General features: G+C 40.4%; 1 long non-coding RNA gene and 1 pseudogene across 1 annotated transcript; one reads left to right on the plus strand and one right to left on the minus strand.

The window, feature by feature from the left end:
* Positions 1-12,471: 12,471 nt before the first annotated feature.
* LOC129149033 (uncharacterized) lies at positions 12,472-22,194 on the minus strand. Its single transcript, XR_008556014.1, has 3 exons — positions 22,111-22,194; positions 19,516-19,597; positions 12,472-12,500 (listed from the first exon to the last, which is right to left on the minus strand). It is a non-coding gene; the product is annotated as an uncharacterized LOC129149033 (long non-coding RNA).
* Positions 22,195-27,614: 5,420 nt separating this feature from the next.
* On the plus strand, positions 27,615-41,521 carry LOC103299454 (phosphatidylinositol 3-kinase regulatory subunit beta-like; annotated as a pseudogene).
* Positions 41,522-72,089: the final 30,568 nt, after the last annotated feature.

Here is a 72,089-nt window from a genome sequence, read left to right on the forward strand (position 1 = left end):
ATGGCACAATTGTATGTGTTCCATGTGCTAAGAGTTCTTGAAAAGTCAATGAAGCTGTGTTTTGATAAGATTGCAGAAATGCCAAAACGTCTACCTCCGTGGCCTGGAGAAGTCCAATTAGGTTGTATGTTGTGTATGGATTTTGAAAAAATAAATTATTTTATATGATAAACTACTATTTATTCAGTGCTTATAAGGTGATCTATTAAGTATGCTTAAAATATACAAACATAATGTTTTTCCTGTTTCAGAGAATTTATAATCTGGTAGGAGGGACAAAACTCTTACTGGAAAAGACTTCAGCCAGAGTTAGAGGTAAAAATAAAATAAATATTTATCACTGTGTTTAGGAATAATGTGAAGCCAAAGATGTGAAAAGAGAAAAATTATCCTATATAATAAAAGCCTAATATGCAAACTGACCGAACGGCACAACGACCATTGGAACAACCAGTCGTTATGACGCACTGACCACAAGGGGGTAGACGCTCAACACAGGAGTTGCCCCTGGCCCACAGGCCCCAGGCAAGCCAAGGCAGGTGCCAGTGGGAGCCCCTGATTGCCCCACCAGTTGCCTCCCTCTGTGGAAGGCAACCGGTGGCGGTGGTGGGGCAATCAGGGGGTAAGGCTGGCGAGCCAAGGTGGGTGCCAGCGCCCCCCCCCCCCCCGATCATGCATTGGGCCTCTAGTTGATACTCTATAATAATAAAAGTGCAATATGCTAATTAGACTGGAAGTCCTTCCGGATGTCCTTCCAGATGACCTTCCAGATGAAGCCGGGGCTGTGAGGGCCGAGGCAGCCACCAGGGTGGGTGGGGGCCAAGGCAGAGGAGACAGTCACTGCGGTGGCAGGGGCTGAGCCCCTTGCACAAATTTCATGCATTGGGCCTCTAGTAAAGACATAAACATTTACTAGTAGTTGGCCTCCACAAAAGCCTTGTCATGTATTGGATGATATTAGGAGGTTATTCTTACTACTCTAGAGATTTTATCTTTCATATAAAAGATAGTTATATATAAGGGGACAATGTTCCTAATAAATTATACAATAATAATTTTTTGATATAGAGCACAGAATCACATTTGACAACGTTGTAAAAGGGTCAGTTTGTGATTCAAATAGTCAGCCTCCTCCTTCTAGTCTCCTTTTCCTCATAACAGAAACTCCCCTACTTTCATCTCCAGTGCCCCAATTCTTGCCCTTCTCCCCTTTCTTTTTCAATTTTAAATTCTTTTAATGTGATGGTGATAAATTATACTTTACTACAAATAATTCCAGTGACTGCATTTCATTGGAAACCATTTAAACAAGCACTGATCACCATGTTAGGGTGGGAGAGAAAAAAGAAATGAAGCCATACTCTCAAAAAATAAGAAAAGAAAAGCTGGTCTCTGGGTCCCTTGTGATATCATGAGACTGCTACATCTGCCCTAGACAAACTCATCCACACTTCTTTAATTGAGTGAATAAACAGTGATTGGTTAAGTCAACATTATTTTGAGTTTTCTCTTATAGGCAGCCAATCCTAATCCTAATTGATGAGAATTCCTATATTACATAGTCATTGTCAGGATAAAATAAAGTAATGTATCAGTATGCCTAGCATGTAACAGGCTCACAGTAAAGATTAGGGCCTTTTTAATATAGTTATATCCAGTTTTTATTCCCAGAACATGCTGACACTCTCTCCTTTATTCCTTTTATCGCCCTGTATGACTTCAGTTGAGAATTTCTTCCTGGTAATATTGCAATCTATCTTCTAAAATATTTTTTTCCTTCTTTTACCACTTTCTGCTTCCCTCCTTGAAGATTAGGCTTCCATTGACTTACTGGGTTTCTGGACTCGAATGCCTCTCTTCTGATTTTCTAACAATTAACTAAAAAATTTACTTATAATATCTCTCACCAAGATATAACCATTAATCATATGTTGCTACAAATAGCTATCACATACTCAGACATATTTGTGCCTGAAGTTCTAATTTACAGTTTGGATTACCTCACAGATCTGATCTGGCAGCTTCCCCGGAGTCCAGTCAGAAAATTGTCTTCACAATTTGAAAACCAGAAAAATACCTAATTGTCTCTTCAGAAGTGCTATCTATCTACTCACCACTTTCTCTTAACAGACTGAGAATCTGAAACTACAGAGGGGCAGGGTCTAGTTCTGTTTTGTTTTTGTTTTGTTTTGTTTTGTTGTGTGTTTTTTTGGGGGGAGGGGCATAGTTCTTTAATATTTTTAATTAAATTAGTTTAACCAGTCAACGAAGTGATTTGGCCAAATCTGATGAGTTGTTAAATTAAAAGCAAAACAATTATTTGAATTCAAAAATTGACTTCAAATTTGTTTGCAAATTTATATTCAATTAAAAAAGGGACTAAATTATATTTACCATAGCATTAGTTTTAATAGTGAAAAATTGAAAACAATTTAAGCCCTTACTGGTTTGGCTCAGTGGATAGAACATTGGCCCATGGACTGAAGAAGGGTCCCGGGGTCGATTCCTGTCAAGGACATGTACCTTGGTTGCAGGCTCAATTCCCAATAGGGGGCATGAGGAGGCAGCTGATCAATGTTTCTCTCTTATCGATGTTTCTAACTCTCTATCCCTCTCCCTTCCTCTCTGTAAAAATCAATAAATATATTTTTTTTAAATTTCAATCCATCAAGGAATACATAAATTATGTTTAAACATCAGTTATAAAATATATGTTCATAAAGTAGATAATAACAAGGAAATCATTTGTAATATTAGGAGAAAATTAAAAATGGCATAAACCACATGATCATTTTGTTCATTGTAGTCACTGTTATCTGCTGATTTTTCAGTTACTCCCATACATACATGGAGCATTTGGGCACCTATATTGCCACATTTCTCTCCATTCTAATTCTACTCAATCTTCCTGGACAGGTGATTGTCCTAGTGTAACATATCTCCACTCATCTGGTCTATGGTTCTTTGATTTCTGGAAATCCAACAACCTTCCATCCTTACTAACAACCTACCTTCATGATCACTCTAGATATTATTAACCAGAAATTTTTTCTCTCCTAAAGTTTACAATATGGTAATCCATTTATGGACCAAAATCTCTTCTTGCATCCTTGTTCTCCAAGCATCTATTCTTTAAACTTATTTCTACTGCAGGCTCCTGACCACTTCATTTCATGCTCTAATTCATTCCTTTCTGTCTTCCCCTTTCTCTTTCCAGGCAGAATACCCTTCATTCTCTAGCAATCTTTCAGTGTTCTGTCCCTGGTCCATCACTCCCCCTGCCTATGACATCAATCTTGGTATAACCCAAACATCAGCTTTCTTTGATTCTACTCCTGGGCTGCATAGCCCTACTGAGGAGATCTTCCCAGTCACATGGACTTGTGTTGAATTGTCATTTCTCACCTCCTCTAAGGCAATACTCCTGGCTTATTCCAACAGGTTCCTGCTCCAAATTCCCTCAGGGAGAAAAAAATAACACCTTATATAGTCAGTGTAGCCTTTTATTCTCCTTTGTTGGCTTGTTGAAAGTGGGATTCTTCCTCTATGCTTTCCAGCCCATCTTATCCCATTCCTTGATGCTGCTCCATCAATTAATTACTACCAACTTTCATAGTTTTAGCCTTTTTGTTGGGCTCAAAGCTACTCAGTCTCTTCCATCTCAGAAAGGATTTTTTAAAAATCTCATGTCCATTCCAGCTGCCATCCTTTACTTTTCCTTTCAGAGTCAAGCTACCTAAAACAATGATCAAGACTTGGCCCCAGTTATTATTTTATTTATTTATTATTTTTGCATATCAACTGTTCAAGTCTGGATTTTTCTCCAAAACTACTCTTTCTAAGATTACTACTTGACCACCTTGTTGTAAACTCAATGGGAAAATTCAAATCCCCATTTTATTGATTACTATGTAGAACTGATATTCTTTTTTTGGTTGGTTGTTTTAGTTTTTAGTTTTTGTTTCTTTTGGTTTCTTTTGCTTCTTTTGGTAATTATATTTATTGAGATATAATTCATATACAATACGATTCACTCATTTAAAGTATACAATTCAATAGTTTTTACTATACTCAGAGTTGTGCAACTCATCACCACAACAAATTTTAGACATTTTTATCACCCCAAAGAAAGCCCAGACCCTTTAGCAGTCACCTCATTCTCTTCATCTCCCTCCTTAACCCAGAGCAACCATTAATCTGATTTTTGTCTCTATAGATTTGCCTTTTCTGGACATTTCACATATATGGAACAGTAAATCCTACAATGTATGTTTTTGGTGGTTATTTTCATGAGCCTAATGTTTTCAAAGTTTATCCATCTTGTAGTATGAATTAGTATTTTGTTCCTTTTTATGGCCAAGAAATATTTCATTGTATGAATACACTGTATTTTACTTATCCATTCATTAGTTGATGGACATTGGGTTGTTTCCACTTTTTGGCCGACATAAATAATGCTACTTATGGACATTTGTTTACAAGTTTTTGTGTGAATATACATTTTCTTTTATTTGGGGTATGTACCTAGGAATATAGTTGCTGAGTCACATGGTAACTCCATGTTCAATCTTTTGAGGAACTGCCAGACTATTTTCCAAAGTGGCTGCATCATTTTACATTCTATCCATCAGTGTATGGGATTCAAATTTATCCACATCTTCATCAATACTTGCTATTGTCTACCTTTATTATAGCCATCTGGTGAATATGACATGGTAGCACACTGAGGTTTTTTGTTTGGTTGGTTGGTTTGGGTTTTTGGTTTTCTTTACTGATGTCAGAGAGGAAGGGTTAAGGAGAAAGAGATAGAAGCATCAGTGATGAGAAAGAATCATTAATCAGCTGCCTTCTGCACACCCCGCACTGGAGATCGATCCCACAATCCAGGCATGTGCCTTGACCAGGAATCGAACCCTGACATCCAGGTTCATAGGTCGGCACTCAACCACTGAGCAATGCTGACCAGGCGTACACTGAGCTTATGATTTACATTTCTCTGATGACTAATGATGCTGAGCACCTTTTTTATAGGTCTTATTATTATTGCTGTGTAAGATTCTTGATGTATTCTAGATTCAAATCTTTTATCAACTATATCATTTGCAATTTTTCTCTTATTCTGTGGGTCCTATTTTCACTTTTTACATCATGTTTTTTTAAGATTAAAGTGTTTAACTTTGACAGCGTCCAATTTATCTATTTTTTGTTTTGTTGTTTGTGGTTTGTTATCCTATCTAAGAAACTACAACCTGATCAAAGGTCATGAATGTTTTCCTATATATTTTTTCTTAGAGTTTATAGTTTTAGCTATTATTAGTACATCTGAGGCTTTGATCCATTTTGAGTTAATTTTTGTACATGATGTGTGGTAGGGTGAACTTAATACTCTCAGTACCTGAAATTCTCTCTTGTCTTGTACTTCAACACTAGCTTTCTCCCAATTTCCACCCTATTGCACTTCACATTCATTTTGTTTCTATAAAAAGTGTTTCTCCACAGGCCTCAATCATAACTATTGATTCACTTTTGACTTCCTTATTTGATAGTAAGTTTGAGAACAAAAACTTTCTTATTTAACTTCATATTCACCAAAACCTCTGAAAAAGCCTGGAACTCTGTGGGCATTAATATATGTTTATGTAAAAAACAAAGATCACATCAGGACAAAGGCCTGGAAGTAAAATATAAAATGTGTGTGCATATGTGTGCATATACATACACGCAGAGATATAGATCTTGCTTTTTTTCTATTCCTTGTGTTTTCTATAATAAAGATATGAAAATATTAGGAAAATGTCTGTATTCAGGAAAAGAGAGAAACTAAAACTTTTTACAAACAAGAAGAATGTGATTGCCCTGACAACCTCACTAGATTTTGAAACCAAATAAAACCATGTAATTGAAAGCAACTTTATTAAAAGCTCTATACAAATATAAAGTTAAGCTCTAAAATAAGCCTCAGGTATTGATGCCTTTGTTGTCACCAAGTACATTCTAAATTCCTTTGGGTAGGATTCACCTCGTGTAGGTCTCTAGTACCTAGCATGATGCCTGGGAATACCACATCTAAATTATTTTGCTTATTCAAATAGCTACTCCTATGTCTTGAATAGCTACCATGTACCAGAAACAATGCATTGTGCTGGAGATACAGAAACAAGAAAGCATAGTCTCTGCCATCATGGCCTACTGTGCAGTTGAAATAAGGGGTAGGTTTATACTAAGCAAAATGAAATCTGTTTGTGTTCTTCACATATTTTTTTAATTCAATTATAATAACAGTAGATTTCAAACAATTTTTAAGAAAGTTCAAAGGAAACTAAGGAAATATTAGCAAAACTAAAACCTGTTAGACATTAATAGAGTCCATACTCTAGGTGAACTTCTCTAAAATCTGTGAGGAATGAAGAGATGAGTGAGATCTGACTCCTGCCCTGTGAAAGGCTAGTGGAGAAAGAGGTAGACATGGACGTAGACATAGATAACTATAACCAAGGCAGGCTATGAGAAATGCTGTCATAGAGGTAGGACAGTATTACGGGGGAAATATCATGTTATCTTAGGGAGGTTTCAGCATGTTTAGCAACTTAGGCTGGCACAGCTTTACAAACAAATTTGAATATCTGTGTGCCGTCAAAGCATTTCTGCCACCCTGCCCACACTGATGGTGGCTCTAGGAGTGCTCAGTGAAGGTTGGGCCTCTGTTAATGTGCAGGGCAAGGCCTGGGTACAGATGGGGTTTCCATTTCTTCTGGAATCTGAGATCAGTACCATGAGACAAGAGGAAAAGCTGGGTACCATCTATTACTTTCTTTTTATTTTTAATAATTCTTTATTGTTGAAAGTATTACATATGTCCCCTTTTCCCCCATTGACACCCTCCAGCTGCACCCCTTCCCCACCCCAGACCTTCAGCACCCTATTATCTATGTAAATGGGTTATGCATATATGCATACAAGGTCCTTGGTAGAGTACCTCCCACCCACCCACCCTCCCGACCTTCCCTCCCAGATTCCACACTCTGTACCATGCTTCCATGTCTTTGGATCCACTCCATTCATCAGTTTATTTTGTTGCTTAGATTCCACATATGAGTGTGAACTTGTCTTTCTCTGACTGACTTATTTCACTTAGCATGATACTTTCCAGATGCCTCCATGCTGTCTAAAATGGTAAGATATTCTTCTTTTTTACTGCTGCATAGTCTTCCATGGTATAAATGTACCACAGCTTTTTTATCCACTCATCTACTGATGGGCACTTGGGCTGTTTCCGGATCTCAGCTATTGTAAATTGTGCTGCTATGAATATAGGGGTGCATACATTCTTTCTGATTGGTGCTTCGGGTTTCTTAGGATATATTCCTAGAAGTGGAATCTCTGAGTCAAATGGCAGTTACATATTTAATTTTTTGAGGAAACTCCGTACTATTTTCCATAATGGTTACACCAGTCTACATTCCCACCATCAGTGCACTAGGATTCTCTTTTTTCCACATCCTCGCCAGCACTTGTCATGTGTTGATTTGTTGATGGTAGCCATTTTGACAGGTGTGAGATGGTACCTCATTATCATTTTGATTTGCATCTCTCAGATGATTAGTGACTTTGAGCATGTTTTCATATGTCTCTTGGCCATCTGTATGTCCTCTTTGGAAAAGTGTCTATTTAGGTCCTTTGACCAGTTTTTAATTGGATTGTTTGTCTTCCTTTTGTTAAGTTGTATGAGTTCCTTATATATTTTGGATATTAACTCTTTATCAAATGTATCATTGCCAGATGTGTTCTCCCATACAGTGGGCTTTCTTTTCATTTTGTTGATGGTTTCTTTTGCTGTGCAGAAGCTTTTATTTTGATCTAGTCTCATATCTTTATTTTCTTCTTAGTTCCCTTTGCCTTAGGAGATGTATCAGTAAACATATTGCTACAAGAGATGTCTGAGATTTTGCTACCTATGGTTTCTTCTAGGATTTTTATGGTTTCATGACATACATCTAAATCTTTTATCCATTTTGAGTTTATTCTTGTGTATGGTGTAAGTTGGCCTATTTCAACTTCCCACCTAGTGCCTTGTCTTTTGTTAGGTCTTTTGATCCCTGAGCTTGTGTTCATGCTCAAGGACAAGTGTCCTTTCAACTTCATCTCTAGCGGCCGCTTGGATTTTTTTTTTAATTTTTTAAATATATTTTATTGATTTTTATAGAGAGGAAGGGATAGAGAGTTAGAAACACTGATGAGAGAGAAACATCACTCAGCTGCCTCCTGCATACCCCTTACTGGGGATGTGCCTACAACCAAGGTACATGCCCTTGACCAGAATGGAACCTGGTACCCTTCAGTCCGCAGGCCGACGCTCTATCCACTGAGCCAAACCGGTTAGGGCTGCTTGGATTTTTGAGGTTACCAACACTTAAAGAAAAAGTAGAAGCAATGTACATTCAATTACATATAACTCAAACAATCTGTTTTATTAAAGCAAGTGAATCATAAATCAGAAGAATAGGTGCAGTCTAAATTATATAAAAGAGACAGGAACTTGGCAAAGGTTTCATCTTGGCAAGGTTTCATCCCAGGTCTACACAGGGTCAATATGTTAATTCATTTCCTGAAATTACTTAATTCTACTGTCTGTAACCAAATGATTATTTATCTTCAAGTACAGAAGCATGTCATTTTAGGTAAAATTGATATTTTGAAATCCAAATTTACACTCGTATGAATTATTACATAGAAATGTCCCTTACAAAAGAACATTTCTTCAACACTTTAAAATAGGATTCTATTTTTTAAAATATAAAAATCATTTTATATTACCTTTCCTGGAACATAGTAATTACATGAAGCTGGCTATATCTCTAATAAGAAAACACCCCACTATGGTCAGCAGATAATGTTTATGCAAAGACAAGTTCCAAAAATTTGAGTGGTAAAAGTCTTTATGCTGCCAAGACAAATTTCTGGAGGTCAATTTTAACTTTCTTTCAAATTATAATAATAGCAAATTTTTCCTATTATTCACCCAGGGATAAATGCAGACTTGAAAAAATAGCAGAAATAAATCTACATGATGCCCTAAATTTTTTCTTTTTCTTTTATGGCACCAGTATAACCTTATTCCAGATTTCTGGCAAAGCTTGTTTCAGTTGCCTTCCCCTAGCAAAGTGGGCCTACGCATACTATAAAATAAACCCAGAGAATGTTCAGCAATCTGCTGAGGGAGAGCTTGCTAAGTGAGCATGTCTCCCCCTCTGTAAGCTGAAGTCTGGTCATTTCTCTCTTCTCCTCATTTGCATTATCTAATGAAAATGCACAAACTTGGACTATATTTGAAGCTATGAATTTATGAGACCTTTACAATAGGAAGTCAGACCCAGAATGGATGTCTTCACTGTATGTGTTAAATGAAGCAGTATAACATATGCATTATTTGAATATGTTGATGAAATGCTTTATCTATTTATAGAAGTGAATGTATTCATTCAATAAACATTTAACAAACACTGATAACGCAAGTTAAGGACCTTGTCTGTAGTAGGAAGAGATAAACTCCACATAGGATGAGTGCTGGACATGCTCTAAGAGAAATGGATGGATCCTCGGAAGAAAGGCTAATGCTATCTTGGGCCAGAGGATGGATGGACTCTCAGTATTTAATGTAAAGAGTTGCAGAGAGAATCTAACCAATGACTCCACAAATACCATGCCTTCATTTTTCAAACATGAAAGCTTTCGAATGATGGTGTCTTTAGCAGAGATACAAACCTGTTTTGTGGTGTGTTTTTTTCTAAAACTGAAAGTATATTTGGAGTAACCCAGGTGATGAGTTACTTGGAAAACTCTCTTTCCAAAAAGAAAAGATCTTATTTTACATTGGTGCATTACACCAGACAGATTTTCTTATTCTCTGCATAGTGCTCATCTTTCTATGCTGTAGATGAGCTGATGAGACTTTCCCTTCACTTTTGAGGAAGAAAATGACAGCTGTACCTAGCACAAGGCATTGCCATCTGTATGCATTAGATGAAGCCAATTTAATTTTTATGATAATAGGACTTTCCAAATCATCAAAGGTAAAAAGCAAGCTGGGGGAAGAGATAGGGGGAAAGACCATCTCCAGCTTGCTCAGATTCTGGAAATGACTTTTCTCTTTTATGTAAACTACTAGAGGCCTGGTGCATGAAGTTTGTGCATGGGGGGAGGGGGTCCCTCAGCCCAGCCTGCACCCTCTCCAATCCAGGACTCCTCAGGGGATGTCCGACTGCCTCTCACAATCCAGGACCGCTGGCTCCTAACTGCTTGCCTGCCTGCCTGCCTGCCTGCCTGATTGCCCCTAACCCCTCTGCCTGCCTGCCTGATCTCCCCTAACTGCTCCCTTGCTGGCCTGATCACCCCTAACCACCTCTGCCTCGCTCCACACCTGGGACCCAGGATTCACTCTTCCAGCTGGTCGCAGGCACCCGGGACCCAGGCTTCCCTCCCTCTGGCTGGCCGCAGGCACCCAGGACTCAGGCCAGCTTCGACTGGGCTGGCCACAGCCACAGGGGACCATGGGTGGGCAGCTTCGCTCAGGCCGCAGCCACAGGCACTGGTGCCCAGGACTGTGGAGCAGGTGGCTTATCCCTCTCCCAGGCCGCAGGCACAGACACAGCCATTGGCGCCCAGGGCTGCGGGGACTGTGGGGCCTGCAGATTGTTCCTCTCCTGGGCCTCAGGCGCGGGCGCAGGCGTAGCCGCTGACACCCGGGACCACGTGGCATGCGGCTTGTCCTTCTCCTGGACCACAGGCGCAGGCACAGGCGCAATTGCTGGCACCCAGGACCACAGGGCGGGCAGCTTGTCCCTCTCCCGGGCCGCAGCCTGGCTAGTCCCCATTCCTCTCTCACGAACTCATTTGTGCCTGGCTGGTCCCCATTCTTCTCTCATGAGCTCATTTGTGCCTGGCTGGTCCCCATTTCTCTCTCCCTAGTGTTGAGTGTCTGAGCCCTTAGGGTGTTACAGCGTGAGGGCATGACAACCATTTGCATATTAGCTCTTTACTAGAGGCCCAGTGCACGAAATTCATGGAGAGGAGGGGGGTCCCTCAGTCCTGTCTGTACCCTCTCCAATCTGGGACCCCTCGGGGGATGTCTGACTGCCTCTCACAATCTAGGACCACTGGCTCCTAACCGCTCACCTGCCTGCCTGCCTGATCGCCCCTAACTGTTCCCCTGCTGGTCTGATCACCCCTAACCACCTCTGCCTTGCCCCACACATGGGACCCAGGATTCCCTCCCTCTGGCCAGCCACAGGCACCTAGGACCCGGGCCAGCTTCTCCCACAGCTGCAGGGGACCATGAGCGCGTCACTTTGCTTGGGCCGCAGCCGCAGGTGCCCAGGACCACAGGGCGGGCAGCTTGTCCCTCTCCCAGGCTGCAGCCTGGCTAGTCCCCATTCCTTTCTCGCAAGGTCATTTGTGCCTGGCTGGTCCCCATTCCTCTCTCCCCAGTGTTGAGTGTCTGAGCAGTTTCTGCTCGAGGGCATGAGGGCATGTTGACCATTAGCATATTAGCTCTTTATTATATAGGATTAAGATAATAGAAACTATCAACTTCACTGTATATCCTCCATAAGATCCTATTTTATAACTATACTAGAGGCCTGGTTGCAAGAAATTTGAGCAAGGGTGCAGTCCCTAGGCCTGGCTGGCAATCAAAGTGTGAGTGTCTGGCATGAAAGGGCAGGTCCCAGCTGACCTCTGGGCCCTGGGCAGCACCTGGGCCCCCAGGCCCCCACGCCCCCACGCCCCCCCCCTTCCTGAGTCATGGCGCCCGAGTCCCCATGCAGAGATGTGGTGAGTGCGGCTGGACGCCATGGGCCAGGGCACAGTGTGGGCCTCTAGGCCACCCAGCAACGCCTCACAGAAGCCAAGTGGGCAGTATGAACCCACAGGGAGCCCAACCAGCCCCTGTGGTCCCAGTAGCTGTGGCCCGGCTCACCCAGAAGAGACCGCGAGGGTGAGGGGCAGGCTTCTCGTGGGTGTCTGGTACCTGAACATGGGGACTTCCCTGGTGCAGGGGCCCTGGCATCCTGGGGGAGGGTAGCAGGGGGAGTGAAAGTGAGCTCGGTGGACACCCCACATTCTCACCGCACCTCCATCCCCGTCACCCCTGCCCCCAGGTAACCAGTGAGAGGTCGCAGCCCCCCACCCTGGTGTCACATCGCCAATGCCTACCATGTTTTGTGCCGCCCCCTGGTGGTGAGCACACATCATAGCAAGCAGTCAAACTCCTGATCAAATGACCATATTAGGCTTTTATTATGTAGAATTTGAACGTATATTACAACAAAGGAATAATAAAAGGTAAGGTGGGATGATCTGTCAGTGTTGGAGCTAAAGAGACCACACACTTGGTTGCAGACTGGGCTTCTTTGTGGATGGCCATGAACATCAGAACACATCAAGGGAATCAGGAGCAGTCAGTAAATCCAACATGTTGTGACTGTGAGAAGTTGTTCTGTTTCCTATGGAAAGGCACAAGCAGAATCAATCAAATTGGGCTTTAATTAGGACATGAGTCAATCAAGAGACTAAATTCCAAGCCTAATTCTGGCACTGTCCAAAATAAACAAACAAAAGAGCTCAGTTAGACATTGTCTTCTGGTCCTCAGCTAAAATGGAAGCATCTGCCTAATTAGAAAAATATATCATTCATCCAACACAAATTAGAAAACTCATCCATAGGGGCTGCATGTAAAATTGCGTGAGGATGGGTAAGAATTTCTATAACTCCCAAGAACGTGTCTACAGAATTATACAGCTTTGATGAAATCCTCATTGCAAACTGCCCACAGGAGTAGGTGAAGGGAGTTATCCTTATCTTTAAATGAACTAATGCCAAGAATATCTCACCCCAATAGCCTCTCTCAGCAGAGCAAGAAAATGTGTAATTTTTTTACTGGATACAGATTTTGCTTTCATTTTCTGTGTTGATTATATTTTTCCAAATTCATTTTTATTGAATTGGTCCAGATTAAAATTTAATTTGGCTTTATTTAAGACAAAAATAAGTCTTATAATGGTTGTATTAAATTTTTTAAATGCAAAATAAAATAATGTAAGTAGACTTATTCAAGGGTGTCAGTTCTATCCCACACTTCATTCCACATATATGTTGTTCAATCCAGACTGCACACCTATCATTTTAATATGCTCAGAAAATTATTACACATGTGACCATATTAAGCAACTTATCATTTGGTTTAGAGGGAGAAAACTTAGCTATATTACAACTCTGCATTTTAATATCAGGAAAGCCAATGCATACAGTCACAAATTTAGCAAAAGTTCCTCACATAAGAACACCTATTAAGAATCCACCTGCACATATGGCTGTGTAGTGATGAACAGACTACACCTGTGTTTGAGGAAACTGAAATGTCAGTGTCTGAAAATAATATATTGTGTAAAGATCATATTTTGTTCACATGAAATTTAGTTTTTAGTGCAGACAAAATTTTTAATGAAATATTTTATTTTACCAAAATACAATTTTCAGAATATTCTTAAGAGGCAAATAGTCATTTTTTTTTTTTTAGTTCAAGTTGCACTCATGTTAAGATCTTAGGGTTTTATAATAATAAAATGATTATGTATTCAGTACTGCCTCCAGTTACTTATGATGGGTTGGTTAAAGCTCTTATAATTTTTCATTATGAAAGTTTTTTCCCTCTTAAAAGCAAGTTAGTGTAGTTAGTGTAAATCATGGCCTGAACCTAGATGAGGTCCCAACAGATAAAAGGTGCTAGGAATGACTCAATCTACTACACAAAGGAAAATGGTCCACACGTGTAAATTTCTCCTGTCCCTTTCTCAGTCTCCTTTATAAAATGCAGCTCCATGGCCTCATGAGATTCTTAGTAGGAAAAATATCCTTTCTCTATTATTTCTGATCAAGATTGTTAGAGGATAAGAAATCACCTGCCCTCGTAGGAACTCACCACAGAGAATTGAGTCTAGACCAAAATCTTCAAGTACATTCATTCCAAAGAGGAGGTGGGGAAATTGTGCATCTTTCTCTGCTCCTCATCTCCCAGCCTCATTCTTGCTGTAAGTGCCCCTCTTTTCTGATCTATAAAACATACTTCAAATACCTTCCCCCAGAACGACCCAAACTCCCTTTCACAAATCTAGAATGTCACTCTACCATTTCATTCAACTTTCAAAATACGCTTCAACAGAATTCTTCACTTCTTTCATTACAAAATCTCCAACATTTGCTCCTTTGACAAAATATCATAATTCCTGTGTTCTCTCCATTCTTTATTTTGTGTAACACATTGCACAATCCCACTGAAATGAGTAGTGTTGATGTGTTCAAAGAGCCAATCATAGCTATATTCCACCTGCAGCTAACTGCCCTGTCCTTAGCACCACACCAGGGCTGCTTTTTGTCTAGGGATGGCTAATAACAGGACAAATGGAAGTATCCCACGGGCCACCCACCCAGGGCCCAGCTTTGTGCCATGTATACACCTGACCAACAGGGTCAAGTAGATAACCAGATGGTTTTTGAAGATTTGTGTTGGACATACATGGATTGGTCAGTTGGTATCAATAGCAGAATGCAACAAAAGGGAAAGAGACACATCAAGACAAAGAAGTTGAGCAGATCTTTAAAAAGCACCTGATCTACCTCTATTTCCATGGCCTCCGTACTACTTGACATCTATCCTGAGTATGTTGCTTAAACAGAAAATGCCTGTTTAAATCTGTACTAACCCACCCATTTTTCTCCACACATTACCTCCTTCTTCCTTCCACATCCAAGAATCCATTGCTATTATTGATGATTCTAGAACCTTATCCCCCTCCCTATACCCCTGCTCCTTCAGCAATGCATCTCCCCATCACCATGCATGGGGGTTGTTAGAGACAGTTAAAGGCAACAGTCCTATTCCATCTGTTGAACACATTAAAAACCATTGGCTAGCTGACCATATGTGAGAACAGTTGGAAAGCTACGTATGAAATATAAAAGGGAAGCAGTTCTTGGAGACTGTATCTCTGAATGCCATAAGGACCAGAACAAATGAACATGTGTTAGTTTAACCTGTTTCTGACGGCAGTTTAAGCAAATGAAGAAGATTGGACTTAAGAACCAATGACTAAAATATGGTTACAGTAGTTTTGGGGGGCCGGTGGCCATGGGAATGAGAGTCCACCTACCATTTGGAAATGTGCTATGAGCCTGAGTGAGGATGGCACTAAATGATGACATTTTTACCTTGCTGAGTTTAATGGGCAGATTTTTTTCCCCTGGAAATTTTATTTTTATGTTAATTCCTGGTTCCTGATATCTGACTAAGAGCAATGAAGTCATCCAATCTTAAATTCTGCTCAGTAGTATTTAGCACTAAGCTCATGTGCGATATCTACACCAGCTTACTTTGCTATAACACTGCAGTGTTGTTCATTTCTATAAATGGTAGAACCTATATGAACTAAAACAAAAAGAAAAGATGAAATTTGTGTTTTTATAGTAAAATAAATGCCTTTTTACCTTTTGAAGGCAAAGAGACTTTTCCCCCTCAAAAAAATTTAATTTGATTCAACTGAAAAATTATCCCATTTTCACCTCCTCACTGGAAAATAGTATTTTTATTTAAAAGCTGATATATATAAGCACTTTTTCTCTCAACCCAACTCTATATCTTTTTTGTCCCGGGAAGCAATACAGTCCACTTACAATGGTTTTGAGGCATCTCTTTATTTCTCTCCTAGCTACAACATAACCCATTTGCCAACTCCTTCTAAACATCTCATTGTCAGCAAGAAACCAAAGTGGATTTAGCATTAAAATCCCCATGAAGAAAAACCTAACTATTGATATTGACTTTGTGGTAGAAAACATTCCTTAAAATTGATCAATCAAACCATAGAAACTTCTTGATAATGCATGAACCAAATGAAAATATCATTGACTCTACTCAAATTCTTCAGGACAAATTAATTGATTAGTTTGTGTGTGTGTTGTGTGTTTTGTGTGTGTGCACGTGTGTGTGTGCACGCGTGTGTGTGTGCGCGCGCACACACACATATATAGGTTTCACAAAGTACCTACAGAAATAAAGAATGGCATATAAGACAACATGAAGCCAAAGAATATTAGAAACTTTAAAGAAATAAGAAATTACTGGGCTACACAATGCACCTAAATTTTTGTCCTTTGTTTTTTAAACAAAGTGTGACTCTATCCATATAATGCCCAGAGATTCTTTCTCCAGTTCTCATATAATCACCTCATGCTTAGCTGAGTACAAGTTCAATATGAAACAGAACAAAACAAGATGCAGATCATTCTGGCTCTCTGTGAAGATTGCCGCAAGCACAGGACTTGAGGGTTAATGCCTAGCCAAGAGAGAGGGGTCCTGTCAGGCCCAGACATCAGGCCACAGCAGGTGGCCCTGGTGCCTCTCTGGCCACTCTCTAACTCCTCTGAAATAGAGTTATCTTGGAGTATGACAGACTACCAGGCCTGGGGGCTACAGCCCACTGCTGTATCCAACAGACAGCAGGACCAGGCAGAGGTAAGGAGAGCCCCAGAACCTCATCTGTGGCCCAGAAAAGCTACTCTAGGGAAAGGGAGCAGGGAAATTTCAATTGGATCCACATTTGGTCCTTGTTTTCAAGGGTGCCTTCAGGCTACAAGTTTTACTCTATTTCGTGTGGGCTTGGGTGAATAACAAGAGTGCTTATTTCCTCCAAATGAGCTTAAAATGACAGGCAGTTTCAGAGTACCATCAGTTGAGCAAATATTTCTCTAATAAGAAACTTTTGCTCTTCCATCGCATACCATGAATTGTGTTTACTTCAGAATGTGATCTCTTTTAAGGAATATGTCATCTATTGTTGGCTCCATTTACCCTGACATAGAAAAAATGTTAGTAAGCATATGTTATCCTTCTCCAGTCATGTTTTAGGGTCTCTTAAGTATGAAATGTTCTGATATCTGATACATCATAATGATAGTTTTTAAGGAGAACAGAATCTGGCCCCTTGGTAGAGGTTGCATATACAAAATTAGTTGACTTTACAGCTATTTGCAGCTAGAATTAACAGCTCTCCTAGTTGCTCCTCCCCCTCCCCCAATCCCTTTTCTGGTTATCTGGCCTGTTGATTTGCAAACACTCTCAGCATTAACATCCCTGTGTTAACATCTTGCCTTCAACATATCAGATGAAAAAGAGGTGGTTTCTTTTCATTCATAGTGCTTTAAGTCAGTGATTTTTCAACCAGTGTGCCACCAGAATTTTCAAAACATGAAATACCTGACTATTCAATGTTTAGGTGCATTGTGTAGTTTAGTAAAAGAGGCACTGACCTCTTTTCCTTTAGATTGTCAAATAAAAAAAAAAAAATGACAACAGCCAACACAACAATAGGCAACCAACAATTATATGTTTGTTCATTTTTGTCAACACACCAAAAGTACTTTTCAGTGTGCTGCAGAATTTTAGTAATTAGTTTATGTGTGCCATGAGATGAACAATATTGAAAATCAGTGCTCTAAGGCAATCCATGCATTTGTGTCTTGGCTAAAAATGTCTTCCAAAACACCCATCTAAAAAATCTTCTTCCGATGTAGTACCTATTATGTTAAAAAAAATCAAAACTTTGCATCAAATATTTACCTGAGTTTAGCTATGTGAATCACTGAGGCATAACATCATACATTATTCATCTATTGAATGTAACTTGGGAAGGATCTCAATGACCCAAAGATAAATTGTTAGTGTTGTTTAGAAGAAAAAAAACAACAGTATGCTACCTAAATATTTAGGACAAAAAATATACTTCACAAAATGTTCCATTGTATTCTTTCTGTCCTAATTTTACCAGGTAAAGTTGATTTACTGAGTGAAGAACGAAGCAGCTCGCCACTTTCTCCCCCACAAAGATACACGAGCCTAGACACAGTTATTTTGTGATTTTCAAGTTTTGTACATTTTGGCAAAATGGAACACAGGAAAACATTTATTTATGCCATTTCAAAGATATCTAATACTTGGTTTTCTATATTCAATGGAGATTGACTTGTTGTTTTATGACATGCATTGAATAGGAAAGTAATACTCAATTTTTCATTTTCTATTTTAATAGATCTACTTTTTTAAACTTTGATTATTTATTATATGTCGGATTTTTAAAGTCTACCTTATATTAGATTAATTAATCACTTTATAAGTATTAAGAATCTACTACCTACTAAGTAGGAAAAGACGAAAACTATAGTCTTTGCTTCACCGAGTCCCCATTCTACCAGTGGCTAAAGACCAACTCTTCTCTTTTCCATTATCTGGTTAGTTAATGCTGGGTCTTTTTAGGAAAGGAAATGTTAAGAAATAAGTCATAGAAAATGGGCACTGCCAGGGAGAATATTTGGCCATCTACTTATTAGACTGCATTGTGCCCAGAGAAATAAGACACATCTTTGAATGAAATAAGCTATTATCAATATGTAGAAAAACACAATGCATTTTGTTCACAGCTTTTATTATAACAGGTTTCTTTCAAAGGCAAGGTGTATTTTTACACTAGTGAATCTATTTTAAAATCAGTAAATGCTGAGTTTAAAAAAAAACAAAACCCTGGAAAATGCCTAATTCACAGATGGGCATTATAGGAGGGGGCAAAGTTGGTTAGAATCAGAAGACATGCAGCATTTTCTAAATGCCTACCAGTTCACCACTCTCCTCAGGAGGAAAGGTGAAGCCTGGCTTGCATTTTCATTACTGGAAACATCGGTGCATTCATTTTCTAAACATAAAATAATAATGATTTATAATAGCATCTACTTCAAGTATAGAATTATTGACTGGAATTATGTTACTAATGGAATTTAAGCTACTTTCACTTATTATTCATAGTAATACACAGTTTGGGCTCTAGGCAAAATTGTTAAATAGGCAAAACTTATATTTGGTGCCTTCCCCTTCAGTAGAAATTTCCCCTAATTGGGGAAAGCTAGACCCACACTTGCTAAAGGGTTTATAGCTAATGCAGCAAAATATTCAGTATTTTGTATTCAGTATTTTACTTTATTTGCACAGTAATAATGAATTTTTGACATTCCAGAAAAAAAGTTACTCTAAATTTGAGATTTCAGGTTGCAGTGGCCAGCCAGAGAATGGGGTGTCTGGGCCAGAAGAGCCCCAAGCACACCGTCAGTCATCTGTCATGTTTCTCTGTCAATGTGGAAGCTGACTCCTGTAAAAGCAAAGCACTCAATTTTAAGCATAAATCTAGATATTACTTATAAGTATTAATTAGACTATTTTAATTCAACATTAGCACTTTGCAAAATGCTACACAATCTCATTATGAATGTAGAGCATTCAAGGTTCTCTATGCTTTTTCAAAATACAGATAGCAAGACACTTAAACATACTATCTTTGTTTATCTAAAGAAAATTTCCATGAAATAAGGAAGAGAAGAAACTATAGACTCCAGGCAATTTCACTGGTCTCCTTACCTACCTTATCTACAAATATCTTATTGATGAGAAAGAACAATAGAAATTCCAGTTGCCAAGTCAACTCTCCATTTTCTGAATAATTCCTGGAGAGAAAAAAAGAGTACAATGGAATGGATTTTGAACTAAGAATCAAAGTTCCAAAAGTTCAAGTCATAGACCTGCCACTGTGAGATTTGAGCAAATCACATCTTTTTGGACTTTAGATTCTCATCTACATAAACAATTAGATTTCAGAAATCCCCATCAGCACTAAAAGCATCTTGAAATAAGAACACAATAATAGACAAGCATAAATAATTGTCCAATTGAAATCCCAACTTGGAGTGATAAAATAGGGCTTTAAATATTTTAATTACTTCAAAAAATGAATGGCTTTCTTATTTCCTCTTCCATGTAGTCACACTTGCATCTATCACAGCCTTCTAGTTATGATTCATTAAGAAAGAACAATAGAATTCTTCCTGATTTAGTGAAAGGCTCATTTTAAATGTAATTCAGGTCAAAGTTGCCTTTTCTGTGTGGGTGAAATTACGTAAGTGATTCCAGAAAGAGGATTACAGATTAGGTAAGATAATAACATTTCCAATAATCAATTCGTCTGCTAGTTTTGGTCTATTTCATACAGATCTGTATTTATTCCTTAGTCAAATACAGGATGGGGCAAAAGTAGGTTTACAGTTTTAAGTATGCAAAACACAGACTTTATTCTTGTATAATTATTTATTATTGTATTATTTTCTATATGAACAACTGTAAACCTACTTTTGTCCTACTCTCTATAAGCCAAAATGAGACAGAGAGCTGAACATCAAATTTGGTTTGTACACTGTGGCAGGGTAAGCCCTGCCAATAGCAGAGCTTAGCCTTGTGTTTATAAATTGCTTAATAACACTTAAGTAGCTTTTGAGAAATTGGATTTTCCCCACTTCTCCTCAGGCAGGAACCAGAAACAGGAAAATCTCTAAATACAGTTAACAGAACCCTTTCCTCCAGATTATTTCCTGAAGCTTAATATAAGTCATAGGCCAGATTGGTTCCTTTATTTTTATTTAACATTATCTTCAGATGAACACTTTTTAATAATAGACTACTCTTTGAGTCTCTGATTTAAGTAGTGACTATTGATTGACTAGTTAGAACTTCCATACTTTATGAATTGTTCTCTAGAGGTAATGAAATGAAGAAATCAATGTTCTTATTTGCGTTTATATTCAGTCTACAGAGTGAATTGGATTTTCAAACACCAGAGACAAAAGGCTATTTTAGAATGCCATTAGCTAAGGAATAAAATTTTAAAAGGACTACTCATATCAAAGCAAATATGGCTCAAAATATTCTTAAATATTCCAGAACAAGTGATTAATATGAAGAGAACCAACCCTCAATCCCTAGGTATGGCTTGCTTTAAAACAGAAATTGTTATATTCATCATTATTTCCTTGCCACTTAACATCTATCTGCAAAGCAAAGTCATCTGAAAAGTAAGAGCAGGGGCTTGAAATCACATAGGTCTGATTTTGTCCTGGATGTGTGGTCAGGAGCAGGTGGCTTAGTTTTTCTAAATCTTAGTTTCTTTTTCTCTACAATGGAGTAATAATAGTTCTTTCTCCTAGGATTCTAAGGAGAATTAAATAGGTAATTTATAACATGAAGTCTGGTTTATGGAGCACAACATAATAAATGGTAGCTGTTATATTACTATTACTATTACTACTACTACTACTACTACTACTACTACTACTACATTTATTTACTCAATAAATCTTGATGGAATGAACTTTGGAAACAAGTTTTCAGAGGTCTGGAGCTTGCTGTCCTGTCCCTGATGTCTCTCCCATATCCCATCCTCACTCCAATATATCAGCTTCAAGTATTTAGAACTTGGTAGTTCAAACATAGGCCTCTGTCTATTCCATTAGACCTTTGGTGTTAGCAAATGGTATACATTCCTCCAACCACATTCAGCCCACTAAGCACTTTTCTATACTTAGCTCATAAAACTTGTAAATAAGAAGTTCTGGGACCCATGTAGTCAAATGTTATCAGAAAGTAGGCACAAAATATAATTGGAGCTTAGAGCACAGAAAATTATTTTAAATGGAGGTGAGTTGAACTATATATTAAAGAAGTAAAATTTTAGCTGGCTTCATTTTTATTGAGATATAATGGCCATAACATTATATTAGTTTCTTGTGTATAACATAATGATTTGATATTTGCATATATTTCAAAATTATTATCATAATGTCTACTTAATACCTGTCACCACCCATAGTTATAAATTATTTTTTCTTGTGTGAGCTGGATCTAGACAGCTAATCTAGTGGACATTTATTGTTTTCCTTCCCAGCATCCATCCCTTTCTTCCTGTAACATCTCTAGGTTCTTGGGGAATTCAGCTTTTCCCACTCTTAGTCACTGTGGTCTGGGTGGTCTTCAACCTACTGCTCCACAAATGGATCATGTAACCAATGCTTGAGCCATTAAGTATTTTGCATCCTCTTAGATATAATTGGCTCCAGGGTAACATCACCTAGGATGACCCAATCAGAGTGAATATACAGTTTTTCAGGGGTTATGGAAAAAGAATCTTTACCTTTCCACTGGTTTTAGTACTGTGAAGATACAGGGCTGGAATTGTACATTGTTGGTAGGAATGCAGACTGGTGCAGCCACTGTGGAAAACAGTATGGAGTTTCCTAAAAAAATTAAAAATAGAACTGCCTATTTTTAGTGGCTCAGTGATCCCACTTCTGCGTATATATCCAAAAACAGGATCTTTTAAATGCTGGTTTTAGCTCTTGAGGTAAACATTTCATCATAAAGGTGTATATATTTTCTGTTCCATCATGCCTTACATTGCTTTATGGACTCATTTGACCAATAACACCCTCTAACACATTTCCTTTAGTTTCATTACAAATCATTACAAACTTTCTGAATGATGTTTCTCCACAACTAAAAACTCTGTACATGGAGTTTTACAGGTGCTTTCTTCACTTACATCTACTAGCGTGGGATATAGGCATAAACATTTGAGCAAGAAGTTGACAAATCAAAATCTAGAAAGTTATTGTTTCAATGTCATCATAACCACCCTGTTAACTTAACTCTAGAATCTTTAGGTCTCTGAAATGCTATCTTTTATTTTTTACATTACTGGGAGTACAAGATATCATTCTATTAATAACCTCTGTTAACAATTTCAGTATTGTAATTGTTATCAGTTTAAATGACTAAAAATGTTCCAGTGAGAAGAAAAAATGAGAGGTTTATAGGCAGTTTTATGGTATTATTCTTTTTATAAATTGTTTACAAGGTAGTAAAATATATAATTAATGTTTCTATTTCAATCAAAAATAAAAGTTTACTCTTATGACTGTATGTCAGTATTTCTTAGTAAAGTCAGCTTTACCAAATTTTATTTTATTTAAAATCATCTTATCTTACAAGTAAAAGTGGCAGCTCTGAGTAAAACAAAGACATTTATTTGAGTAGAAGCAGTAATTTTTTTCTTTTTCATTCAGTAGTAAGGATCAGAGAAAATTTAAATTATGAAATAAAATTGCCATTAAAGTAGAAATGAGCTACAGAATGCAAATAGATAAACAAGATGAACATGAATATTTTGAAAAATAAAAAAACAAGTAGTGATTAACATAAATAACAAATATTTTGCATTTTCAAAATACCTTATATTTAGAAACCTAAGAGTTGAAGGCAATGAACAAATAATTACAATGCATGGGAAGAAAGACAAAAGAAGATAGCATGCCCTTTAACCCTTAGCAAAGGGAAATAGAATTTTAAAAGAAAATAAAAATTCAAGAAATTACTACTGCCTCACTCTTAAGTCTTTAACCTTCTTCTGAGAAATGAGTTTTCTTTGAAGATGCTTTGCTCTCAGTGGGTTTTCTATGCACCATAAATTCCCTTGGATGGTAGAATAAGATAGTCTGTTATGGTAGTGTGTGTGTTTTAGAAGGAATATATTCATTTCTCCCCTGCTATGGCTGCTGAGTGGAGGGCAAAGACAGAATGGGAAGGCGATTATTGAAATTCTCCAGCCAGCCATGAGTCCTCTGAAAACCTCACACCAAACTCATCTGCAACCAAACAGCAGATTTGGAAACTATAGCACTTATTGGTGTGCCAAGTGGCACCTCCATAATAACTCAGTCATTGTAGTGGCACATTTTCCCTGCATATGTGAAGACATACCTTTATTACTAGGATAAACTGTGGCTATATTTTCCCCCACAAACTAAAAATTTTAGAAAAACTTTAATCCCACCCTAATTTAAAAACAAAAAACAGCAATCTGTGTGTTTTTTTTAAATATCAAAATCCTCCCTAACCGGTTTGGCTCAGTGGATAGAGCGTCAACCTGTGGACTGAAGGGTCCCAGGTTTGATTCCAGTCAAGGGCATGTACCTTGGTTGCAGGCACATCCCCAGCAGGGGGGCGGGGGTGCAGGAAGCAGCTGATCGATGTTTCTCTCTCATCAATGTTTCTAACTCTCTATCCCTCTCCCTTCCTCTCTGTAAAAAAACTAAATAAAATATATATTTAAAAAATATCAAAATACTCATCAAAATTATAGAAATGCTATCTATTTTTTTCAGGGTATATACACCTTCAAGGGAAAGAAAAACATGTTAAAGGAAACGCTTCTCAGAACAAAGCCAATACTGTTTCTGAGCATTCTGACCACATATCGCACATGCTTGCTCTGTCTGGTTCCCTCCGCCAGCATAACAGAGCTGGTGCCGAAAGGCCCGCTGTCAGGCAATGTATCAGACTTAAGAGTCAGATTTCTCATTTCGAGGCTTGGGAATTTCCTCATCTGTAAAATGGGAATTAAATATGGTAATGTGGCCTGACACATAGTCAGTGTTCAGCAACTGTTCTATATAAATTATTAATTCTAGCCAGTGATCATTAAGAAAAATTAAGGGAAAAGAGGGCTATAAGTAATTAATGTTTTAGAAATAATTTTGAGCTCACAACACATTTAAATTTTATGAGTAGTTGATGTCCCTCGGCACAAAAGGGAACTAAATGTAATTATTGTACTGCAGTATCAGGTAGAAGGGAGGATGAGGATAGCAATAGTTAGAATTTGACCTTGCTTTCTTAACCTCATTATAAAGCCTTCTGCACAGCAAAAAAAAACAAACAAACAAAAAACAATCAACAAAATGAAAAGGCAACCTACAGAATGGGAAAACATTTATAAATCACGTATCTGATATTGGGTTAATATTGAATATACATTAAAAATGTATGCAGCCCAGCTGGCGTGGCTCAGTGGTTGAGGGTCGACCTATGAACCAGGAAGTCACAGTTTGATTCCCGGTCAGGGCACATGTCTGGATTGTGGGCTCAATCCCCAGTTGGGGGCATGCAAGAGGCAGCCCATCAATGATTCTCTGATATCAATAAAAATATTTTTTTTAAATAACGTATGCAAATCTATAGGAGAAAAAAAAGGAAAACAAACAAGCTGTTTAAAAAATAGGCAGAGGGACAGAAAAAAGAAAAAGAATTTCCAAAGAAGACATGCAGATGGCCAATAGGTACATGACACATCACTAGTCAGTAAGGAAATGCAAACCAAAACCACAATGGGCTATCACCTTACACTTACTAGAATGGCTATTATCAAAAAGATAAGAGATAACAAGTATTGGGAAGGATGTAGAGAAAAGGGAACCCTTGTGCACTGTTGGTTGGAATATAAATTGGTGCAGCTTTTATGGAAAACAGTATGGAAGTGCCCCCAAAAATTAAAAATAGAACTATAAAATGACTCAGCAATTCTACTTCTGGGTGATATCCAAAGACAGTGAAAACAGGAACTCAAAGAGATACCTACACCCATCCCCCATGTTTTTTGCAACATTATTGACAATAGTCAATATATAGAAACAATCTAAGTGCCTATCAACAGACGAATGGATAAAGATGTGATATTCTTTTGTATGTGTAAGTATACACACACATTGGAATATGATTTGGCCATAAAAAGAAGGAAATCCTGTCAATTGCAACAATATGGAAGGAACTAGAGGATGTTATGCTAAGTAAAATAAGCCAAAAGAGAAAGACAAATACTGTATGATATCATTTATATGTAGAATCTAAAAAAAGCTGAACTCAGAAACAGAGAATAAAATAGAGGTTACCATGTTCTGGATCAGGGGAAGAATAGGGAGATGTTGATCAAAGGGTACAAAATTCCAGTTGTACGATGAATAAGTTCTGGGGATCTAATGCACAGCACCAGGATTATAGTTAATAATACTATATTGCATCCTTGAAAGTTGCTAAGAGGGTAGATCTTAAATGTTCTCACCACAAAAAATAAATGAAAATTATGTGACATGATAAACGTGGTGTTAACCATTTTTGCAATATATATGTGTATCCAATTAATATTATACACTTTAAACTCACACAATGTTATAGGTCAATAAAGCTGGGGAGAAATAACTATGAGTTCATCCCTCAGAATATTTTAATGCCTATGAAAGGCTGAGTTTAGAAGCAACATTATCTCTTCCAGAATAGAAGGAGCTTAAGGAAACTCCACCGAGAAAAGTATAAGAATTGCATGCGTTCAACTTGTCTCTCTCACATACCTGTGCAACCTTGGGCATGTCACTTAATCATTTTTTTCTTAATCCTCACCCAAGGATATGTTTTCATGATTTTAGAGAGAGAGGAAGTGAGAGAGAAAGAAACATCTATCAGTTGCTTCCCATAGGCACCCCAAGTGGGAATAGAACCTGCAGCCTCAGTATATGCCTCAACTGAGAATCAAACTGTAACTTTTGGTTCATGAGACGATGCTGCAACTGATTTAGGCACCTGGGCTTAATCCTTTATAAGTAAGCCTCTGCTTTCATCATCTGTAAAATGGTGATTTTTAGCAGGATCTACTTCATTGGTTGTTTCAAAAGGTAATGTAAACTCCAATGCTTGGCAAATGACAGGCTTAAAATAAATATTGGGTGTTGTTGATATTATTGCTTCCCTCCCAAATTGAGTTAGATATACTTAGAAAACATTTCCATAAACAGGTCAGTTTAAGAATACTGCTGTTTACCCCATGCCTACTTATTCCTGAACCTACTACAGCAGAAGTCCTCTAGTCAAAAGGCAGGACTACTTTCAAATGAGAGATTAATTGCCTGCTCTGTAATCTGAGCAAGGAGTGAGCTCCTGGCTGTGGTTATGAAAGATACTCATCCTGTACTCATTCCACCTGACACTGCACCCCCCCACCCCAGAATCTTTCCCTTTCTTGCTGGCATGGTGACTAGGATGAGCCAATGGCTGGTAATATCTGGAGCCACCATTATTTCCAAGTGAAAAGGGAGGTGCATGCTACAGCTGGAAGCTGTGCTATCTTTGAGCAGATGACTAGAGTCCAGAGGCGATAATCTTTTCAAACTGGCCAGGAGAAGGAGGACGAGAGAACTATAATAATGTTAGTCAGGTAGCAATTCCTACCTTATCAGCTCCAGCAGATGCAAACATGCACTACCCCAGAGGGTAGGATAAAAGTGGAATTAGAGAGGGACTACCTTCAGGAGATACCGTGTCCCAAATTCAATATGCAATTATAATATAGATAACATGAAAAACCAGATAATACATACAGCTTTTAATTCAAACATGACCTTCAAAGAGCTTTCCCTTAGAAACACAAATGAAAAGCCCTAAATCTTTGAAAGAGCAAATTCAAACAATTAGCACCCTCCCTTGTCCCCCACTCCTGAGTTCTTCTCATTAATGGCCTTATAGTGTGCTTTTATCACATATTGTAAAGTTCTTTATCACATTGGAAAGATGCTTCCTTTGCCATATTTTATCTCACTCCAAAGGTATCTTATCAATATTCACTATGCGAGTGTATGAGTATTTCTAAATGACAGCACAGAACAGTATATGATAAACGGGAACATTGCTTCAGCAGGCAAGATAAAGAGAATGTGGCCAGCCAGAAAAATCAGCGGGGCTTGGCTGAAGTGTCAGAACCATCTGTAATGTGGCAGGGAATGAGGCATCACTGAGCCAGGGACCCTCCTCAAGATGAAGGAGACCAAGCAGCACGAGGTCAGAGTGGCCCAAGTTCTCTGCACAAGTGGCTTCTAACTGCAGCCAAGTGAATGTCGTTCATTGTCCTTGAGAGGCGAGGGGGCCTCTGCATTAAACTGTTCTCTCCTAAAGCCATGTTTTATGTGTGCCAGGGCCAGAGCATTTTAATCAAAGTGAAGTACGTGCATTGGCCTCTTAAGGATCAGGCAAGCTCTTCCCGCCATGACTTTGAAACAGACACTGTTTCTACCGCATAACAGTCTGTAAATCACATAGAAAATCCTAGGACAGAATCCCCTCCAGTGTCCTTGATGTCTCAATCACTTCCTTTTCCCTGTCCTGTATCTTTGGTTTCCATTCTGAAATGGATCATTTGTGGCGTGTGTAGAAAACTTCCCATGGATAAGCAGGGTAAACATGCAGCTTTCTCAAACAAGCTCTCAAATATTCTACGGCTTCACTACTTTTCAAGACTACTGTGAAATATAATTTTTAAACAAAATTATAGGAATGGTCTGGTTTAAAAAGTATGTTACACAAAGAAATTAAATTCTACCAAATATAACAAGATATGCACCTTTCCATTTCTGATATTAAGATGCAAAAAGCATTCTCTTATTAATAAAAGGCATAAATTTGACCTATAAAAAAATAATAAGGATTTGATCCTAATGATGAATTGATCCAAAATCACATGAAGTGATACTGTTCAGAAAACTTTCTGATCTTATGAGTTGAGTGCCTGTAGACCAGGTGCAAAACCACACAAAAAGTTGTAATGTTCCAGATGACCTAGTAGGCAGGTCAACGATCCTAATAGACACCATGATCCATTTTACTTGACAGAGAAAACACAATTCACAAGCAATTGAGAGGAAATTATTTCCTCTCTGGGGCAGTTGAACTAGCATAACAAAATCATGAATGCTGTGAAGGGGTTAGCTTAGTTGTTTCAAAAACAATGCTAATGATGTCAGGTTTGCAGGTCAAACCCCATATGGGCTCATTATCTTTTAAGACAGAGAAATGGTGAAATGGAGAAAAGGGTCAGGGTGGCTTCAGAAATACACATCTCTGGTGGAATGAGAACCCAACACCCAAGCTTCACCGAAACCCAGCAGAACTTCTGGAAACACATTTAAAAGGACAACTTCTCGCCACCTAATTATGCCCAATAAGTATTATCCCTTGGCTTAGTAAGGAAAATGAGAAACGCAAGTAAGCCATTTCTGTACACATAAACAGAAGAACAGTTTATTCTTTCAGCATCTTAATGACTGCCTGCTACATACCTTGACAGAGTGACTTCCCCAAAGGACTCAACCTGGGAAACCTCATTCTGTGCTCATTGAACCACCTTGTCCATTCCACCCAATTCTTCTGACTCATTGTGTCATATTTGAATTCTGTCTCCACATTATTCTATTCCCTTCCAAATATATGTGATTGTTTACTTGATGAGCAGAGAAAACACGTAAATAGAAGAAGGGTGAATTCTGGGGTTCGCCTACTGTACAATGAAGTCTCCTAATAATTATCAAGCCTTTTTCCTGACCAGACTAGCACAAAGTCAATGGCTCTCTTCCTTCTTTCCCACAGTTCTTATCTCTAACATTCACTTAGTACTTACCCTAACTGGTAGAGTTAGTTGTCTGTTTATGTAAACTTATCATGTTTTCAGAATAGACAGTAAACTAATTGACACAAAAGCTGTTAAAATGAGATAACGTAAGGGATTAATGTCACTTAACTGATTTAGATATTTTTATAACTCCCCCAACTATACTTGGCACAATACCTCATATAGTAATAAGTAAATATTTGTTGATTAAATATATGTATGTAAGGTATTTTGTTAAATAGGCAAGACTTCATTAGTCAACTACCAAGTCAGGGATTTAAATTAGTTAATCTTTAAATGATACTTGAGCTTTAATAGTCTATATTCTCATTCATTAATTTGCAATCAAATATTATACTAAGGTTTATTTTTGTAGTCTACTTGCTGACAAACTAATAGAGAATGACAAACATGACTAAGAAAATGACTGAATAGAAGGTTTTGTTATTATTGAATGGGAGTTTTTTGTGTGTGTTTTTGTCACTTCAGGTGCATCCATTTGATTCAAATTTATAAGTTAATTATAAATTCTTGTATTCATTTTGATCACTATTCTCTTTGGTACTTTAAAACAATAAAACTCTATATTTTTCTAAAATATAATCTGTGATTATGTGTCTTGATGACTGAAACAAATTTTATCCTACCTAATTAACAGTGAAGTCAGGGTTCAGTCACTGATTATTTCCCCATGACCTTTTAAAAACCTTACAAAGTGAAAAATATTCAAACCATCCTATTGAATTGGCTATTAATGTTACCATCTATCTTTTATCTGCCAGAGATAATAGTTCATTCATAGCCAATTCAATAAATATTTACTAAGAGACTATTATAATTCAGGCAATATACTGCACATTTGATTCAAGAAAAAAATATAAATTAGGTTACAATTCAGGAGAGATACACAGAATTACACAAGCAGCTGTGCCTCAATGGTCATGCTATAGAAAAGAGCAGAATATGCTACTGACCTCAGGAAGATAAAATAAATAATTTTTAAAATAGCTATCCCAGCTGAAGTCTGAAGGATAAATAGCATCTAGCAGGAAGTAATAATTTGTCAAGCTGGTTTAGAAGGAATTGGTCTAGAGGAAGGAATTGGAGTGAGGAGGGAAGAAAGAACTTGTTAGAGGAACAATTCTAAGCTGAACTGGAGTACAAGGGTGTGGAGAGAAATGTGGAGAGAAGGAAGGGAGGGAGGGAGGAAGAGAGAAAGGGAAGATAAAAGGAAGGAAGGAACCAGAGAAACAAGCAGTGACAAGATCATGCCAAGATATTATGAGCCATATTAAGAAGTTTGGACTTTACCTTTCAGGTGATAAGAAAATACACTGAAGTATCCTAGGATAGAAGAATAAAATTATTAAATACTATGAAGCTGTAATGTAGAGAAGAAAGAGAAGATTGTCAAGACTTGGCATAGGGAGAGCAGATGGAGCATGAGAATATGGTGATCTGGGCCCGGGCAATTATGATGGAAATAAAGAAAAGTGTTCAGGTTCTCAGACATTGAGGAAATATCTACAGGAGCAAGTGATTGGTTGAATATGGGGGTGAACAGGTGGAGAAGTTGAGGATAATGCCCAGGGTTCTGCCTTGGGTAACTGAGTAACTAGCATCATTCACTGCAATTAAGAACAAAGGAAGTGATAGCTTTGTCTGTGTAAAGAAGGGTAGTGGGGAGGGCAAAAGATAACAAACTGAGTATTCATGGTGTTGAGTTCAATATATATACTATAAAACATTCCACTAAATATGTCTAGTTGGCAATTGACAATGTGGGTCTGCAGATTAGAAAAGAGTTCTAACTTGGAGATAGGATCTGGGAGTCATTAATATATAAATGGCAATTGAAGTGATTGGGGAACAGTAAGAGGAGAGGAGAACAGAAACAAATTAAAAGGGAGCCCACTGCATGGGAGAACACATTTGCCAATGATACATCTGATAAGTAGTTAATTGCCAAAATACATAAAGAATTCATACAACTCAACCAGGAAGACAAACAAACTAATTTTTAAAATGGGCACAGGCCCTGTCCAGTGGGGCTCATTGGTTGGGTGTCATCCCATGCACTAAAAGGTTGTTGGTTCCATTCCCAGTCAGGGCATATGTCCAGGTTGTGGGCATGATCCATGATCCCCCATAAGGAGTGTACAGGAGGCAGCTGATGGATCTCTCTCTCTCTCTCTCTCTCTCTTCCTCTCTCTCTGAAAATCAGAGAAAGAAGATGGCTGCTGACGGGAAGGCAGACTGCAAGATAGTGTGTGAGTGAGAAAACAAAGGGAGAGAGTGTGGTCGCACGGGGAGTGTTTGTTGGTGAGTTGAGGGACAGCTATACTCCAGGAGAAAGTGGGGGACTGCTGGACGGGGCTCCCCTGACCGGGAAGCCCCCACTGCTGCTGGGTTCCCTCCCGGAGCGACCGGCTCAGACTCGGAGACCGTGCCATCTTGAAGGGGAAAGTGGATGTTATTGGAAGCCTGAAAAGCCCGGGGAATCTACAACTATGGCACCCACCGAACAGCTGCAAACCCAAGAACACCGGTCCCCAAGGGGCACAAGCACGCAGATTCAGAGGAGCTCTACACTCCCTCACGGAAAGGTCAGATTTCGCCTGGGATAAGGAGAGAGAGAACTACACAACCAGACACCCGGAGAAGAGAGATCATGGAGAGACAAAGAAACAGCCCACATATGAAAGAAAAGCAGGCATCACCAGAAAAGGAAGTAAACGAAAAATATTTTTTTTAATGAGCAAATGACCTGAAAAGATACTTCTCCAAAAAGAACATACAGATGGCCAATCTTACCTAATAATAGACTAATATGCAAATTGACCATACCTCCGCTACACCCAAGCCACGCCCACCAGCCAATCAGGGCGAGTATGCAAATAAACCTAACCAAGATGGCTACAGCCACCGAGAGCAAGGTTTCCCAGGCAACAGAGGGAAACAAGCTTTCCGCCTGCCCTTGACAGGCCTAAGCCTCCACTCAAGCTACAAAGTTTCAATTATAGAAGGTAAACAAATTCAAAGAGAATGGCGGCAGCCATGGAGCTGGAGAGAACAGGCCAGGGTTGCCCGCGGTAATGGAGAAAGCAAAGCTTTCTGCACACCCTGGCCATGCTCAGGCCTCTGCTTAAGGCTACAAGGTTTCAATTATAGAAGGTGAATTAACTCAAACAGAAATGGCTGCCGGTGGAGCATGCAAGAAACTTGGCTCCGCTCCAGGCTACAAAGTTTCAATTGTAGAAGGTAAATAAATTTCAGATACCAGTGCCTCCGCTTGGGTCACCAGGGGGCATGGCTGGCCTGCAAACCACCACAGGCCCCTTGCTCAGGCTGCCCCATGCCCCAAGGGAACCCCCACCCTTATCTGGGACACCCTTCAGGGCAAACCAGCTGGCCCCCACTCCTGCACCAGGCCTCTATGCTATCTAATAAAAGAGTAATATGCAGATTGACCACCACTCCAACACATAATATGTCTGCCCCCATGTGGTCAAAGATCCTGCCCCCATGTGGACACAAGATGGCCGCCACAAGATGACCAGCAGGGGAGGGCAGTTGGGAGGCACCTGGCCTGCAAGGGAGGGAAGTTGGAGGTGATCAACCCTGCAGGGGAGGGCAGTTAGGGGTGACCAGGCCAGCAGAGGAGGGAAGTTGGGGGCAAACAGGCTGGCAGGGGAGCAATTAGGCATCAATCAGGCTGGCAGCAGAGTGGTTAGGGGGTGATCAGGCTGGCAGGCAGAAGTGCTTAGGGGCAATCAGGAAGGCAGGCAGGCAAGCAGTTGGGAGCCAGCAGTCCTGGATTGTGAGAGGGATAACCAACTGCCCATTTAGGCCCGATCCCATCCCAGTGGGATCGGGCCTAAATGGGCAGTCGGACATCCCTCGAGGGGTCCCATATTGCGAGAGGATGCAGACTGGGCTGAGGGACACCCCCCCCCACCCCGCATGAATTTTGTGCACTGGGCCTATAATATATATATACACTGAGTGGCCAGATTATTATTATCTCTGAATGCATAATAATCTGGCCACTCAGTGTATATCCTATATAAAAAAAGGCTAATATGCAAATTGTCCCCTCGACCAGGAGTTCGACCAGCAAGCAGACCGGCCAACCGCCCATGTCCACTCCCCCTGGCCAGGCTGGCTATACCCCACCCATGCACGAATTCATGCACTGGGCCTCTAATAGATATATATTACAGAAGCAAACTACTATTAACTGTGTAGTTTGTTTCTGTAACTTCATCAACTGAAAACCTATTAAATTTAAGATGACCCATAGACCACATATTAGGTCACAAGCAAAATCTCTCCAAATTCAAGAAGATTGAAATTATATCAAGCATCTTCTCAGACACAATAGCTAATATTAGAAATAAACTAAAATAAAAACAATCAAAAAATTTCAAACACTTGGAATATGAATAGCATGCTATTAAACAATGGGTTACCAAAGAGATCAAAGAAGAAATTGAAAACATCCTGAAAAAGAATGACAATGAAAACACAACAATCCAAAATCTATGGGATACAATGAAAGTAGTCCTAAGAGGGAAGATTATAGCTCTATAGGCCTACTTCAAAAAACAAGAAAAAAATGGTAGTAAATCATCTAACTCTACAACTTAAAGAATTGGAATAAGTGCAACAAGAAAAGCCCAAAATGAGCAGAAGGAATGAGATAACAAAGATCAGAGCAGAAATAAATGCCATAGAGACCAAAAAAAAAAACAATACAAAAAAGTCAATGAAACCAAGAGCTGGTTCTTTGAAAGGATAAACAAGATTGATGAACCTCTAGCTAGGCTCACCAATAAGCAAAGAGAGAGGACCCAAATAAACAAAATCAGAACTGAAAGAGACGAAATAACAACAGATTCCACAGAAATACAAAGGATTGTTAAAAAGTACTATGAACAACTCTATTCCAACAAACTAGACAACCTGGAGGAAATGGACATTTTCCTAGAAAAATACAACCTTTCAAAACTCAATCAGGAAGAATCTAAAAATCTCAAAAGGCAGGTAACTATGGAAGAAATTGAAGCACTCATCAAAAAGCTTCCAGCAAACAAAGGCGGGGGCCAGATGGCTTCACAGGGGAGTTTTACCAAACATTCAAGAAAGAACTAAAACCTATCCTCCTCAGACTATTCCAAACAATTCAAGAGGAAGGAACACTTCCAAGCTCATTCTATGAAGCCAGTATTACCCTAATACCAAAACCAGACAAAGACAACACAATGAAAGAGAATTACAGGCCAATATCCTTAATGAACATAGATGCTAAAATCCTCAACAAAATTCTAGCAAATCAGATTCAGCATTACATTAGAAAGATCATACACCTTGACCAAGTAAGATTTATCCTAGGGATGCAAGGATGGTACAATATCCGCAAATCAATAAATGTGATAATCACATAAAGAAATTGAGAGATAAAAATCACATAGTCATATCAACTGATACAGAAAAAGCATTTGACAAAATCCAACACTATTTCTTGATAAAAACTCTCAGCAAGGTGGGAATAGAAGGATCATACCTAAACATAATAAAAGCCTTATATGACACCCACAGCCAACATCATACTCAATGGGCAAAAACTAAAACCATTTCCCCTAAGAACAGGAACAAGACAGGGATGCCCATTCTCACCACTCCTGTTTGACATAGTTCTGGAAGTACTGGCCATTGCGATCAGAAAAGAAGAAGAAATAAAAGGCATCCAAATTGGAAAAGAAGACGTAAAACTGTCGTTATGCACAGATGACATGATATTGTACATAGAAAACCCTAAAGTCTCCATCAAAAAAATTATTAGACTTAATAAATGAATTCGGCAATGTAGCAGGATACAAAATTAATGCCAAGAAATCTGTGGCATTTCTATATACCAAAAGTGAACTTACAGAAAGAGAGACTAAAAAAGCAATTCCATTTACCATCGCACCAAAAAAATTAAGAATAAACTTATAAAAGACCTGTACTCGGAAAACTACAGGACACTGAAAAAAGAGATAGAGGAAGACATAAACAGATGAAAGAACATACCGTGTTCATGGATTGGTAGAATCAACATCATTAAAATATCCATACTACCCAAAGCAATCTATAGATTCAATGCATTCCCCATCAAAATACCAACAGCATATTTCAAAGACCTAGAACAAACTCTCCAAAAATTCATCTGGAATAAAAAAATAAAAAAAATACCTCAATTAGCTGCAGCAATCCTGAGAAAGAAGAACAAAGTATGTGGGTTCTCAATACCAGATATCAAGTTGTATTACAAAGCCACTGTTCTCAAAACAGCCTGGTACTGGCACAAGAACAGACATATAGACCAATGGAATAGAATAGAGAACTCAGAAATTGACCCAAACCACTATGCTCAATTAACCCTTTGCACTCGCTTGCTTTTTTCTCGATTCCTTTATTCTACTAGGGATTTAATGCTAACCGTGTCAAGTCACACTCGACATCCGAGTGCAAAAGGTTAATATTTGACAAAGGAGACAAGAACATACAATGGAGTCAAGACAGTCTCTTGAATAAATGGTGTTGGGGAAATCGGACAGAGACATGCAAAAAAGTAACACTAGACCACCAACTTACACCATACACAAAAATAAACTCAAAATGGATAAAGGACTTAAACATAAGATGGGAAACCATAAAAATACTAGAGGAATCCATAGGCAGCAAAATCTCAGACATATGCCGAAGCAATTTACTCGCTGATACAGCTCCTAGAGCAATGGAAACTAAAGGAAAAATAAACAAATGGGACTACATCAAAATAAAAAAGCTTTTGCACAGCAAAAGAAACCATAATAAAACAACAAGAAAGCCCACTACATGGGAGAACATATTTGCCAATGTTATCACCGATAAGGGCTTAATCTTCAACATTTATAGGGAACTCATACAACTTAACAAAAGGAAGATAAACAACCAAATCAAAAAATGGGCAACGGACCTAAATAGATACTTTTTGAAAGAAGACAGAAGGAAGGCCAAGAGACATATGAAAACATGCTCAAAGTCACTAATCATCTGAGAGATGCAAATCAAAACGACAATGAGGTACCATCTAACACCTGTCAGAATGGCTATCATCAACAAATCAACAAAAGACAAGTGCTGGTGAGGAAGTGGAGAAAAAGGAACCCTCGTGCACTGCAGGTGGGAATGGAGACTTTTGCAGCCACTGTGGAGAACAATATGGAGTTTCCTCAAAAAACTAAAAATGGAACTCCCATTTGACCCAGTGATCCCACTTCAAGGAATCTATCCCAAGAAACTAGAAACACCAATCAGAAAGGATATATGCACCCCTATATTCATAGCAGCACAATTTACAATAGCCAAGATTTTGAAGCTGCCTAAGTGCCCATCAGCAGATGAGTGCATTAAAAAACTGTGGTACATCTACACAATGGAATACTATGCTGCAGTAAAAAAGAAGGAATTCTTACCATTTGCAACAGCATGGATGGAACTGGAGAGCATTATGCTAAGTGAAATATGCCAGTCAGAGAAAGATAAATATCACATGATCTCACTCATTTATGGAATACAATGAACAACATAAACTGATGAACAAAAACAGGTCTAGAGACAGAGAAGCATCTTTCAGACCATCAAACCTCAGAGTGAAGGTAGGGGAGGATGGGGATAAGGGGGGGAGATCAACCAAAGGACTTGTATGCATGCATATAAGCCTAACCAGTGGATACAGACAACAGGGGGGTGAGGGTATGAGTGGGGGGGGGGGTGTTGGAGGGCAATGGGGGAATAAGGACACATAAGTAATACCTTAATCAATAAAATAAAAAAAAATTCAAGATGACCCAACTGCACTCTTCACCAACCTGCCCCTTCCCCGCCTCCCAATCCTTCTATTCCTTCATTTCCCCATTTTAAAACAAAAGGATAATTTTTTTTTTTTACTTCTCTTTTGCTTCCTGCATTCAGTCTGTTGAGAAATCACATCTACCTTATCTCCTCAATTTTGCTCACAACTTTTTCTGCCTTTGAGCACAAACCCACCATTCTACTTTAGGCCATTCTTACTCTTTTCCAACACTAATACAGATTTCTGATCAATAATTTACATTCTGCCTCTTGAACATGCTTTACAATTGGGCCTCCCCATTGCCTATTAAAATAAGTACAAACTTCTCTGATGTTCTTTTAGAGTTCTCCATAACATGATTTTTATATTATACCTTTCTAATTTATTGTTCCTTTCTCAGCTATAAGTCCCAAGCAAACTAGACTGATCACCCTTTAGCAAATTAAAGTTACATTTTTCACTTGGCTTCTCTCCATCATTTTCCTCTCTGGAAAATCTTCCATTCCACGAGGCCTATCTCCAATGCCATCCCTGCCCACTACCAGCAACATACCCTCCCCCTCAATAAAAGTTCTAATAGCATTTTTATGGTACTTTTTTGTAGCACTCACTATTTCTAGTTTAATTACAATTACTTGAGTCTTGAAATTACCACCCTCTACTGCAATCCAACATCTCTATAAGTCAAATCCATGTCTGCTAACCCAGGGCTTTTGGTGGGCAGGGATTGTCTGTTGGCCCAAATTAATGAGATTCCATTGCCCATATGTAAGCATTTGTTAATAAGAGTTAATTTTTCCTTTTCTAGTAGAACAGAGGTCCCAAATTGGCAGCTGGAGGCTGAATCTGGCTCACAAATGTATTTTGTTGAATCCATTTATTTTTGTATTGAGTCAACATTTTAAAATGGATTAGCTATCCTATGTAATAAAGAAGTAATATGCAAATTGACCCTCACGCTCTCACAAGATGGCTGCCTACGACCAGGCCAGCAGGGGGGTTAGTGAGGGATGATCAAATGACTGAACAAGCAGGCTGTGTTGGGGCAACCTGGCCAGCAGGGGGGGAGAGGGGGTTAATGAGGAATGACCAAACAACTGAACAGCAGGCTCTGTGGGGTGACCAGGCCAGCAGGAGGGGGGCAGTTGGGGGTGACCAGGCCAGCAAGGGGGGCAGTTAGAGGCAACCAGGCCAGCAGAGGGTGGCAGTTGGAGGTGACCAGGCCGGCAGGGAGGGGGGAAGTTGGGGGTGACCAGGCCAGCAAGGGGGGAAGTTAGAGGCAACCAGGCCAGCAGAGGGTGGCAGTTGGAGGTGACCAGGCTGGCAGGGAGGGGGCAGTTGGGAGCGACCTGGCAGGCAGCGGGGGGCAGTTAGGGACAATCAGGGTGGCACACAGAGGCAGTAAGGGTCTATCAGTCCAGCAGGGGGGCCCAGTTAAGGGCGACCAGGCAGGCACGCAGGTGAGCAATTAGGAGCCAGTGGTCCAGGATTGTGAGAGGGATGTCCAACTGTCAGACATCCCCTGAGGGGTCCCAGATTCGAGAGGGTGCAGGCTAGGCTTAGGGGACCCCCCATGCACAAATTTCATGCACCAGGCCTCTAGTATATATATAAAGCCAGTGTCCTAATGACCAAAATGACCAGAGATCAGAACACCATGGCCCCTCACCCAGGCTGACCCCATCCCCCAGGGAGCGGTTAGGGGTGGCCCTGGGCAACTTGATAGGGTGCGAGTTTGATGGGAGAAAGTCAAAGAAACAGGGGGGAAGGTCTTAAGGTTCTGCAGGGTTGGGCTGGTCGGTCGGCAGGGGGTAGGTTTGGAGTGTGCTGGGGAAGAAAGAGGAAGATCTGATTGGAAAATGGCTCAGCACAGTACCTTTCTCATTACAAACTGGGAGGCGCTAGCAGTGGACTGAATGGGCAGTTGTTTCATGATTGCCCTTGGGACCGACACGTTCACGGCAGCGGCAGTACTCCCAAAACTTCACTGATTCCAATAGTTCCAATGTCAAAGAACAGAAAAATCCTCTCCAACTAGAGTCCCTAGACGTTGCAATGTGACTGAAGGAAACACGACTTAAGGAGGAGCTAGAAAAACCGGAAGTATGTGACCAGAGGATTGTGGGATTGTGGAGGACGCCTGAGTGCCTAGGGCTAGAACGTGAACCTGTTACTGTGCATGTACATAGTCAGCCTTATAATCCTGTCTTGCAGTATTTGGACATGACTTCTGGTGGGAAATTATTTGTTTACTAGTGGCCCGGTGCACGAAATTCGTGCACGTTAAAAGGGGATTAATTAGAGGAAATAATTTGATATTGCTATTTGCCCTTTCTCTATAATAGAAGTGTCAGAGATGAAAGAAAATTAGTAAAATGTATATGAAAATCTTCCCTTCTGTCAGAGTCTGGGGCACACCATGGGATCCAGAGTCAAGTCCCCGCCCACCCACATGCACCTCAAAATCGCATGAGACCCAGACCCGGTCGGCCCCCGCCCCCATTGGGCTAGATCCAGACCTGGCCAGTCCCACCCTTGTCAAGCCCCGCCAGGCAGGGGACATAGCATTAGGTCCCCTGGCCTGGTGCCAGGACGGGGGGCATGGCCTGAGGTCCCCCAGCCCAGACCGGGGCGGGGGGCATGCCTTGAGGTCCCCCATCAAGCCCCACCAGGTGAGGGGCATGGCCTGAGGTCCCCCGTCAAGCCTCACCAGACAGGGGGACACAGCCTCAGGTCCCCTGGCCTGGCACCGGGAGGGGGGTGCAACCTCAGGTCCCCCGTCAAGCCCCACTGGGCGGGGTGGGGGGGTGGCCTGAGTTTCCCTGACCCAGCATTAGGGGTGCACCTTGAGGTCCCCTGTCAAGCTCCGCTGGGTGGGGAGCACGGCCTGAGGTCCCCTGTCAAGCCCCATCTGGTGGGGGGCACATCCTGAGGTCCCCCGTCAAACCCCACCAGGCAAGGGGTGTGGTCTGAGGTCCCCGGCCTGGTGCTGGGGTGGGGGGCATGGCCTGAGTTCCCCTGACCCAGCACTAGGGATGCACCTTGAGGTCCTCTGTCAAGCCCTGCTGGGTGGGGGGCATGGCCTGAGGTCCCCCATCAAGCCCCACTGGGCGGCAGGTGCAGTCTGAGGTCCCCAGGCCTGGTGCTGGGGTGGGGGGCGTGGCCTGAAGTCCCCTGTCAAGCCCCACCTGGTGGGGGCACGGCCTGAGGTCCCCCAGCCTGGCGCTGGGGCAGGGGGAGCAGCCTGAGGTCCCCTAGCCCAGCATCAGGACAGGAAGCGCACCTTGAGGTCCCCCGTCAAGCCCCACCGGGCGGGGGGCATGGCCTCAGGTCCCCCAGCCTGACACCAGGGCAGGGAGTGCAGCCTGAGGTCCCCTGTCAAGCCCTGCCAGGTGGAGGATGTGGCCTGAAGTCCCCTGTCAAGCCCTACGGGGGTGGGGGAGAGCATAGCCTCAGGTCCTTGCTGATTGCTCGTTAAGGCTCCTTATGAGAACTTGGCTTCAGCTGTGGGTGCAGCCATCTTTGTGATGGAGTGGTGGTCAATTAGCATATTCCCTCTTTATTAGATAGGATTACCTTGGTTTGAAGCGGAGGGCAAGAGCCACGAGTATGACCAGATCTAAGAGGAGTACACACGTACCTCCCAGGAACTGCAGATGAAGCACACTGCCGTTGAAGCCTTCAATTAAACCATCAAGATCTTCAAAGAGCAGGGCCAAACTCAAGAGAAGTGCAGCAAGGAGTATCTGGAGCGCTTCCAGCATGAGGGCAATGAAAAAGAGATGCAGAGGATCCTGCTGAACTCAGAATGGCTCAAGTCTTGCATCACTGAGATTCACAAGAGCCACAAGAAGCTGGAGCAGGAGCTGCGGACACCGGCCTTGGACAACCGAGATAAGCACATAAATAGTCTGAAGCCAGACCTCATGCAGCTGCGCAAGATCCAAGACCAGTACCTGGTATGGCTCACCCAGAAAGGCACCCAGCAGAAAAAATTCAAGTGGTTGGGAATAAAAAATGAGACTGAAGACCAGTAGGCACTAATGGAGGATGAGGATGACCTCCCCCACCATGAGGAATGAACCTGGTATGTGGGCAAGATCAACCTCACGAAGTCTGAGGAAATGCTGAACAGCAAGTGGGATGGTATCTTCCTTATCCATGAGAGCAGCCAGCGGGGCTGCTATGCCTGCTCTGTGGTGGTGGACGGCGATACCAAGCACTGTGTCATCTACCACACGGCCACTGGCTTGGGTTTTGCGGAGCCCTACAACCTGTACGGGTCTCTGAAGGAGCTGGTGCTGCATTACCACACACCTCCCTTGTGCAACACAATGATGCATCACACTGTCACATCCCGTGCGAGCCCGGCCTCCCCTCCCCCCGACAGCCAGCTGACTCATACAGAGCAGGACTCCATCTTACTGTCTGTCTCTCTTCTTTGTGAATCTTTCTCTCTCTCAATCTCTCTCTTGCTTTCTCTGAGTCTCTCTCTTCCTGTCACTCTTTCTATCCCCATCTCTGTCCTCTCTGTCTCTCTTAGTCTCTGTACCTCTAAGTCTCTGTTAGAGGAGCATACCTCCTCCATCCCATGCCCCCTTCCCCCATGGGTACTGCCCTCCCCTGGCTCTGGCTGCCCCCACCAGTTTCTACAATTCCTCCAAGCTCCCCCTGCCTGTACCTGCCATGCTTACAAAAGGTGCCCTGATTTTTAAATCACAGACCTGGGGTCAGGGCAGGAAGAAGGCAGGAAGGAACTTTGCTGGGCCACTTCCAAGAACCTCAGCTGTGACATTTGGGGCCAGGTGGTAACGCCCCACAGACCCAACTTCCCCTCCAAACCCTGAAGTGAAGCCCACACTGGTTACCCCCACATGGAGCTGCTGCCCAGAAGCCCTCCTCTCCCAAAAGCAAAATGATTAAAAATAGCCTCAAGACGAAACCGGTTTGGCTCAGTGGATAGAGCGTCGGCCTGCAGACTCAAGGGTCCCAGGTTCGATTCCAGTTAAGGGCATGTACCTTGGTTGCGGGCACATCCCCAGTGGGGGGGTGTGCAAGAGGCAGCTGATCGATGTTTCTCTCTCATCGATGTTTCTAACTCTCTGTCCCTCTCTCTTCCTCTCTGTAAAAAATCAATAAAATATATATTAAAAAAATAAAAATAAAAAAAATAGCCTCAAGAGCTGGGCCCTGTATGACCCCAGGCTTCCCAGGAACCGAGGCTGCTGCAGGTACTGCTGGGCCAGCCGAGATGCACGCTGCCCACAGCACCTCCGCTCGATGCAGTTTCAAGGCTTCTCCTTGACCATGTTGGGTTCTGGTTTTGTTTCCTTGACTGTAAACCCATTTTCTCCTCTTTTGGGACAAGAACCCCAGTTTTCTATGCTGCCATGGACCCCCCTCCTGCCTGCTCAGCTAGACTGGCAGATGGGTTTTGTATGGTACATTGATACTGCTGTGGATATAAAACATTGAACTGGGGGGGGGGGGGAAGGAAATGGGATAGTGATGAATAAGAAACTTTGGGGAAAGTGAAGGTCAGTTTGTCCAGACTGTTGAGAGCTAAGAATTAGAGTTGGATTGAGATAGAAATCCTGCTAACAGCACTTAATGCCTGAAATATGAACACTCTACTTTTTAGGTTTTCCAATTCAAGTTTTTGGAGACTGGCTATTAAAACATTCCTGGTTGGAAAATGTTTGTATAGAAGCCCATAAGTATTAAGTATTTGCTGTGTTTACCATGCTTCGCTCTCTGTAAGGAATATGGAATAATGTTAAATGCCTCATGTTCTCAAGAAGCTTGACTTTTAAAATAAAAAAATAAAGATGAAATATAAATATTAAAAATAAAAAAAGCAGAAGCTTGAGGCAGGCAGGCAAGCGGTTAGAAGCCAGCGACCCCAGATTGCAAGAGGGATGTCCAACTGCCGGACATCCCCCAAAAGGTCCCAGATTGTGAGAGGGTGCAGGCCGGCAGATGGGCCCCCTGCCCCCATGCACAAATTTCATGCACTGGGCCTCAAGTTTTACATAAAATGCCAGATTATCAGCTTCTTTTAATGTAGAGTGTTCTTGCAACAGTGAGCTCATATTTACTTCTAACAGTAAACAACTGGGGCCTGCCTGCTCCCTTTGGATGGAGAGTGTACTCCTCAGTTCATCCCAGTCCCCAGCTCTCCATACAGCCTCCCTGACCTACCTACACCTTGATGTTACCAATGCATCTCCTACAGGCATTACAATTTGCAACCCCTGGCCTAAACTCCTTATGAAGGCAGTCAGTAGAATCTATGTTGACTCATGTTTCTAGCTTAGAACTATTCCTAGAATAAAATTTGAAGTAAACAAACTGAATTATGGTATTCCTTTCTCTTCTTTCAGTGACAGGTGTCAACCACCCCAATACCCCATAAAGTCCTCCGGTCTCCAGCTGAAAAGCCATTTTGCATAATGTGCTATGCTACTTTCTATCAAAATGTACCTGCTTTATAATACAAGTTGGATGATTAATATGTGTTCCAATATTAATGAATTAATAGTGATAATATTTCCTGCATGGTTATAATAAGTATGAAAAATCTGTGTCAAGAACAATGAGTGTATGCACACAAGCACACACACCATGGTGGATGTCATAAATCAATCATAGTTCTCTTTCCAACTTGGTGCAGATAGGTGCTCAGAAATCATCTCAATACAAAACTTCAGAAAGCTACCACCAATGGCTTGGAGCTGGCATGAACACAGATATATCTGCATTCCCTCACATATATCTTCTCTTCAGTCACTCAGCAGGAATGGGTGGTAGATAGAAGAGAAAATCAGATAACACATAGTAATAATAATAATCATTTTGGAAATGAAAAAACTGATTCTGAAAAATATGTCACTTGTTCAACATTAAGCAAGATAAAGATATTTGAGATAAATTTAAATTCCTGCCCTGGGCCTCAAAATATGCTCCCCTACTAGAAGGGAGGTTGTAATAGTTTGACAGGAAAAGACTTAGAAATTTTAGTTGATTTTAACTAAAAATAAATGAAAATATGATGGGCTCCCCATATGTTAATGCAAAATTGGGCTTTCATGTGTCAAGAGCAGCAATGTGCCTGCCCTCTCTATGCTTCTTAGGGCATGAGGAGAACGGTTGAAGGGGTTGAGAGTGTTTGAGTTGGAAAAGAGAAGAGGTGGCTATCACATGAAACATACCAGAGAACTGATTTGCACTCAATAAAGGACATTTAAAGGAATAATGTTGCCCACTTTGTGATCCCTATCATTGGAAATATTTGAGGAAGTTTTAGGGGAATTTCATACACTGAGTAGAAAGAATCACTACATGCCTTTAAGAACCCTTTTATTGCCCTAGTATTCTGTGCTTCCATATAAAGGTCAACTTGAGGAAGGGTTGAAGCCAAATTTGCTACCATTCGGGCACACTTTCATCCATATTAGAAACTTTCTCAGATAATATATTTGCATTTTAATAGATAATGTCAATGCCTTAGAGGAAGGAAATGTTTAATTTAGTGAACTAGAACAACATAGCATGCCAGAGCAATACAATTTCATCTTATTGTATGGGGTAAGTTATCGCTAGTCCTTATATCACACCTCATAGCATTGTTATCTTAACCCATATATAAGCTTAATCCAGCCAACAAAACCCTGTAAAATCAACTGTTCCTAGGGCAATGGTAACTAAAGAAAAAATAAACAAATTGGACTACATCAAAATAAAAAGCTTTTGCACAGCCAAAGAAGCCATCAACAAAACAACAAGAAGGCCCACTGCATGGGAGAACATATTTGCAAATGTTATCACTGATAAAGGTTTAATCTCCAACATTTACAGGGAACTCATACAACTTAACAAAAGGAAGATAAACAACCCAATCAAAAAATGGGCAACGGACCTAAATAGATACTTTTCTAAAGAAGACAGAAGGAAGGCCAAGAGGCATATGAAAACGTGCTCAAAGTCACTAATCATCCGAGAGATGCAAATCAAAACGACAATGAGGTACCATCTCACACCGGTCAGAATGGCTATCATCAACAAATCAACAAATGACAAGTGCTGTCGAGGATGCAGAGAAAAAGGAACCCTCATGCACTGCTGGTGGGAATGCAGACTTTTGCAGCCACTGTGGAGAACAGTATGGAGTTTACTCAAAAAACTAAAAATGGAACTCCCATTTGACCCAGTGATCCCACTTCAAGGAATCTATCCCAAGAAACTAGAAACACCAATTAGAAAGGATATATGTACCCCTATGTTCATAGAAGCACAATTTACAATAGCTAAGATTTGAAAACAGCCTAAGTGCCCATCAGCAGATGAGTGGATTAGGAAACTGTGGTACATCTACACAATGGAATACTATGCTGTGGTAAAAAAGAAGGAGTTCTTACCATTTGCAACAGCATGGATGGAACTGGAGAGAATTATGCTAAGTGAAATAAGCCAGTCAGAGAAAGATAAATACCACATGATCTCACTCATTTGTGGAATATAATGAACAACATAAACTGATGAACAAAAATAGATCCAGAGACAGAGAAACATCAATCAGACTGTCAAACCTCAGAGTGAAGGTAGGGGAGGGTGAGGGTAAGGGGGAGAGATCAACCAAAGGACTTGTATACATACATATAAGCCTAACCAATGGACACAGACAACAGGGGGATGAGGGTATGAGTGGGGAGGATAGGGCAGGGTAATGGGGAAATAAGGACACATATGTAACACCTTAATCAATAAAAAAAAATTTAAAAAAATGATTAAAAAAAAAAAACTCTGTAAAATGCCCCAATATATTTGCCTTCCAAAAGACTCACAGACTATCAGGTCAAATCTTGCTAATAATTTGTATGAACTGCTACTTTTGAATGTTTGGTCCTGAGTTTTGTGTCACTCAATAACTCACCTTGGGAGAACTGCTCCATCTTTGTGGTTCCTGGGATTTGGAGGAGTAAAGTCCAGGGACTAGATGAGTTATACAGGTGGTAGGAGAAAATCAGATAACACACAGTAATAATAGAAAATGGCACCTTGGACAGTGCAGCAAGCCAAGGCCTCTCCCCAGATGGACAGACAGGACTGAATCTGAAAAGAGCCGAGCCAAAGGGCAAACAAAAGAACAGATCACCAGCAGTCCCAATAATAATGCAGATATTTTTGTATCTTTTTCTATAACTTGTTCCAATTGTCCATTTTATTGAGATGTAATTGAGATATAACACAATTTAAGATATTCAACACAATTATTTGATGCTTAAAGGCCGTTGCACGATATTTGTGCAAGAACAGGCCTTCCTTCCCTTGGCTTCGCTTCCGGCTTCCCAGGAGCCTGCAAGTCCTCACTCCCGGCCAGAGCACTGCTCCTATAGATCCCTCCGCTGGCCCCCATCCCCCTCATAGCAGGTGTCCTGCCCCTCCCGGCCATTCCGGTGCCTGCATATACAAATTAACCCATCATCTTTGTTGGGTTAATTTGCATACTCACTCCTGATTGATTGGCTGTGGGCGTAGCGGAGGTATGGTCAATGTACATGTTTGTCTATTATTAGGTAAGATACACTTAAATAGATGAGAGAGAGAGATATATAAATAGATAGATGATAGATGATAGATAGATTGTAGATAGATAGATAGATAGATAGATAGATGATAGATAGATAGATAGATAGATAGATAGATAGATAGATAGATAGATGATAGATAGATAGATAGATGATAGATAGATAGATAGATATAGATAGATAGATAGATAGATAGATAGATAGATAGATAGATAGATAGATAGATAGATAGATAGATGTATAAAAGATTACCACAGGTTTAGTTAACATCCATCATCTCACATAGTTACACATTTTTTTTCTTGTGATAGAACTTTTAATATTTATTCTGTTAGCAACTTTCAATTATACAATACAATATAATTGAGCCTTAAACAACACAAGTGTTAGGTGCACTCCGCACCCCTGCAGTCAAAAATCCAGGAATAACTGAAGCCAGCTCTCCACATATGCCATTCCCAACCATGGAGAGAAAATACAGTTAACCCTTGGGCAATACAGGTTTGAACTGCGTGGGTCCACTTACATCACCAGCACTTATTTATCTTATAATTGAAAGTTTATACTTTTGAACACCTTTATCCATCTCTTCCACCCCAAGCCCCACTTCTGGGAACCACCAATTTTTTATCCTTTTCTTTTTAAATTTTTATTGAATTTATTGGGGTGACATTGCTTAATAAAATTATATAGGTTTCAGATGTACAATTCTGTAATACATCATCTGTATTGTGTATTCACCACCCCAGGTCAAGTCTCCTTCCATCATCATTTGTCCCCCATTTACCCTCTGGTAATCACCATACTATTGTCTGTGTCTATGAGTTGTTGTTTTATCTTTGCTCTGTTCTCCATTTCTATGAATATGTGTTTTTTTTTAGATTCCACATCATTAGTGAGATCATGCAGTATTTATCTTTCCCTGTCTGATTTATTTCATTTAGCATAATGCCATTAAGGTTCATCTATGCTAACAAAATGGCAGGATTTTCTCCTTTTGTGGCTAAATAATATTCCATTGTATATATATGCAATATCTTATTTTTCATTCATAGGTCAATAGAAAAGTTTCCAAGTCTTGGCTATCCTACCTAATAATAGACAAATATCCAAATTGACCATACCTCCAACACACCCACAAGACACGCCTACCATCCAATCAGAGCGAGTATGAAAATTAACCCAAACCAAGATGGCTACAGCCACAGAGAGCAAGGTTTCCTAGGTAACAGAGGAAGCCAAGCTTTCCGCTGCCCTTGCCAGGCCTAAGCCTCCACTCAAGCTACAAAGTTTCAGTTATAGAAGGTAAACAAATTCAAACAAATGGCGGCAGAATGGAGCTTGAGAGAGCAGGCCAGGGTTGCCGCCGGCAACAGGGGAAGCAAAGCTTTCTGCACACCCTGGCCGGGCCCACCCGCTTAAGGCAACAAAGTTTCAATTATAACCCCAAAAGAAATGGCTGCCGGCCTCAGAGGGAGCCCCAGGCTTGGCTCCACTCCAGGCTACAAAGTTTCAATTGTAGAAGGAAAATAAATTCCAGATACCAGGGCCTCCACTTGGGTTGCCAGGGGGCGTGGCCTGCCTGCAAACCACCATAGGCCCCTCGCTCAGGCCACCCCACACCCCAAGGGAACCCCCATCTGATCCGGGACACCCTTCAGGGCAAACCAGCTGGCCCCCACCCCTGTACCAGGCCTCTATCCTATCTAATAAAAGAGTAATATACAGATTGATCATCACTGCAACACACAATATAGCTGCCCCCATGTGGTCAAAGATCCTGCCCCCATGTGGACACAAGATGGCCACCACAAGATGGCCAGCAGGAGAGGGCAGTTGGGAGGCACCCAGCCTGCAAGGGAGGGCAGTTGAGAAGGACCAGGCCTGCAAGGGAGGGCAGTTGGAGGTGATCAACCCTGCAGGAGAGGGCAGTTAGGGGTGACCAGGCCGGCAGAGGAGGGAAGTTGGGGGCAAACAGGCTGGCAGCAGGGTGGTTAGGGGGTGATCAGGCTGGCAGGCAGAAGGTTAGGGGCAATCAGGAAGGCAGGCAGGCAAGCAGTTGGGAGCCAGCAGTCCTGGATTGTAAGAGGGGTCCCAGATTGGAGAGGGTACAGGCTGGGCTGAGGGACAACCCCCCTCTGTGCACGAATTTCGTGCACCAAGCCTCTAGTCCGATATAATAAAAGGCTAATATGCAAATTGACCAAACAGCCGAATGACCAGTCACTATGACACACACTGATCACCAGGGGGCAGTCGCTCAATGCAGAAGCTGCCCCCTGGTAGTCAATGCGTTCCCACAGGGGGAGTGCCGCTCAGCCAGAAGCCAGACTCAAGGCTGGCAAGTGCAGCGGCAGCAGTGGCGAGAGCCTCTCCCACCTCCACAGCAGTGCTAAGAATGTCTGACTGCCAGCTTAGGCCTGGGGAGCAGGCCTAAGTGGTCATTCAGATACCCCCTAAGGGCTCCCGCACTACAAAAGGATGCAGGCCTGGCTGAGGGACCCCCCAGAGTGTATGAATTTCGTGCACCGGGCCTCTAGTAGTAAATAAAGCTGCACTGAACATGAGGATGCAGATAGTGACTTCATTTGCTTGAGATACATATCCAGAAATGAAATTGCTGGATTGAATGGTTGTTCTATTTTTAATATTTTAAGGAACTATTGTACCATTTTTCATAGTGGCTATACCAATGTATATTTCCAACAATGCACAATGGTTCACTTTTCTCCACATCCTCACTAACACTTGTGACCTCTTGTCTTTTTTATGGCAGCCATTCTAACAGTATAAATATATCTTTGTGATTTTGATTTGAATTTTTCTGATTAGTGATGTTGAGTACCTTTTCATGGATCTGTTGGCCATCTGTATACCTTCTTTGTAAATAATGTTTGTTCAGATTCACTGCCCATTTTTAATTGGATTATTTGTTTGTTTGTTCTTGCTATTAGGTTGTATCAATTTTTACATATTTTGGATATTGATCTCTTATTGGATATATAATTTGCAAGTATTTTCCATTACTCTATAGGATGCCTTTTCATTTTGTTTATGGTTTACTTTGCTATGAAGATCTTTCTAATTTGATGTAACCCCACTTGTTTATTTTTGCTTTTGCTGCTGCTGTTTTTGGTGTCAAATTCAATAAATCATTGTCAAAACCAATGATTTCTTCCAGAAGTTATTATGGTTTCAGGTCTTATGTTCCAGTTTTTAATCCATTTTGAGTTTTTTGTATGGTATAAAATAGAGGTCCCTATTCTTTATTTTTCACGTGGCTTTCTAGTTTTTCCAATACCATTTAGTGAAGAGACTTTTCTCCATTTTATATTCTTGGCTTCTTTGTTGTAAATTAATTGACCATATATGCATAGGTTTATTTCTGTGCTCTCTGTTCTCTTCCATTGATCTGTGGGTCTCCTTTTACATCAATATCATACTGTTTTAATTACTATAGCTTCATAATATGGTTTGAAATCAAGAAGTCAGATAAATAAGCCAATCAGAGAAAGACAAGAATCACATGATGTCACTCATATGTGGAATCTAAAGAACAAAATAAACTGATAAACAAAATAGATCAGAGACATAGAAACATGAAACAGATTGATCAATCTTAGAGGAACGGTATGGGTGGGTGGGTGGGAAGAGATTAACCAAAGAACTTACATACATATATGCCTAACCCATGGACACAGACAATAGTGTGGTCAAGGACTGGGGCAGGGAGCCAGAGGTGGGCTAGAAAGGGTCAATGGGAGAAAAAAGGGTACATCTGTATTACTTTCAACAATAAAGATAAATTATTTAAAAGTGAGGTGCTTTCAGCATTTTTTTTCTTTTTCAAGATTGCTATGGCTATCTGTGGGATCTTTCCATACAAATTTTAGAATTCTTTTCTGTATTTGTGAAAAATGCCATTGGAATCTTGATAAGGTTGCATTGAAACTGTAGACAGTATGGACATTTGAACAATAGTAAGTCTTCCAATTCATAAGTAAAAATATATTTCCATTTATTTGTGTCTTCCACTTTTTTCATCAATATTTTGTACATATCAGTGTACAGATCTTATTTAATCCTTGATTAAATTTATTCCCAAGTATTTTATTCTTTCTGATGCAGCTGTAAATGGGATTATTTTTTAATTTTTCTTTCTGATAGTTTGTTGTTAGTACATAGAAATGCAACTGGTTTTTGTATCATGATTTGGTATCTGGAAATTTAATGAATTTTTTTAGTTCTAACAGTTTTTTGTGGGATCTTTAGGATTTTTTAAAAATATATAATGTCATGTCATCTATAAATAGAGAAATTTTACTTCTTCCTTCCTAATTTGGATGCTGATGCCTTTCTTTTTCCTTGCTTAAATGCTCTGCCTAGGACTTCCAGTATAATGTTGAATAAATGTGGTGAAAGTGGGCCTCCTTATCTTGTTTTTGATCTTAGAAAAAAAGCTTTCAGATTTTCACCACTGAGTATGATATTATTGTGTGCTTGTCATATATGGCCTTTATTATTTTGAGGTATGTTTCCTCTAAACTTTTTTTGGAGAGTTTTCATCATGAAAGGATGTTGAATTTTGTCAAATGTTTTTTCTGCATCTATTGAAATGCTCATAAGATTTTATCCTTAATTTTGTTAATATGGTGCATTATGTTAATTGATTTGTAGGTGTATTCCTTAAATAAAACCTATTTGATCATGGTGTACGATCTTTTTAATATATTGTTGAATTCAGTTTGCTAATGTTTTGTTAAGGATTTTTTGCATTCATATTCATCATGGATATTGGCCTGTAATTTTCTTTTCTTAGTAGTTTCTTTTTCTAGTTTTGGTATCAAGATAATGCTGGCCCCATAAAATGAGTTCAGAAGGGTTTTCTCTTCTTCTATTTTATTGGAAGAGTTTGAGAAGGATTGTTAATTATTTAAATGGTTTATATTTGTCCTGAACATTTCTGTTAAAAGAGTTTTCAATAATAATTTCATCTCCTTACTAGTAAGTGGTCTGTTCAGAATCATGTCTTCATGATTCAGTCTTGGTAAGTTACATGTTTCTAAGAATGTATCCATTATTTTAGATTGTCAGATGTTTGACATATTGAAATAGTAGTCTCACGTTTTTTGTATTTGTGTTGTATTAGTTGTAATTCTAATTTATTTAGTTGAATCTTCTCTCTTTTGTTCTTTTTGGGTCTAGCTGAAGGCTTGAATATTTTTTTTATTTTTTCAAAATGTCAGCTCTTACTTCATTGATCTTTTATAGCATCTTTTTATTCTTTATTTCCACTGTGACCTTTGTTATTTCCTCCTTTCTACTAATTTTGGGCTTAGTTTTTGCTTTTTCTAGTTCCTTGAAGTTTAAAGTTGTTTATTTGAGCTCTTCCCTTATTGGAGGCATTTATCACTATGAACTTTCCTATTAAAACTGCTTTTGCACCCTAGCCAGTTTTGCTCAGTGGATAGAGCATTGGCCTGCAGACTGAAGGGTCCCAGGTTCAATTCTGGTCAAGGGCACATGCCCAGGTTGTGGGCTTGATCCCTAGTAGGGGGCGTGCATGAGGCAGCTAATCAATGATTCTCTCTCATCATTGATATTTCTCTCTCCGAGCCCTTCCTCTCTGAAATCAATAAAAATATATATTTTTTAAAACTGCTTTTGATGCATCCCATGAGCTTGGTGTGCTGTATTTACATCTTAGTTTACCTAAGGTATTTTTTATTTCTCTTTTAATTTATCATTTAACCCATTGGTTGTTCAGTAGTATATTGTTTAATCTCCACATATTTGTGATTTTCCAGTTTCCTTTTGTAATTTACTTCTTGTTTTCTATTATTGTGGTCAGAAAAGATGTTTGACTTGATTTCAGTCTTCTTAAATTTATTAAGACTTGTTTTGTACACTAACCTATGATCTACTCTAGAAAAAGTTCCATGTTTCTTGAGAACATGTATTCTGCTGCAGTTGGATGAAACGTTTTGTTAGTGTCTATTAAGTTCATCTGGTCTATTGTGTTGTTTAAGCCCAATGTTTCCTTATTGACTTTCTGTTTGGATGATCTATCCATTGTTGAAAGTGGGTTATTAAAGTCACCAATTGGTATTGTATTTCTCCCTTAAGGTCTGTTAATATTTTTTTATATACGTATGTTCTTCTGTGTTGCAGTATATATTTTTACAAATGTTATATCCTCTTATTGGATATACCCTTTATAATTATTTAGTGACCTTCTTTGCCCCTTATTACAGTTTTTGTCTTAAAGTCTATTTTGTGTGATATAAGTATAGTCACCGCTGCTTTTTTGGGTTTATATTTGCATGAAATATCTTTTTCCATCTCTTCAGTTTCAGTCTGTACACGTAATTACATCTGAAAAGAGTCTCTATTAGGCAGATATAATTGGGTCTTGTTTTTTTCTTTATCCAATCAGCAAATCTATGTCTTTGATTAAAGAATTTAGTCTATTTACATTTAATTATTGATAGGTAAGGACTTACTATTGTCATGTTGTTAATTGTTTTCTGGTCACTTTGTAATTTCTTTGTTCCTTCCTTCTTCTCCTTGTCTCTTTTTTTGTGATTTGATGATGTTCTATTGTAGAATGCTTAGATACTTTTCTCTAACTTTTGTGTATCTATTACAGGTTTTTGCTGTGATTACCACAAGGGTTATATACAACATCTTATATTTATAACAGTTTATTTTAAGCTGGTGACAACTTAAGTTTGTACATATACTGAAGTCTACATTTTTACATTTTCTTCATGTTTTATTTAAGATATTACAATTTGCATTTTTATCTTGTATGTAACCATTAACAAATTATTGTAGTTACAGTTATTTTTATTACTTTTGTTTTTTAACCTTCATACTAGATTTATATGTGATTTATCCATTATTATTTCAATGTTAAAATATTCTGAATTTAAGTATATATGTATTTACCTTTACCAGTGAAATTTATACATTTTTTATGTTTTCCTGTTACAAATTAGTACCTTTGCATTTCAGATTGAAGGAATTCCATTAAAATTTCTTGTAAAGAAAGTCTAATGTTGATGAATTCATTCAGCATTTTCTTGTCTGGAAAATGCATTTTTATTTGTTTGGGTTTCTTTGTTTGTTTTTTTTTGCTTTGTTTTCTTTTCTTTTCCTTGCTCTTGAGCCAGTATTTTTTAAATCTTTACTGTTGAGAGTATTATAGATGTCCCTTTTTAGGCCCCCTTTGCTCCCCTCCACCCAGTTCCCACCCCACCCCAGGCCTTCATCCACTTCAGATTCTCATCTCTTTATTTTGTTCTGATTGGGTGTATTTTTTTTTTATTTTATTTTATTTATTTTTTTTTTTTTTCTTCTTCATATTCCAAATCGCTGATTTGATTCTTGGCATCCTCTGCTTTACTGTTAGATTCCCTGTAAATTATTTTTTATTTAAATTAGTGTATGCTTCATTTCTGACAGGTCCTTTTTCTTCAGTCATTGATGTTCTCACTAACTTCCCCGAATTCTCATTAAGTTCCTTGAAGTTCTGATTAAGTTCCTTGAGTATCTTTATGGCCATTGTTTTGAACTCTGTATCTGGTAGTTTTCTTGCTTTCATTTTACTTAGTTCTTTTTCTGGAGATTTCTCCTATTCTTTCATTTGTGACATGTTTCTTTGTCTCTGTATTTTGGCTGCTTCCCTGTATTCATTTCTATGTATTAGGCAGAGCTCCTGTGTCTCCTGGTCTTTATAGAGTTGCTTTGTGTAGTAGATGTTCTTTAGGGCCAGTCTCATCCTCCCCAGTTACCTGAGTTGGGCACTCCAGGCCCACCCCTGTGTTGGCTGTGTGCACTGTCATGCTGTAGTTAAGCCTTGATTGCTGTTGGCATCACTGGTAGGGATTGAACTCCAGGCCAATGGGCTGTGCAGACCAGCTGTGAATATAGTAGAAGAGCTGTTGGGCAAGAGATGCCCCTATGGAGCATGACTTGCTTCAGTGGGGCTTTGGTGGTCAACAAGTTTGTCCTTTGATTGTGTTGCTAGTAGATGTGGTAGGGTTGTAAACTGGCATGCTCTGAAACTGATTACCAGGTATACAGGCTCTGTCTGAAGCCTTCTAGGAAGTGCAAAGTCAGCCTCTGCCTATGCCCTGCCTGCCTGGGGCCACACAGCATGAGCTACAAAGCAATCTGCAACTGGCTGCTACTTCTGTTGAGGTTGGATTTTCCCAGGATAGGCCAAGCTGTGAATCAGGGCAGCCTTCTGCTAGTGCTGGGCCTGGGGCCACTTATGGAGAGGTACAGAGCACATTGATGCCAGCTTCTGCTTGTTTGAGAGATTTTAGGGAAGTCCAAAACATGAGACAAGAAAAGTCAGATGTATGGAAAAACCACAGGAAATGGTTTGGATGAGCCTGTAAGTAGGAAGGGGTGGGGTCCCAGGGAATCACCAGGGTAGTGTGAAAAGTGTGAGCCAGATTGATGGAAATTCAGATATGGCAAAGCCTGTCAATTCTGTGGTAGGGAGGGCTCAGTAAAGTAACACTGGCATTTGAAAGCACTGTCTTAGAGAAAGCTGCCCCACCAGCTGTTGCCCTGATCCAGACAATCCATTTTCTCCCATCCCCTAAATGTCCCAGGTTTCTTTTCAAGATGCCACTCCAGTGCTGGAGCTCAAAGGGAATGAGTCTGAGTAAGTCCATGTGTGGGCCTTTTAAGAGGAACTGCCTGGGACTCTCACAGCATCATGGCACTCAGCCACAATCTCTGCTGGTTTCACGCATTGTTCTCTTGACCGTGGTGAACAATTTGTATGACCATTCTTTCTAATGCATTATCAGGAGTTCAAAAATTATCTATCTCCACTTCATTAAAATCTATTTCTGGAGTTCTATCCTGTTATTTTAATTGGAACATAATCCTTTGTTTCTACACTTTTCTTGACTCTCTATATTGCTTTCTGCACCTTAGATAGAATTCACCTTTCCAGTCTTTATGGAGTGGTGTCTTATAGGAGATGAATCTTATCATGCAATTTCATTTCATCTTTTGGTTGCCTCTCACACATGTGTGATTGTCCAAGCCACTTTCTTTGTGGTTCCAGCAGTTGAGGATATGCCAGTGTCCTAAAGGGAAAGATCTTAGTCAGCACCTAGATGCAGGCTGATTGGAAACAAGATCCTCAGGTAGCAGCATTTGAAGTATGCAAATATACTTCTTTCAGGGGAAGACTTGGATATAGGAATTCTGTCTATTCACTCTTCACTGAGCTTGGGTGGTGTTGTGGGTGCTCCCTTAACTGTTTCTTTGTTTGCTATAGCCCTGTGAGACCTGAAAACACAAACCCCACTGGCCATCAGAGACAGGTGATGTCAAGTATTGTACACCTTGGATGATAGCCACAAAAGTTGGAATACCAAATATATGTACAAGCTCCTTTCAAGGAGAAACCAGCAACGTGGAGCAGGGCAGAAGGGAGAACAAGGAAGGAAATAATGTGATAGCTCAAGGACGATTCTGACCCATTGTCATGAAAGCCATCCCCAAGATTCAGGGACCTTTCTTGCAGGTACCTAGTCACACAATGTGTTGTCTAAGATTTTCAGAACCTAGTTGGGAGAATGGCAATTACTTTGTACCATTCTAAAGCTAAGACATAGTATGTTCATTATGACTACCATATATGCATGTGTTCATGTGAGTCCCCTTGCAGGTGCGTGCACACATATGGCTCAGCTATATAGCTTGAGAAGAACAGAATATTCCTGAATATTACTATATGGCAATACCAATCTTACTCCAGTCTACCTCTCACCATCTGCTAGCTTTTTAAACATGGTTAAACAAAGCATACATCCCCAAAGAGCAAATATTTCTCTACTTCCTACATGGCCACATCATGAAAAGCCACACCATACCAAAGTGGCTGCCTATTAAATGTATTTTAATGACTCTAGTGAGATACCAAGAATTATATAATCAACACAGAAATAGGAAATGTGTGATAAGATGTGTTGAATTCCTTTAGCACTGAAAGCTAAATCCGTGGGAGAGAAAGGATTGATAGCATCTACATCCACTTAAATAGTTAACCAAATAACTTTCTTCAAAGGAAAACTACAACTAAAAATAAAAGAAAAACCTTTGGTTGTAAAAAAAAATTTAAATAGTGATTAATGGATATATTTAACAGGGTATTGCTTACATCCATCTCTGTCATAAGTTGCCTTGATAGCTTTTGGAGACCATTATCTGTTAATTTTGAAAGAGATTATCACAAAAACTATGTCTCAAGATGTCATCTTTCATTTTTAGGCCTGAGTGGTGGGCTCTCTAAGATTGTAGTCTGGAGCTTAATGAGGGTGCCACCTCTGTGCCACTTTAGCACAGAAGACTAGAAAATATTGCCTGCTTCTCTCTGAACAGAAAAATGCCTCTATTTCTTTGAGTGCCATGTTCAGGGGCAAGATCAATGTTTATTTCTATGAATGAGGCTTGGGTAATAACTCAATATTAAATGCTTGACTGAATGGGGTTCTTTCTAATCAGCTGTAGTAAATAATAACTAAATCCACTTGATAGGAATACAGAGTCAGAAATAAAGAACAGGGTCCCAAATAATTTATACACTGTGTAAGGAAGGGCCGTGAGGTTTTTGTTAATAATATGGTTAGATTAGCTCTGCATGACCCTAAAGCCTTATAGCTAATGAAGCTCTGTCATAATTTGGAGAAACTGCTAGTAGGTGACAGGAGACTCTTACAGAAACTGAACATTTTTATTTTCTATCTGAATATATTCTAAAGTAATAGAAATTTTGGTATACTATGATTTAACTGCTATTATATAAGTAATCTTTTTTTAAAAAAAATGTTTTTACTGATTGTTTAGAGAGACAGGAGGAAGAGGGATAAAGAGATAGAGACATCAATCAGCTGCCTCCTGCATGCCCTCTCCTGGGGATCAAGTCTGCAACCCAGGCATGTGCTCTGACCAGGAATCGAACTATGACCTCCTGGTTCATAGGTCGATGCTCAACCTCCGAGCCACATCAGCAGGGCTATATAAGTGATCTTATTGAGTAAAGTGTTCAGTTGAGATTCATTGGCCCACTTATAATCTATAAGGAAGTTACAGAAGATAAGATACAATTTTAAAGAAAGAACTAAAAGAAAAGGAGAAGTTAAGCATGTCTGGTGCCTTCCTGATGCTTGGCGTTAGCGTCTGCCTCCACAGTACTCTGTAGCTTATGGAAAAGCTTGCAGTAAGTCTATCCACACACATCCGTCACTGTGCTGCTCAATCCAGATTCCTGGGTCATAGTCTAAGGCTGACTTTGTAGGAACAAAGATGGATCCTTTCCCTGAATAGGACATTTTAAAATGGTGGTGTTTTCCACCCAAATAGCAAATGGCTATTATACAATTACTAGAGGCCCAGTGCACAAAATTCATGCATGGGGTGGGGGGTGTACCTCAGCCCAGCCTTCACACTCTCCAAATCTGGGACCCCTCGAGGGATGTCCGACTGCCCGTTTAGGCCCGATCCCTAAACGGACAGTCAGACATCCCTCTCACAATTCAGGACTGCTGGCTCCCAACTGCTCGCCCGCCTGCCTTCCTGATTGCCCCTAACCACTTCTGTCTGCCAGCCTTATCACCCCCTAACCATTCCCCTGCCAGCCTGATTGATGCCTAACTGCTCCCCTGCCAGCCCAATTGCCCCTAACTGCCCTCCCCTGCCGGCCTGGTCATCCTTAACTGCTCTCCCCTGCTGACCTGGTCGCCCCCAACTGCCCTCCCCTGCAGGCCTGGGTCCTCCCCAACTGCCTTCCCCTGCAAGCCTGGTCACCCCTAACTGCCCTCCCCTGCAGGCCTGGTCCCTCCCAACTGCCCTCCCGTGCAGGCCTGGGTCCCCCACAACTGCCCTTCCCTGCAGGCCTGGGTCCTCCCCAACTGCCCTCCTCTGCCAGCCTGGTCACCCCTAACTGCCCTCCCCTGCAGGCCTGTTCCCTCCCAACTGCCCTCCCGTGGTGGCATCTTGTGTCCACATGGAGACAGCGATCTTTGACCACATGGGGTGGCCATCTTGTGTTTTGGAATGATAGTCAATTTGCATATTACTCTTTTATTAGATAAGATTGATTTAATTTAGATAACATCACAATTATCTTTTCACTTTCAGTTCACAGTCATGCCTGCTATGACATTTTACCAATTATTGATCCAGTCCCTTAATGGAGAGGCCTGGTTGTATGTTGCTTACCACATGCAAGGAGCACCTATGAGCACTATGATGAAACTACAGTTTTGTGACTTTACCTATGAAAGACCTGGGGCTCAGAGGGGTTATGTATCATATCCAGTGCCCTAGGGCAAGTAAATGGCTGAGCTTAGAATGAAATTCTGATATGCATGTTTGCAAAGCTCATGCTCTTTCCACATAGTGCTCATCGCTTTTAACTATAAGTTGCTTTCTCTGAGTGGGGAAAAGGCTGGGAAAGAGAATGGAGAAGGGGAAGGAAACTTGGGAAGCAATGTGTTTGGAGACGGAACAAGCAAAAAATGTTCAAGATGACAGGAAAGTCAAAGCCAGAAATACAGAGTTCAAACAAAGATTGTCGGGGAAAGAGACCACTGTCAGCAGTCCACATCCCTACAGGGAGAGCAAGGGCAAAATTAGCTGGGAACTCAGACAAGGGAGAAACAGAACTCTGACGCTGAGACAATGGACTGCCCCCAAGACCGTATGCTTTTATTCCCTTCTCACCTTGGTCATGCCAATCCTCAGTAAGTCTGGCCTAAGGCCCTACAGGTGAGGCAAATAGGAAACAGCTGGCAGCCTAGTGCCTGTGAGAGCAGGGGCAGACCCTCTTCTTTGGCAAAGGCATTCCCCTGATGGGTGGCAAGAGGAGAGCCTGTTCCTAATCAAACTGAATTGGGTGAAAAAAACTAAGATGAAAAACAAACTCCATGCCATTCCTTCCGCATTTCCACATTCAGTGGGAAGTGGCTGATGAGCGGGACATTGGTGGGGGAGAAGGAAGCCTTCCCAGATGAAAAAGGACACATAAATGCCTGTGGCCAGCTCCTTGCAGGCAGCAGAATCCCACATCCAGATGAAATCCTGACTCACAGTAATAGTCGTGATAATAACAATAGCAACAATATTGAAAACTCCTTCTGATCAAACACTCGGCACACATTTTTTTTTATATCATTCTAATCACCCTGGAGTTCCCCCATTTTACAGGTGAGAACCCAGTAATCCCTATTGGTTAAATGACTCGTCCACTGTAAGCAGAAACACACACTCCTGTAGAAGAATGTCCCAAAGTCTCAATAGATTGTCACATCCCAAAGCCTGTGCCCTTCTACTGCTACCTATGAAAGTATTCTTTCCCAACCGAAACACCAGAACCTGGGCACAGGACGAGAGAGCACTGGACTCACTGGGCCACCTGTCTATCCTCTGGGAAGGGACACGCATTGCCTGTATCAAACTGTGCAGGCTTCCAAGGCACTCCCAGATATTTTTATGTTTAAAATGACCAAAATCATTACTTTTCCTCTCAGAGATACATCTTAAAACACATTTAAATGAAAATACAAATTTTAAACAAGAATATAAAGTAGTTTCTTCACATCCCTTTTAAGAGCAATTTGTTGAAGATCTTTTCCAGGATTTAACTTTTTAAAAAATGGAAGTCATTTTTTTAATTCAAAAAAATTATAGGTCCATTTTAAAATTTTTAGACAATAGTATTTAAATTTCCTAGAGACAATTTTCCTGATTTAATGTTTTTCAATTATCCAACTGAATTCTGTAATAGTTAAGGGACTTGCATGAATTTCTAACCACTCTGTATCTTTAGAAAATCAGTTTTATGGAAGTTGGTTTAAGTGCACATACTTATTAATAGTTGGCTGTTCTTATCTGTGATTTTACTACTTACCCCAACAAGACACTCCAAAGAAAATTCTCAGGGACTAGCTTGCCTAAAAGATGTCTGTTTACTATATTGTACTGTCCTTGTTCCCAAATGGGCTCTTCCTAACAAGCAAAGAAGCTGAAAAGAACACCAGAAAAATATTCTGGAAAAAATGTTGTCCAACATTCTAATGGGTTACAGATGGGTTGTGAACCTGCCTGCCATTTTTTTTACTGTTTGCTAGCTTCCTTTTTTTCTGTTCAAAGTTTTATTATTTGCTTTCCTTGTTAGCCTCCTGGATTCTTGAATTAACCCATTGAATCATTCCACATTCGTGGATGGGACCAACAGCCCTTTGCCATGAAGGTCTCCAGCTGACCGAGAGGGTCCTCAGGCTTTGGAGTGTATTTCCACACAGTCTGTAACAGAAGATGCTCATATTAGTCAGGTCCAGCATGATGATTGGAAAATATATTTCTGTAAATATAGTAAACCTACTTTAACAAAAATATTTTTAATCCCCACAGTTAGATTAACTCCTTGGAGATCAGAGAAGCTTAACCAGATCAGCTTTATTAGGTCAAATATAAATTAGTAGAGCTCAGGCTGCCAGAGGATTATTATGTTCAGAAAGTAAGTCAGCATGTTAATGGTTTTGCCTGTTAGCAGTGTTAACTGGTTCACAAGACTGAAAAGGTTTATTACCTGACACAGTATCCTTGCAGGACTTGGAATTAGACAGTTTAAATCCAACCAAAATTAACCATGTCAGACATCACTGATGTGGAAATCAAGATGGACTAAGACAAAGAAAGAAAACAGAGAAAAAAGATGAACTTGGGAAGTATAGTGGATTAGAAGTCAGAAAACTTGAATCAGTCCTCAGCGTCCACCCCCAGGTCTGTAGGAGGCACCTACTGTATTTGCCTAGACTTCTCCCCTCTTACTTCCCACTCCAGGAAGAACTGCCAGTGGGGCTGTCCAGCACATGGTTTGCTTGCACATGACTCAAGCTTGGCAATCAGAGCCCTATCCTAGGAATTTCTGACTTTGAACTAAGAGAAAATAGGTCACTGTGCTTTGAAGTGGAATCTGGGTACCACCAGTGGCCATGTTTCCCACCATGTACAAGTAGCAGGTTTATAGAAGGAAAATAGGATGCTGACACATCAAGAGCAGCAGAGACAGGAGAACCAGATAACCCAGTGACTGTCCAGCTCCAATTCCATCATTCCAAGGCCCAGATCCAACTTTGCCTTTCCCATAGTTTGGGTCCACTAGCTATTCTGTACCACCCCCCCCCCCACCCCCCACCCCACCTTGTGCCTGAGCTTACTTGATGTTGGTTTCTCTCACTTGACATAAAAAAGTCCTAATGGACAAGAATGTTATGGATGAATCTCTCTTGGCTTCCAAATCTTTGAAAAAACTTTTAAAAGCACTGTATTTCTTAGGATATAGGGTTTCCCTGATGTCTAAGGGACCTGAAATAATAGTTTCTTATTCACAAGTGAAATGTCAAAGCTGGTTTGCCCCTCTGCTCAGTGAATTTGTCAAGGTCTGAGTCTGAGCCCAAGGAAATGACTGCACATCAGGGTGGGAGTTGTAGCTATTTCTGCCTAGGGGGATTTGATCCTTGCTGTGGACCAATAACCACTGTATGTTTCCTGTTCTTCTCTGAATAGGGGTTTGTTTGTTTGTTTTATCCTGAGTTTATTGAGGTGACAGTGGTTAATAAAATCATACAGGTTTCAAGTGTACAACTCAACAGAACATCATTTGCATACTGCATTGTGTGCCCATCGCCCAAAGTAAAGTCCCTATTCCTCCCCATTTATCCCCCTTTGTCCTCTTCCATCTTCCCCCTCTCTCCTTTTCCTCTAGTTATCACCATACTGATATCTGTGTTTATATGTTATATATTTTTTCTTAATCCCTTCACCTTTTTTTTACTATCATCAAGTGAGTGTCCTCAATCCCACCCAAAGCATGATGACCTTGTTCATGGTAGGCCCTCAGTATGTGTTTATGGAATCAGTGAATGGATGAGCACATGAATTAATTATGGTGCCAATCCATTTTTTCCTAAATACTTTAAGCAAAGTCCTGTCCCAGTTGATGTGGTACATGCAGAGAGTTGATAAGCATAGTGGCTCTCCCCAAGGAGTCTCCATTCTCTGTCCCTCAATATGATTGTTAGAAAGAACAGTATGACTCACTTGACACATCATCTCTTCACATCCACACTCCTGATAAAAACTAGAACTTATAGAAGAGAATAACCATGACGAAAGTTCATGTTTGCTTCTGAATTCCTGGGATTCACCCAATTCTAACACCATGGTGGCCTCTGAGGTAGACATGAGTCAGTTGAAGCAATCTGTGCTCCCTCTCCAGTGGGGCTACGTCACTGTATGCACCTATGGAGGTCCACCCATTGCGAGCCAATCAGCAGGAGAGAGCGGAGGTAATAAGAATGTGAGTGCCATCACTCAAGTTCTCCTTCTAGGAAGGAATTTCCAGGCCTAGCACAGAACCCAGGAGCAGCTGCTTGTATCCTGGGAATAGCACTGGCCTCTGAGTACTAAAACTGAAAAAATATCAAAAAGGGAAAAGTTCCCTGTCTACTGCACTATAAACATACCTCCTGTACCATGAACTATCACCTCAGAGTCTTGCCCGTTAGTAGTGTCAATGGGTTTAGAAGAACAATGACTACAAGGCTATGCTACAATGAACACCTCAGCCTTGCCTTCGGGTCCTGTGTACACAGGTGAAAACCATCTCTGTTCCCTTTATTGTTCTTTATTCTCAAGTATAAATGTCAAGTCCTGAAAAATAGTGCCATCATTTTAGAAAGGGATAGGAATGAAAATAATATTAGGAAGGAGTGGAGTAACAAAGAAAAAGCAAATAATTTGACGAAAGAAGGGTGAAGATCATGATATATGGAGGAATGGCAAGAATTAATCCTGAAAGAACCAGTTGGTGATTTACACAACCAAAAACACATATCCAGCTGGGCTTATAATTGCAAAAAACTATTCACCTATAAACCAGCAAGTGACACAGATGATGAAACATAGAGTTTGAGTACATTATGGCAGTCAAAACTTTATTCAAATATTTCACAATAATTTTCCACTTACTGTCCATCCCATTACATCAGTAGCTACAAGCACAAGCAGTGTCCACAGAGAGGTTCTGGCCCATCAGGTGTGTGGCTGCTGCACTGCAGATTTTCCTCATGGACACCCTCTCCTTACATTGCTCTCCCAAATCCCTGGGCTTTGCTCTGGGCAGAGCAGATGTTACCACAGGACTATGTCCAGCAACATGGCCCTGGCGATCTGATCTCGAGGGCAGCCGTGGCTAGTGGGCAGATAAGAAATTAGTTATGGCTAAAGAATCTAGGCCTCCCTTAGACTCTTTTCACCCAGAACTGAATTTCAGTATATTCCACAAGCCAAGCAAGTGATAGGAAGGAGGAAAGGACAGCCATTTATTTTGGCACTTAACTTGATTCATTGTGGTAGTTTATTAATTGCTGGTGCATATTAGCCCTTTTCTCTGCATCAGTTATATACACTCTTTAAGGATAAGGACCGTGTTCTAGTCATGGTGTCGAGCAGGGTGCCAGCTACATGTTGAAACAGAGAGAGTTTGAAGGTGGAAACCGAGGCTTTGAGTCTCTGTTTCTGAGCTTAGTTCACAATTCTAACTGTCCTCTAGTTATAGAAGTATGACTTTCATTTGCACCAAAGGAGCATGAAAATTTGCCATTTTTTTCCTGCTGCAGAGTTTCTCTCTGGCCAAAAATGACTCAATCAGCTCTTAAGCAAAAGACCTGGAATGTGTGTCACTTCTAGAGGACTCATACCAAATATAGGATGTAAAAGCTCACTTCTTACCTTCACTGGCCACTTCTTATTCTGTAACATATAAATCTTCTCTCCACTCTCATCTGACCTTCACAGAAGCACAGGCACTAGCTCACTTTCGGCTCAGCTTTGCCAAGAGTTACAGATTTCTGCACCATGGTGCCTTCTCTCTTTTTCTGGAGAACATCCCAAATTTCCTCTCACCTTGGAATATTTTGGGCACTGGTAACTCAATAGGAATGGCAAAAAGAAGGGCTCAGAGTAGTTGAGCGTTCTATATTCTGTTCTTCACTTCCTTGCGACCACCTAACCTCTCTTTAGCACAGTGGAAGAAGAACCAAAGGTAATCATGGGAAGTTTCTGGTGCAAACATGATGCTCTATAATGGCTATTGAAATATTTGGCACAAAAACACAAACTGTGATAGATGCTCAAGCATCACTGAAAGACTGTTAAGGAACCACCTTCTCTATAGAATAGTTTCTGGACTCTTGTTACAAAATACAATAAGTATCTCATATGTTTACATATCCATATAAGTTAATAACCATCAAAGATTTATTTTCCTATTATTTCAATTAACTCGATAAACACCAATTGAGTGATAGCTATATGCAGATCTCTGTGCCAGGTGTAAGACCAGAATGAGAAAGACATAGTGTCTGCTCTCTGGTATCACAATTCTATTGTGAGAAGGATGGATTTACAATTCATAAAGATGTTTGGAGACCCAAGTAGTATAATGCCCACTAGCATGATTCTCCCTGGAGGTAGGGTTGGTGGATGGAGGCAGGGCAAGGCTGAATTAGAAAGTGTTGTTTCCCTGGCTTTAAATGAAGGATAAGATTTTCCTAACCATCAGATTATGTGTGGTGTGATTGGGAGATGGAGGGTGTTGGGTGGGTGTGAGTAGGATAAATGAGAGTAAGGAAGAACTGGCGCTCCTGGAAGAGAAAGATCATGAGGAAAAGCATTAAAAGGTGAACTCTTGGGGAGCACTTTAATGTGCCTTCGTGGAGGGTTTATAGATGGTAACAAGTTACTGGAATGATACTGTTGGCCCAACTGTAAATGGCATTACACTTCATGCTTTAGTCATGTCCTGGAGACTCCTAAATTATTTTAAATTGGAAATGACCTGATTAAATCTGTATTTTAGAAAAGCTAATACTGGCAGAGAGATTTTTTTACCTGTTAATGACTATAAGAGCATGAATATCCACTATCTCTCCTCTAAAACCAAACTATTGATACAAAAATGACATCATGGTGAGAGAGGATCAAATGGCCATGTAGGTAAACAAGGCATTCACTTCCTCCCACACCACATCAAAATTACAACTATAATACAGAACAACCATCATTTAGAACCACCTGAAATCTGACTGAACGGAAGCCTCACAACTGGAGAAGTAAAGTAGAAACCACATTGAGGCTTGTAGGAGGGGCAGAGGCATAGAGTGGGCTGGTCTGACACCACATGTGCCATATTTTTAATCAGAAGGGATATCTTGATGGCAGAGGTCCCTCATGAAGAGCAAAGAGTACCAGCCTCATACCAGATCCTTCAGCCCAGGGTTCCAGTACTGGGAAGAGAAGTATCCATATCTTTGGACTGTAAAAACCAGAGGGGATTGAGGCTGTGGGAGACAGAGGGCTGCTAAGATTACCAGGCATTTCTCTTTAGTGCCCATGCACAGACTTACTCATATTCACTCCCTCTGATCACCAGCACTGGGGCAGCAGCTTGAAAAGATCCAGGGACATACGGGGAGGAAATAAATTGTCTAGCATTAAGGTAATTAATGGGGAATAGCTTTCTCCCAGACAAAAGTGCAAACAGAGGTCATTGTTCCTTTGCTGAGACCTCCCCACCATAGAGCCAACTGGCAGGCACCATATCTGAGTCCCCATCAACCTGTCCTACACTGTTCACCTGGTGAATCCCTGATACATCACCCCACCCAACTTGCTGCCCCACCCAAGCTGTGGCTTTTTCATATGAATGGCCTGTCCTAGCTCATGCTTCAGACATTCCTAAAATGTCTCAAACAAGCAGCATCTTGCCTCAGAAGGCCCCATACCATTCAGTAAGTTTCCACATGCCTAAGACTAACAGCAGTCTGCCTCAGTTCACAGCTTGGCCTCTCCTGGGAAAATCCAAACCCAACACAAGTAGCAACCATCTGCAGATAGCTAAGGCTGGGTGGCTCTAGACAGGGCTCAGACTGTAGCTGACTTTGCACCTCCTGGGTGGCCCCAGAACCAGTGCACCCGGTGGTCAGCTTCAGACCATACCAGATTACAACCCTACCACATCCAAGAGAAACACACTCAAGGTGTGAACATCGTGAACATCGAAACCCCACTGAAGCAAGTCCTGGTTCATAGAGACACCTCCTGCACAGCAGCTCTTCCACTGTATTTGCAGATGGTCTGCACAGCCCATTGGCCTGGGAGTCAATCCCTCCCAATGACACTAGCAGCAATCAAGGCTCAATTACAACACAAGAGTGCACACAGACCACACAAGTGCACACCTGGAGTGCCCAGCTCAGATGACTGGGAGGATGAGCCACTGGGCCCTATAGGAAACATACTACACAAGGTCACTCTACCAATTCCAGGAGACATAGCAGCTCTAGAAACAAACACAGGGAAGCAGCCAAAATGTGGAGACAAAGAAACATGTCACAAATGAAAGAACAGAAGAAATCTCCAGAAAAAAAAGAACTAAATAAAATGGAAGCAAGAAAACTACCAGATACAGAGTTCAAAACAATGGTCATAAGGATGCTCAAGGAACTTAATGGGAACTTCAAAAAATGTAGTGAGAACATCAACAACTTAAAAAAGGACCAGTAAAAAATGAAGAATAATGTATAGGGAATCAACAGTAGAGTAGAGGATGCTGAGAATCAAATAAAATATTTGGAATATGAGGAAGCAAAAAACACCCAATCAGAACAGAAAAAAATTTTTAAAAAATAAAAATAGGAAGATAGTATAAGGAGCCTTTGGGACAATGTCAAGCATACCAACATCCGCATCATGAGGATACCAGAAGGAGAAGATATGGAGGAAGAAATTGAAAACCTATTTGAAAGAATAATGACAAAATTTCCCCTATCTTGTGAAATAAATAGACTTACAAATCCAGAAAGCACAGAGTCTCCCAAACAAGATGAACCCAAAGAGGCCCACACCAAGACACATCATAATCAAAATGCTAAATGTTAAAGACAAAGAGAGAATCTTAAAAGTAGCAAGAGAAAGTCAGTTAGTTACCTACCAATGACATCACTACAAGGGAGTGCTCATACGACTGTCAACTGATTTCTGGACAGAAACTTTGTAGACTACAAGAGAGTGACAAGAAATATCCAAAGTGATGAAAAGGCAGGACCTACAACCAAGATTACTCTACCCCAGCAAAGCTATCATATAGAATTGAAGGTCAAATAAAGATCTTCACAGACATAGAAAAGGAGTTCATCACCCACAAACAAGTATTATATGAAACTAGAGGCCCGGTACACAAAATTCGTGCATGGGGGAATTCCTCAGCCCAACCTCCACCCTCTCCAATCCGGGAGCCCTCAGGGGATGTCCTACTGACAGCTTACACCCACTCCCCATGGTTCTCTGCTGTCTGCAGGGGCCTGCCTGCTCAACACCGCAGCAATGGGCAAGCAGGCCCTGCTGTCTACTGTCTGCGGGGCCCACTTGCCTGCTTACCGCCAGCGGGACTGAAAGGACTGGGGGACTCCAGTGGCAGGCAAGTGGCATGGCCGGACCATCCCCGGGGGTGGTTCGGCTGCGCCATTCGCCTGCTGACCCCCCAGGACTGGGGAACTCCGGCAGGGCTGAAGGAACTCAAAACTGCCATCTTGTGGCTATGGGCACTGCCATCTCTTTGACAGAGTGAGAGTCAATTTACATATTCCCTCTTTATTAGATAGGATATTGAAGGATATTCTGTAAGAAGAAAAATTTAAAAATTAAAAATATGAACAATAAAATGGCAATAAGTACATATCTATCAACAACTGAATCGCTCTAGCTGGTTTGGCTCAGTGAGTGGAGCGTCGGCCTGTGGACTGAAGGATCTCAGGTTCGATTCTGATCAAGGGCACATGCCCAGGTTGTGGGCTTAATCCCCAGTAGAGGGGGCATGCAGGAGGAAGCTGATCAATGATTCTCATCATTGATGTTTCTATCTCTCTCTCCCTTCCTCTCTGAAATCAATAAAAATATATTTTAAAAATTAAATCTAAAAATAAAATAAATGAACAAAGAATCTAATGAATAAAATAAACTGATGAATAAAATAGAACCAGAAGCATGGAAACATGGAACAGACTGATGAATCTCAGAGGGTAGGGTGAGGAGGAGTGGGAAGAGATTAACAAGAGAAGTTATATGCATATACACATTACCCATGGACACAGACAATAGGGTGGTGAAGGCCTGAGGTGGGATGGGAGGGTGATAATGGGGAAGGGAAGAGGGGAGGATATTTGTAATACTCTCATCAATAAAGATTAAAATAATATATGACATCGTGACAAGGAACATTCAGGTGCATGGTGCACCAGTGTAAATGAATGTGTTGTGCATTGTCCTGGTTCAGGGGTCTTCCAGCTTGTTCTTAAGCCCAGCCAAGTACAGGTGTGAGGAGTATCCTGTTCCCTTTTGCTGCTGGCTAAGGTAGGTGTTCAGAGCCCCATGTCTTTCTCTTAAATATTTTTAGGGATATTTTAAGGGGAGTTTTCCACCTGGAGTTAATCAGATTGGTGGGCATCCATGAGGACACAGCTAGTCCCCATCAGCTGAGTACTATGGGAGCAGTGCTGGCTGTGCCTCATCCAAGGGGAGGCTGGGCAGTGTGTGCATAAATCTCAGTCCCTTCTGCTTGTGGGCCCTCCAGCTTCTCACTGTGTCCATCCTTTTCTATCAGCTTGGGCATCTGTCCTCATGCAGTAAGCCAAGGGAGAGGAAGGATGAGGTTAGGAGACTTGAGCTTAGTCATAAGGTTCTCTCACAATATTGCTTAAGTTGAGTCTTTTTCTTTCCCATTAAAAGAAAAATAAAGCCAAAACAAAGTGTCTTCTTCTCTGATTTCTACTCTCATTTCTCCTTCAAGAGACAATGGTCACAAAATAATCAAACAACCTGAATGGGGAACAAGACAAAATGAAAAATGGAAAAACTGGGGGAAATTGCTTCATTGTTTCATATCTCAAAAAATATTATCCTGGGCAATAGAAACTAAGGAGAAAATAAACAAATGGGACTACATCAAAATAAAAAGCTTCTGCACAGCAAAAGAAACCATCAACAAAACAACAAGAAAGCCCACAGCATGGGAGAACATATTTTCCAATGTTATCTCTGATAAGGGTTTAATTTCCAAAATTTATAGGGAACTCATACAAGTTAACAAAAACAAGGTACTAGTAAACAATCCAATAAAAAAAAAATGAGCAAAAGACCTAAAGAGACACTTTTCAAAAGAAGACACAAAGAAGGCCATGAGACATGAAAACATGCTCAAAGTCACTAATCATCTGAGAGATGCAAATCAAAATGACAATGCGGTACCATCTCACACCTGTCAGAATGGCAATCATCAACAAATCAACAAACAACAGGTGCTGGCGAGGATGTGGAGAAAAAGGAACCCTCTTACAATGCTGGTGGGAATGCAGACTGGTGCAGCCACTGTGGAAAACAGTGTGGAGTTTCCTGAAAAAAAAAAAATTAAAAATGGAACTTCCATTTGACCCAGCAATCCCACTTCTAAGACTATATCCCAAGAAACCAGAAACACCAATCAAAAAGGATATATGCACCCCTATGTTCATAGCAGCACAATTTACAATAGCTAAGATTTGGAAACAGCCTAAGTGTCCATCAGCAGATGAGTATATTAGAAAACTATGGTACATCTACACAATAGAATACTACACTGCAGTAAAAAAGAAGGAATTCTTACCATTTGCAACAGCATGGATGGAACTGGAGAGCATTATGCTAAATGAAATAAGCCAGTGGGAGAAAGATAAATATCACATGATCTCACTCATTTGTGGAATATAATGAACAACATAAACTGATGAACAAAAATAGAACTGGAGTCATAGAAGCATCAAACAGACTGTTCAATCTATGAGGGAAGGAGGGGGGTGAGGGAGTGCTGGAAGCAAATTCCAGTAGTTAGTATAATAAATGCGAGAAGTTCATCAGAAGGCTGATGGACAGCTTCAGAAGGGCTGAAAATCTGCATATATTATGCCTGCTGCTGGAACAGCCAAAGGCAGTTCCCCAACCTGATAATCTTTTTTATTATTTACCAAACTTTATCTTTGATATGTATATCTGCTTTTCTAGAGGGCAAGATGTGTGAATAAAAAGCCCTGTGTGCAGAGATTCGAGGAACTTAGTCACTAGAACTAAGCTTTCCAAATTTCATGTTTAGTCTCTTTATTCATTTACGCACAGCACCTTTTCCAGATTCCTGAACGCTTCTAGATGCTAAGAATGACCCCAGCATTAATAGCTCCCAAGACAAGGATGTCTAGAGAAGAAGTTTTGCCTGAGGGAAGAAAAGAAATTAATCACCAGTAAAGGTGGGTCACTGGTAAATTCAGTGGGGAGATTCAATGCGAGTAAAGCTTGCATCAAGCCTTGGAGGTGGAGAACTAAGGTGGGCAAGAACGTCTTTTGTTTCAAGTCAGACTGTAATGGGGAAGAATTCGGTATAAAGCCAAAAATATCATTGTAAATTTTTAGCTTCCATGCTCAAGGATAAATAAATTAGAATGTCAAAATGCACTTTCTTAAATCAGGCTCAAGGAAAAAGAGTGCCATTGTCATATTTAACTATGTGGCTTCTTGTTCCAATTGCATGCCTAATTCATATTGGTGAACGAAATTCTGTGATTTCTAAAAAGCAGCCTGATCCTCTGCCTCTGGAGAGAAGAGACTTGGCAGCTAGAGAGATTAAAGCTGTCAGCTCTCTTGCTGAGAGACTCTCTACTGCTTTGTTTAAAAATTACCGTAGGACACGCTGGGACAAGCAGATCTTAGCAAAAATAACTTTAAAAGCCAGTCAATGCTGTGGAGAGCGGAATAAGGAAAGATTCAGGAAAAGAACTTTGATTTATTTAGTCTTGTTGATCTGTCGTTATCTATTAAGCATGCCTTTAATTTAATAAGAAAGGAAATTCAGCCAGACCATTTACTAAGTTTCCCAAAGCAAACAGGATGTGGGGGAAGGGAGACACGTGGTGATCCTGTAAAATTGGACGCCCACTCCTGAGTGTGCTAACAAAAGTCTTTTCTCTGCCATGTTTTTTCCTGGTTCGTATTTTAAAAGTTTTACAGAATTTAGAAATGTGTCTGGGATTTCTGTTGTTAGAAATAAGGTGAGTCCCCCAAGTCAGGGGTTCTGGTAGAATACAAAACACTTGGGAGCCAGGCAGCAAGGCAAATATATTTACTTCTACATAGAAGGGTGCATGCACATGGTCTGGAAGAGAGTGCACACCTAGCAGGCAGTCTGCTTGGATTTATAA

This window comes from Eptesicus fuscus, chromosome 5 (genome assembly GCF_027574615.1).
Source record: "Eptesicus fuscus isolate TK198812 chromosome 5, DD_ASM_mEF_20220401, whole genome shotgun sequence".
In the NCBI taxonomy this organism is placed as follows: Eukaryota; Metazoa; Chordata; class Mammalia; order Chiroptera; family Vespertilionidae; genus Eptesicus; species Eptesicus fuscus.